We start from the raw sequence: 72,089 nt of genomic DNA on the forward strand, positions 1-72,089 counted from the left end.
CTGATAGCACCTTATTACTTGCACTTATATTTACACATCTATTGTAATATAAGCATCTAGCACTGCTCACCATGAAACCAACTTGATTAATATTTTCTACTCTGTTTTTGACAGTTATTCCAGAAGCATAACAAGGACATTTCTGTTACTCCCGCAGAGGAAAGGTAAATCATTTGAATAATCCTTAAAAATGGACGATTCTGGTTAGGATCAAACTACATAGTATTTCAGTTGTTCTACTCTAAAGCTTGATGCCTATTTGTGTTTCCTGATCTCACGAGTTGGTTGCTTTGCACAATTGGCCCTGACAGGGTGAAACTGCTGCTATCAGATACGCTACTGTCTGTTGTTAATGACAGTGTACCGAAGGACCCAAACAGGGGCAGGTTTCGATGTCCTATATATTTTGACTCTGGCGCAACCGTGCATGTAGTTGGTGACGTATGGATGCTGCAGGGCTACCAGGTTTTAGCTGAACCCTGGCCGATTGCAGTAGCAGACGGCCATCCGCTGGTCGTGGTTGGCATTGGCTCCATATCACAGGAGGGTTTCATGATACCCAATGTATTCCACGTCCAGGGGCTCAAGATGAACCTGATTTCTGTCAGCCAGCTTGACAGAGGCCATGGCTTGTTCAGCGGATTTCATGATGGCATGTGCAAGGTCCTAAAGCGTGGTGGGGATGTCGTCGGCGGAGGCTTCCTGCTGGCTAATGGCCTGTATGAGCTAAGCTTCCTCGAGGTCCCTGAAACTGAAACTGGTGAAGAAGCTGGCTCCACCATCCAACCGATGTGATCGCGAGCACCTTCATATTGCGAATGCCGGGTTCATAGCGCATACAAATATTTCAATAAACTGGACATTATACGTGTATAGCAGGTTTTGTGTAGTTACATGCATGTTGATAGGGGTTACATGGCTTGATACTTTTCTGCATGTGATTTTCGTGCATGATTCAAATGCCTCCGTTGTTGCTTTCAGGAAACAAAACTCGATGTAATCTCCCCTTTCTTCCTTTCTGAAATGCTTGGAAGTTCTTTCTCGACCTACTCCTACTTGCCGTCGAATGGTGCCAGCGGGAGGATCCTCATTGCGTGCAAGGGGCCGGATGTTAAGTGTACCGCCGTAGAATCTGGCCAATTCTCCGTCACCGTTTCCATCTCCATGGGCTCGCTCGGCGAGCCATGGTGCTTAACATCAGTCTACGGGCCGCAACCTGACGAAGATAAGGTGGCGTTTCTCGACGAGACTTCGCTCAGTTCACAGTAGCTAGGGTAACTTGCCCATGGATGATTGCCGACGACTTCAATCTTGTTCTAAATGTCGCTGACAAGAACAATGTAAACGTCAACCGTAGAAACATGGGCCGCTTCAGAAGATTTGTTGACGAGCTGCAATTGAAGGACATCCACTTGCATTGCCGTCGGTACACTTGGAGTAACGAAAGAGCTGCTCCAACTCTAGAAAGCCTTGACAGGATCCTGGTCACCATTGATTGGGAGCTAGCCTATCCATACTGCTTCTTGCAAACACTTGCTTCCGGCATGTCTGATCATTGCCCCTCCATCTGGCCACTAATGTTGCATTCAGCGCAAAGAGCCGTTTCCATTTTGAAAACTGGTGGACCAAGCTGCCAGGATTCATTGAAGCCGTGCACAAGGGCTGGACATGTCCTGATCAAGCTACCTACCCCCCTTCACAAGGTTGGATATCTTGTTCAAGAGAACAGCTCGGGAGCTCCAAAGTTGGAGCCAACGTAATGTTGGACAGCTCAAGGTTCAGTTGCTCGTTGCCAGAACGATTGATCAGTGGCTGGACACAGGCCGGCGCAAGAGGAATGTTCGCTGACGGCGCAGGAAGCTCAATTGAGAAAGGAAATCAAGCTTAAAACACTCAGGCTTTCCTCTTTAGAAAGAACAATGGCACGCCTCAGATCACGCATAAGCTTCTTGCGTGACGGCGACGCCAATACACGGCTATTTCATTTGCTGGCAGGCCATCGAGCAAAAAAGAAATTCATTGCAAAGATACAACAAGGAGATCAAATGGCTTTTACTCAGGAAGAAAAAGAGACGATGTTGTTCAATCACTTCCACGACATCCTTGGCTCAGCTTCTTCCAGAACCGAGATCATCGACTTGGCAGCACTAGACATACAACCGGCCCAATAACTTCAGCACCTAGAACTGCCGATTTATGAAGGTGAGGTCTGGAGCACGGTTAAATCTCAGCCAAACGATAAGGCACCTGGCCCAGATGGTTTCACGGCAGAATTCGACAAGGCGGCATGGCCCGTGATCAAGTAGGACGTTATGGCGGCATTCAGTGCATTCTTCAGAAACAATTGCATTCAGTTGCGGCATCTCAATGCTGCTTTGATCACTCTTCTGCCCAAAGTCGATGAACCGAGGCATCCAGGCGATTACAGACCGATTAGTCTGATTCATAGTTTTGCCAAACTCGTCTCCAAACTCCTTGCCAATCCGCCTGAACTGCAGCACCTCATCAACATTAACTAGAGTGCCTTCATCCACGCTCGGTCCTTTCACGATAACTTTAAATTCGTTGAGCAAGCTGCAAGGACTTTACACCGAAAGAAGAAGGCCACCCTGCTCATCAAACTAGACATCTCCAAGGCATTTGACACGGTTAACTGGCCCTTCATGTTACAGGTTCTACAAGCAATGGGGTTTGGCACCAAGTGGCGTGACTGGATCTCCTCCCTGATTTCTTCGACCACTACACGAGTTCTCCTGAACGGTGATCCTGGCAGGTTAATTCACAACGAGAGGGGACTAAGGCAGGGCGACCCCTTGTCCCCAATGTTGTTTATAGTCATCATGGAGGTACTGCATAAGCTTTTCAAGAAGGCAGCCCAGGCTGGAGTGATCAGCACTCCACCAGATGCAGCAATTCAGCACCAATGCTCGCTCTATGCCGACGATGTGATGCTATTCGTTACACCTACCATTCAGGACTTGGTCACTGTAAGGGAGATCTTAAGCTTCTTTGGGAATGCTTCAGGCCTACACACCAGCTTGCACAAAAGCATGATAGTGCCAATTGCATGCACAGATGTGCAACTGCAACCAATCAGTAATATCCTGTCGGCAAGATTGACTGACTTCCCCATTCAGTATTTGGGCCTCCCCCTGACAATAGGACGTTTAAAGAAGGTTCACCTTCAACCTTTGGTCGATCGAGTTGCAAGCACCATCCCTACATGGAAGGCAGGCCTCATGAACAAAGCAGGGAGATTGACCATGGTTAAAGCTGTTATGATATCTATCTGCACTCATACACTCATCTCTTTGAAGGTGTCTGATTGGGTTTTTCAAGAAATTGACAAGCGCCGACGAGGGTTCCTCTGGGCAGGAAAACAGACAGCGACTGGGTGGCAATGTCTCTTAGCATGGACTACTTCTTGTAGACCAACAGATTTGGGAGGACTCGGCATCATGGATCTCAGGATTGCATCTTATGCATTAAGAATGAGATGGCTTTGGCTCAAGAAAACTGATGCTGACAGGACATGGAGGAGACTGCAGTTTCAGTTCGGCAATGATTTAGTGCTGCAGCAAATGTTCCAGGCTTCCATACAAGTGCAACTTGGTGATTGGAATCTTGCCCTCTTCTGGATCGACAGATGGAACGACGATTCATCCCCGTGCATCGTTGCTCCTGACTTGTGCAAACTCGTGAGAGCGCGAACAAGGAACGAACAGACAGTGGCCGACGGGTTACAGCAGAAGCGCTGGATAAACGCTATTGTCAGACCACTAACAGTGCCGGCCATTCACCAATATGTTCAACTTTGGCATCGAATGCAGCAGAAATTAACACCTAGAGTCGAGGATTTGGTCACTTGGAGATGGGAATCATCTGGCACCTTTTCATCCAAATCCGCTACAGAGCATTCTTCATCGGAGCAGCTACCTCGGCCGCAGGCAAACTCATTTGGAAGGCCTGGGCACCTCTGAAAGTGTGCTTTTTCATGTGACTTGCCACCAAAGATGACAGCGGTTAGGCGACATAGGCACGGATTGCGGACTAACACAACCTGCACACTTGGTGACCAAGAACCAGAAACCGCTGATCACCTCTTTGCCCACTGTTCTTTCTCACATCAAATCTGGCATGCTGTCAGTTCGCTCCTGCAGCTCCTGAACCAGGAGCCATCTCAGGACATTAAGCTGATCGATTGGTGGATTCAAAAGCGTCAAGGAATAACGCTCTAAAACGGAAAGAGATGGACTCCAGCTTCATGCTAATCTCTTGGAAGATATGGAAAGAGCGTAATGACCAAGTTTTCAACAGAAGATCCCCGAAGCCACCGGCGGACCTGGTGCAAGATGTTCTCCATGAAGCAGCGCCATGGTCGTATGCAGAGCAAGGCACCTAGTCACTCTAGGATGGCCGATACATACAGGAGTGCAGCAGATTAGCTGACCAGTGCCTTGTGCATAATGTTTTTTCATTCGGTTGCTGCTTATCCTATGTAATTGCCCCTAATTTGCTCAATCGTGTGCGTGTGTCCGGAAGGCCCACGTTGTAAAACACTGTTTTTTCTCTTCTAAATCAAAAGATACGCAGCTCTCCTGCGTATTCTTAAAAAGATTTAGTCACATTGGTCAGTCAGTACGAGGAAAGTTTGGTCGTAATTGGGACAATCTCGGAAACTCAGAAAGGAAAATTTGGTGGTGTTTCCCCTGGTTCCTTCAGTATGTTTGTTTTGTTTCTTGGTTTTGTTGCAGGTGGTCACACAGGCTGAAGGAGACCACCTCGTGCAAAAGACGTACGTTGCCAGCACTAAGTGACGTTTGTGCTATGTTGGTGTTATGCAGGCTGGGAGCAATCAGATGCTCTGTTTCTATGCACGGCAAGTTTACGTTGGGCCGAGGCCCTAAGTGGCGGTGGGTTAACGGGTTGGCAGACCGATGAGCATGGGCTATTTGTCGGCAGCCTGCCTGCAGCCGCGCGCGCTGGGCCTGAAGGTTAGTAGGGCCCATTATGCAATCTCGGTCATCTCTTTTTGTGCAGCTGCCGACTGGACTGACTGGCTACTGGCTGGTGGTTCTATTTAGGGCAATATAGGAATGTATTCTGGTCTCTACATAAGTTAGGAATCTAACCGTTTATCCAATCTCTGTTTCTTAAATTATATTCTTATAAAAAGTGACATGGAAAACAAACGAAGCGATGAATAAATGCTAAGCCTGACAACAATCCAGGTTTGCCGGTTTGGTCAAGATGTAGTGCCGCTATCTCACGTTGTACAATTCCAAACACAAATATTGGAAATAAAATTTTGAAATAAATATAAAAAACCAAAAGTTATAGTCAAATGCTTGAAGCACTAGAACAAACTTTTGAAAAAATAAAATCAGAAAACTCAGAAATAAAAAATCTTACCACAAAATTCTTGAAGCCCAAATGTTTTATTAATAACCAAACAAACATAAATGATTTCAAGGGAAAATGTGTAAAAAAATGCTAGTTAAACATAATGTACCAGAAAAAATAGGGCTAACCACATGTTTCCAGCTATATCAACATAGTCAAATTTGTCAATTTTATTTTCAAATCCTTGCGCATGATGAAATTTGCAATTAATTTCCCATCTTAAACGTTTACTATTGTTGGAAACATTTCTAAATCCAAAAAAAATCAAGCAACAGTAGGGAATTTTTGGAAAACATTAGGCAAGCAAAATTATGCTGCAGTATTATTTGTATAAGGGGTTTTATGCAATTATTCCCAGGTTAACCGCTCCTCCGTAGATAAGAAGAGATAGCGACAAGGGTGTCCCCGCCGCCGCCGCTTCGCCTAGATGTTGTCTTCCACCTCGCTGCTGGCCGCCAGCGCAAGGTACTGCTCGTTATTGCCTAGAGATTATCTAGTTATCGCGTTCCCTAGAAGAAAAAAAACACTTGTATTTGGCGCGTTTCTTTAGATCTGGTGTCCAGCGTTGCAAGAGATTGCCCCGATTGGGGTTTTGGGTTTGATGCCTAAATTCGACCGAATCATCACCGTTTGTTTGATTGATTCTCGAATCAATCTTTAGTGCGAGATGTTGGGAGAGGCATCATCCTCTCGATTGGTTAGGTTTTCTCAAGAATTTCTGATTCGTGTGGTTCTTTGCCCTGTTCAATCTACCATAATGTGTGTTACGGCGTGTATCTGCAGATCTGGACGCAAAATGTCGATAATTTCAGGAAAAAGTTTAGAAAAGAAAAAGGTTATCTTTAATCTGTGTTGACATGAGATGCAAGAATTTCACAAACACCATCGAATTTTGGTTCCTCCATTGACTGTTCATCTGAATTATCCTGTACTAATACATTGCTGTGAATCTGTGATTCCTGAATTGCTATTACTTCTTGCTATTATACTCTTGATTGAATTCACCCTACTGATTGCTTCAGTATCTTGACCCCTGATTTGCTATTGCTTCTTGCTGTTATACCCAGTGGGTCCAATCCTTGCGCCGCGTCCACGGGCACTGGCTGCAACAGCTCAGAGAACATAGCAAAGGCTGTTTGGTTCATCGCGACTCGTGCTTCTAACCACATGACAGGCGACCGGACTCTCATCTCCAACCTGGTGCCTGTGAGCAACAAGGTTGTCAAAGCTGGGAATGGCGAGGGGATGCAAGTGTGTGGCTCTGGGTCGGTGAACACGGAGACGGTGGTCCTTCCTGATGTCTGGTACGTTCCGGAGCTCACGACGAACCTGGTGTCGGTGGGTCAGCTCACCAAGGACCGCGATCTGATGGTCGGGATCGGTGGTGGTGTCTGTCGCATCAACAAGATCAGTGATGGGTCTGTCATTGGTAGAGGGCATTTGAGGTCTGATAACAAGTATGAGGTAGACTTCCTAAAAATTCAGCTGAACTAAGGTGCCTTGTTAGTTGTTACGCAATGTTTTCGGATGCATAGAGGGGGGTGATAGTGATGGTACTGCTGAATTGGAAGTGGGTAACGTTCTGTATTTTTTTTTTCCTTGTTGAATTGAGATTAACATCTTCTATGGGTTTTAGGAGCTTTCTATGTACCTTTAGCTGTTACATTTGGATTATATGAGAAGTACTGGATGAACCTGTTGGCTCTTAAGCATCTTTGCAACTTGTTCTGCCTTTTTTTTTTACTGAAGTTGGTAGTGGCGTCTGTCTGCAACCTGTTAGTCTCACTATTGTTGAACCTGTGGTATATAAACATCAGCACAATATCTTGCAGCCTGCTGCACGATCCAAAACTAAAACAGAGCCTACAACGATGTTTGCTGTCTGGTAGTATTGGATCTACCGTGTTCTCCGCTTAGTTTGAGTACTCTGCTTCTAACTTTCAAAAAACTTTCTCCTTGTTAGTTGTAACTTGTAACTCTATATATGTCCCTTGCTTTAGCTGTGCCCTTTTAGTGCCCATTTGTTGGTTGGTAGCCAATCTATTCAGTGAAATAATCTGAAGACACACCTTACTCTCCGAGGCCTTGTTTAGTTGGGGAATTTGGGAGGTGCCAAATTACTGTTACAGCACTGTAGCACACTGTAGCGTTTCGTTTGTATTTGTGAATTATTGTCCAAATATTGACTAATTAGGCTCAAAAGATTCGTCTCGCAAAGTACAACAAAACTGTGCAATTAGTTTTTAATTTCATCTACATTTAGTACTCCATGCATGTACCGCAAGTTTGATGTGATGGGGAATCTTCTTTTTGCATAGTGTCAAAGTTGGGAGTTGGGAGTAACTAAACATGGCCCGACTATAGTTGAAAATGCAAGTGACACAATCTGAATGAAGCTGCTCTTCCATAAATAAGCCTAGTGCTTCTGAAACTCTGCCCATACGGTGAAATGTACTCTACAATATTTTGTAAGCCCTCAATCTCAAGCTTTCAAATGCAGTTATCTCCAGGCAAGAAGGCGACGCTAATTTATGCACTTGGTTACCAACTCAAGTGATGCAACTTTCTGCCTGTTAGCGCTTAGTAGAAAATTAGTAAACCCCGTTCGTTTTTTCCTTGATCACGCAGGTAGTAACCCTGTTCTCTTGAAATTAATGCTTTAGCTTGTGAATAGGTAGATCAAGCCATTTCATACTTTGATGTGAACTTTGACATTTAAAGGAAGCAACTTTTGATTTTTTTTGAACGAATGGGCACGGGATAGTGCCTATTTCATTGAGATAGTAGATAATTACAGATTGTTACGAAAGAGATATAAAGTTTCCTTTTCCTAGCACGATTACTCTCTGGATAAGAACAACGCTAGTGCTCTCGCCCCTGCTAAAATCCATGTGTCTGCTTCCGCTTTGATTTGTGCTAGCAGTGCGGTTGTGGCCATCCCTTGATGGTTGAAGATTCGTCGATTGCGCTCCTTCCAAATTTACCATATGATCAGCAGGCCCATAGAGCAAACTCCTTTCCGAGGAGCTTCGGTCCTTGTAGTCATATTTATCCACCACTCTAGAGCATTGGCAGTTGGGGGCCATTCCGAAGGGTGTAGGCTGGGTTGCGAGGCCCATAAGCAGCTTTTGATTGAGACTATTGAAAATGCAACACCTCTTAAACATTATCTGTCTGTAGATTACCACCAATTTTTAAGTTCAAATGTTTCTATTTTTCAGTAAAATTAGCTACCGCCTCATAAGTAAATGAGCTAGGGATAGACCAGCTAATGGATGCTTTGCTCCAAATACACTTAAATATACATACTTTTTTTTCCCCTTTTCTAAGAAAAAACATAAAAATTTGTTCAGGCAGGCTACAGATCAAAAACATCTTTAACCAACCTAATAATCACTAAAAGATCCATGTAAACGTCTTACAATAATACATTACAGATGACCAGACAAGAGAAGTTCAGAATCAGCATAAAAAGCAGAGCATCCTACACGCTGGCGCCCCTGCATCTGCATTACTGAAGATCGTGTTGCAAAGCTTATGTAAAGATAGGATCATTACCAAAGTTTCATCAAGCTCACCAAAGCTGACTATAAGATACTAGTATAATGTTTTAGAGTGATTACACGGCCCTGGTAATTGTAGATGCCAAGGACACCGAGCGATAAATTATAGGCAACATACAGCATAGGACAATACTGCCGAAAATACTGAACATAGATGTCATCTCAATTTTACTTGTACTAACTCTGGTGCTTGCTATAGCATCTGAGGGATGATGGTGTAGAGCGTAATGGAGCCGTGGTGTCCGTTGTGTCGGGCGGGATCTTGAGGAACTCGAGGTGGTACAGGCCATCTTGGCTGTGCAACCGGCCGTTCCCCACCATGTTACCGGTGCTCTGGTCCTTGACATGGCACCGGCCGCCGCCGAACATGACGAGGTAGCCGCGTTCGGCAAGCTGCGTCACGGAGACCAGGACGACTCCGACGGGGAGGCCAGGGACGTGCAGGACGTCGGAGAGCTGGAAGGTGCCCTGGGAAATGGTGCCGACCCCGGCGACAACCAGCTGCCTCCCGTCGCGCGCCCGGTAGGCGGCGGCGGCGGCGGCGGTGATCGTCCTGAACGACGACAGGAGAGAAGAATCGCCAACCACGTGGACGGAGGCTCCCGAATCCAAGATAAACTCAGTTTCGCCCTCTTTTGCGACTTGCAGAATCCCTTCATTTGGGCTGTCCTCACGTCTACCAAAACAATTTGGAGAATCTAGTAAGAAGCAATCGAGGAAATAATGGCGGCGTTGGCTCGCGTACCTGCTGGCAGGCTGGAAGGCGTCGCCGTCGAGCCCCGTTAGTCGAGCAGGGAACTCTGCGAAGGACCTCAACAAGGAGGAGGAGGAGGGGACGGAATCAGAACGAGCGGGTGGCGATGCCATGGCGAGCTCAAGAGCTTGGTTTGTGCCCTGTGCCTGCCTGCAGGAAGAAGAGGGAAAGGTAACACACCAAGGAATGGTTGGGTGTTCCCGTCAGTCCTTGTCACTAGGTCATCGACGACTCCGCCGGCCATCCATACAATAGCATTTGTGGCGTGCCGGTCCTTCGTTGCCCACTTTGTTCATTGGCGAATAGAGTTTATTGTCGTAATTCGTAGCCGCCATGGACGACTATGTGCTCAAAGCCGAGAAAGATGACGTGCGTCTACCAACTCCGGATGCTAACCCGGCCCGCACCATATGGATGGAGGCAAATTCCTCAAACGCCATTGTTAACACAACTCCAATCCCAACCAAAGTATTCCTTAAACACGATATGGAGGACACTGCCGGAGTCGGCGTCCGCTTCCCGCGGTACCGGCTGCCGTTTCTGTCGTTCCTCCTCTTCGACTCGGGCATGGCCATCTATAGCTACCGCCGGTCTAACGGCGACGCGCCTTCTGTCGCCTTTGTGGTGGCCTCGTACATGGTCCTCGTCCTCTGCCTGCGCCTGTTCGTGAGTGCGCACGCCTTCTTCTTGCAGTGGAAACGAAAGGTGTGTGCAATACAAACAGCTGCCGTACTCTCCTCGTGGTTGCCGTGCTCTTGTGCATCTTTCGAGCAGCTTGTTAGTTTCCTTTGTGAGCCCTTCGATCTGGCCCCGTTTTCTAATTTGTTACAAATAGAATCATTGTGTTCAAGACCACACGTACACGCAATAACCATGGATCCTATTGTCGATCTGATGCTTAAACGATTGTGTTCCTTGAGATACATATAATCTAGTGCAAATCGTAGATTATATTAACTTGGATCCATGGATCCAAGTTATTAACCGTAGATTTTTTGATAAAAAAATGCTGATTGGCTACATATGTGCTGTGTCCCACAGGGTTTTGTGTTGGCTCCCTTAAGATCGCATTTGCCAGAAACGGCAGGTGGAGGGAGCTCGGCCCACGATCCGCGCGACACTGCATGGTCCAGAACACGTTTGATCGCGGACTCCGGCGCCGCCATGCACGCCGTCGGCAACAGCTTGCTACTGGAGGGCTTCCGGCCCTACAGTCCCCCCTTGGTGGCGACGCTGGCAGACGGGAGCCATCTGCGCATCTTGGGCATCGGGCGCATACAGAGGGGCAACTTCAGCATCCCCAACGTGTGTCTCGTCGAGGGGGTGAAGGATGGCCTGATCTCCACACCCCAGCTCGACACTCGCCATGGCCTGGTTTCCTGTTTCGGCAATGGCGTGTGCAGAATCATGGAGGCCGACGGCACGGAGGTCGGGGGCGCCGTCCTTGAGGAAGGCGGTTCCTACGTACTCCGCTTTCTGGAGGTCCCAGGTACAGCTCAGGTGTAAGGGAGATATCAAAAGCGAGGTGTGATTGAGCATGTATGGTTTTGTTCAGTTTTCTTTCAGTACATACATGCTTGGACATACTCGCTTGTCCCTCTTTAGACATGACTCGAGCGCATTATTCATCGGAAATGTCAGATGCGGAATGAAAAAAATTAGTGTTAGTGGTTGCTTAATTTATTTTTGGTTCATGTTCCTAATGATCCTATCTGTCTGTGTTAAGCGCTGCCTGACTACTGCCCAGGCCAGTACACGTTCTCGGCTTGTCCTCAATCGCAGGCTGTACTAGTTGTTAGTGATTATAGCTGACTTGTTCTCCGATGACCGGTTACACTGAAAAGACTCTAATTACCGTACATACATCTATGAGTCCACAAGAAAGTTTGGATAGTCCTAAATATAAAGTTAGACACTAAGACATATCTGACATAAAGACCATGGCGCTGGACGGCGTAGAACTAGTCAAGGATTATGAAAGTACTCGTTGTAATAAGAGTGGAACTCCTAGTCGTATCTGACTAGTATTTTTGTAAATCAACCGACCTGTAACCCTACCTCCAACTATATAAGGCGAGGTAGGGACCCCTCCAATAAAATTCAATACAACCAACATACAGGACCTAGGTGCGTTTACTTTTGAGTTCCTGATCTCGACAAGCCCCACCAACCAAAAACTACCTCGGGCACCCCCTTCGGTAGGTTGCTGGGTCTAAACACCGACACTAATACCCTCATTTGTTGGCCACATGCAGTAAGTTTTGACATGCAAATCAGATCTGACAACTTAATTAGGAAGATAGTTAGTAGGATTGCACTCTTTCATGGGATTTTTTTTTTCAAATTTTAGAATTGCACTTTTCATGGGATAGAGGGAGTATAATATATATAAGATCTATCTGTTCATTATTATGGATAATTTAGTAATTATTACATTGTAAAAACTGATATTTCAAATGGAATGGTCTTTTAACCTTTATGCTAGTGTCAAAAATAAAATTACAGTGATGCTATTTTTTTACCATACTATAAGCCGTCGAATGTTTTTATACTAGTTCTTTTCGAATAGTATAGTCTACTATTATATACCGTAAAAGAACTCTCTCCGATCGAACATATTTAAATATACCTATTCATGATCAATACCTGCCCAGTACAATTTGGTCCGGATATTTCCCTCTCTAAGCACTCTTACACACTGTGGTCTGGTCGTCGTTTCAGCATTTTCATTTGCTACATTATTTTCTAGCCTCTCCTAGACCCTTGATTGGATAGACTCAAACTAAAGTTTAATCCTGACTAAAGTTTAGGCATGGCTAAAATGAGTCTTGTTTTGTTTGGAGCCGGAGCTAATTTTTAGCCCATCTATTGGTAAAAATCCATTCTATTTTTAAGGGTGTGTGAGAAAAAATGGTAAGATTTTAGTGGGTGGGTATTTTTGTCTAAAATTAGCCTCCGTTAGCTAGATTTGGAGGGCTAATGAGTTGGGTGTTGGTTAATTTTTAGCCCACCTTTAGCCCCACCGTTTGGATCATCACGGGTTAATTTTTAGCTGACTAAAGTTTAGCCCCTAGATCCAAACAGGGCTAAGTCTCCTCTATGATTAATTTCTAGCCAAGAGAATGAAGAAGAGAAAGAGCACCGGCCCCTTTTTTGAGACTATCCATTCCTACTGATCCCTCCATCCCAAAATAATATTCATTTTATTTTTAAATATATAACTTAACTACCTAGGAAGTGGAGAGGAGGGATGGAGGGGAAGGGCAGGTAGAAGGGGAGAGCGGGGGTGATGGGGCGGTCAACCGGTGATAGATAGGCTGCGGAGTAGCCGGACCTTGACTTGGCACACCAAGGAGGGAGAGGGGAAGGGAACAGGGAGGTGGACTGCTATGACCTCCATACCTCCATGGTGATACTTGCAAAGAGGATAGGAAGAAGCCTGCTGAATGGATAAGAACGCATGGTAGTCTTGTGGATGGGAAAGAAACTTCCACGGTAGAACCGTCTGACGACTCGCACTCGCGTCGGACGCACCACCCGTAATACTATAATATCGTAATTCGACGAAAGTTAAACTTGTTTTGAACGATCATGAGAAAAGTAGTGTTTGTTCGCGCACGTTACTTCAGACAGTCGTCCAAAGCAGCACGCAAGATTCGGCCGGGTTGCAACCTGTACTACTGTTCACAATATATATATATACACACACAGGGCACATCACCTTTTGCTGGCGCGAGCGCGAGTCTAATGGTACGGTTGGTTGGTTGGCTCCAATCAAATAATGACACAAAAACGTAACAACGAAATTTCCTTGTTTGCTCCTAGAAGAAAACAACGGCTAAACGTGATCCCCAAATGCCCCCACTCGAGCGGGCATACGTACGCCAAAGGCCTCGTCGACCACCTCCAGGACCAGCAGGAGGGCGCGGGAGACCGGCAGGAGAACCTGCGGCGGACGGTGACAGCGGGCGGCAGAGGGCGCCGGAGCGACGGGTGGGATCAGCGGTGGCTTACGGGTGACCGGTCGCTTTTTTTATTATTCTTAAAATCACTGTGCTGGTGGGCAAGCACCCGCCAGCATAGAGAACCATTTGTGATTTGTGCTAGCTCAAAGTTACTGACGGGTGCTAGGCTCGTCAGCACAGTGACATTTTAACCGCTAGTAAAAATTATTTTTGGTGTAGTGCGTGCTCTCCTTGTAGTTGTCGTGCTCTCGTGCATCTTTCGAGCAGCTTGTTAGTTTCCTTTGTGAGCCCTTATGGCCCGTTTCCTAATTTGTTACAAATAGAATCATTGTGTTCAAGACCACACAAATTGGAGATCCTTCATAATTTCATTATGAAGAAGATGTGTGTGCCTCTGCATTGCTTCAAAGAAATAAGATCGCCGCAAATTGATGGAAAGGCAAGCTGCTTTAAAAAGACTACACTGCTTCGCATTGGGACATTGGAGAAAAAGAAAACTTGGATGCAATGGCCGGTACTTCGGTTACTGGTTCGTTGCATTGTTTGCTTTCTATACAACGTTGGACATCTTTTAAGACAAAGTCCTAATTATTTAGTTTCCAAGTCCAACACTATTGCAACTGATACCTTAGTTGCCACCGTTTCCTTCTAATGCTACTGTCATGAGATGGCAATACCTCTTGTTGTGATACAATCATTTCTGCTCTAATTTTCCAAGGCTAAAAAATAAGTTCAAAAAACATTAATGACTAGTCTAAAAAAACATTAATGACTGTTCAAACACAAGCCTTTGGAGCCATCTGCGATGGTTAGTGGGCCATCAACCTCTCTATTGGGCCGACAGGCCTGTTGCGGCCTCTCTAAAAAAGAAAGACCTTGTGGATGCTATTGCTTAGTCGCGCGATCACGAAATATTTTAGTAGCGCGCCTCCTTTCTCCTCGATCCATCAAACCGGCCTCGCCGTCAAGAGGTCAACGGGAACCCCGTCGCGCCGGACTTCTCTCGACGTCGCGCGCCGCCGATGGGGTCAGAGGCCTCCGCCGCTGAGGTGGAGCAGCTGCTCCGGTCGCAGATCCCGTTCCAGAGCGACGGCGAGCTCGTCCTGCCGCCGCGCGATGGTGGCGGCGTTGGGCTCGTCCTCGTCGACGTCAGCAACGGCTTCTGCACCGTCGGCGCCGGGAACCTCGTGAGCATCCTCGTCCTTCTACCTCTGTGTCCATGGCCACGAAGCGTGAGCTGTGGAAGCGTCGACCGATCTGCTTCTGGGAAAGGGACGGAACTGAAAGAGATGCCGTCTGCCTCCTTGGTTTTACCGCTATATTTTCTCTTGTTCTCTAGCTTCTCCTTGTTTTGTATTTCTTCTCATCTTCTGTCATGTTGCTTCTCCTTACTTTTCACCCTTTTGTTACAATTAATCCGGAATCCAAACTCTCAGGTTTAGTAATACAAATTAATTTGAACAAGAACATTAATATGTTCCTGCAGCAATAATCCTGCATCTGCATATCCAAACCAACTAGCCACTGTCCGGGTTCATTCCCAGTGAGTAAAATCTCCCAACTTTCTTCATATACCGTGTGGTAGTATGTAGTTACTGTCGCTTATCAGTCTGACAAATTTGTTCTGTTTTAGATTCTAGTGACCAACAGTTTGTGCCTTTCAATTGCAGGCTCCTGCTGCACCAAACAAACAGATAGAAAAGATGGTGGGGGAGGCAGCTAGGCTCGCTAGGCTGTTCTGTGAGAGAAGCTGGCCAATATTTGCATTCCTTGATTGCCATTTTCCAGATAAGCCCGAGCCGCCATTTCCACCTCATTGTATCATTGGTAGCGGGGAGGAGAACTTTGTCCCAGGTTGGTGCTAAACTCTCAATCAGGAAGTGCTTGGTCAGCTTTTGCTCCCAGTCATCTGATTTTTATGTTAGATTCAGATCTTCAGTGAACAATTTATTCTGATAATAATACAGGGGATGATGAACTATAAAACATTGGTTACTTCTAGTAGTAGTGTTTCACAAATTTCAATTCGATGTGCAGCTCTGGAGTGGTTGGAAAATGAGCCAAATGTGGTTATAAAGCGGAAACATTGCATCGATGGCTACATCAGCTCCATAGAGAAGGATGGATCCAGTATCTTTTCTGATTGGGTTGGGAAACATCAGATCAAAACGGTGAGTTTCCGCTTTCACCCAAGGATTTTATAGAAATATATCTACCTATTGTGTATGACTCGTGCAATTGGCTCGATGCAGATCTTGGTGCTGGGAATATGCACAGACATCTGTGTCTTGGATTTTGCAAGCTCAGCTCTTGCTGCTAGAAATATTGGTCGAGTACCTCCATTACAAGACGTTGTGGTTTATTCAGAGGGGTGTGCTACATACAACCTTCCTGTCGAGGTTGCTATGGATGTGAAAGGAGCTGTGGCCCATCCACAGGTATTCAATCACCGTGGCTGTACATCTCAAATCCCATACTCATAAGCTGAACAGGGTTATAAATGAATCTGCGTTACATGATTGACAAATACACTTTTAAAATCTTCAGGTATTTTGCCCCTATCTGTTACAACAAACTGGACATCTGCAATGTTCCAGAAATGTTTTGAAAAAGAAAAATCATAGATATGTGTACTGCAAGAAGAGCTGTAAAATTTCAAGATGAAACTGGGAACTCATTGTCTCCAAACATTAAACCTGGTATTAATGTTTCTATAGTATTAAATGCAGACAATCGTATTTCTTTGATAAATGTCTAATTGTTATAATTCAGTTATTTTCTCTTTCAGCAAAATATGGATCAGTAGAAAGAGCAGGAAACATTTCTGTTTGAGTGACATCTAATTCCATATCCATGGAAACCACTCGTTACATTAGTAGATAAAAATGTTACTTTCTGTCTAAACCAAGAGTTAAGAACCTAATAATCAGTCAACTTACCCTTGTTATGTTGCAGGACCTTATGCATCATATTGGACTTTACATGGCCAAAGGAAGGGGTGCAAAGGTAGTTGATAGGGTAGTCCTCGAACCTTCCTGACTGATGCATGAACTTGTCCTTGTTGCCATATTGCATATTTTTATCCTTTTTCTCCTTTCTGTCTTTGTGTGTAATAACTGAATATGTGTCTTAGCACATAATCTATAGTGAAGATGAATGAATTTTGTATTTTGGTTGTACAGAGACCCTTGTGATTTCCCTCGTGTTTCTCTCATTTTCATTTCTTCATTTCCTTGGCGAGTTCTGCTTGCCGTGCTTTAAGCCGATCTATTTTGCTGACGATGTTTGGCCAAGAATTGCTGAGGAAGCTGATCCTGTGATGAAGTTCATCAGCAAGGAGCCTGTGGGATTCTTTCTCTTGGTGCAATTGCTCCCGCGTGGCGCGATCGGCTATGCGTTGTAAAGCCCTTGACACCAGAATCCGCATGCTCTCTATGTATGCTGCAGGAAACAGAGCTTCTTCCGTGTCTTCGGGAACCTAGCCTTTGAGCTCGCAGAGGATTTTGCGTATCGGCTTTGCATCTTTCATCAACTGGCCGATGTTCTGATGGAGAAAGTTCTGCATGCTTTGAAGCTTAATTTTCATGGCATCAGACAAGGATTTAGCAGCCGGTGAGTGCGATAAGATCTCTTCTTCCTCATCAAGCCCTCCAACCTAGAAGGAGAAGAGAGTGTTGTCGGGGCTGTCTTGAGCCTATGAAAAGTAAACAGAATATAAGCCGATAATGTTAAAATAGAAATCGGCTAAATACGAAAGGTGCTTACCCGCTTCAGTTGGATTTCTCTGGTCCGTGCCGATGGTTCTGCCGCATCCGATGGAGGTTCTTGATGAGTCGGCTCATCAGAGGGCGGTTCGTTCTCTGGAATCGTACTAGTTGAAGAGTCTTTGGTAATTATTGGCTCGTAAAGGGTTGTCGATATTGGGTTCGGGATGATTTCCTGAAAAAAGGGTGTTTTTGATAAAATAAAGTGTATTGAACTAAAGTATGACAGATGATCCTTTACCTCTTATGCCAATGCAACTAATGGTTCAAGAGGGTCGCCCGATGCATCTGGGTTAGCCTGTATAGAGGATCGGCCGAGTTCAGCGATGAAGGTTACAAAGATTAAAGCAAAACATACTTGGTTACCTCGGTTGGTGCAGTTGTGACAGGTGCAGTCTCTAGCATGTCCTCGGCATGAGTTGTGACATTCTGGAGATGCTGTTACAGGTTGCTCCTGTGTGGATTGTGTAGACAGTTGAAAGAAGCAAAGTTAGCATCGGTAAGGTATATAATGAGTTTGAAAGCAATGAGATTACCTGGATAGCCTCTATCAAGAGTGATGCTGTTGCCGATGCTATTTCCATCAGAACGGCCGTTTGGGGTGCCGCTGCTGCTGTCGAATCAGTCTCTTGGGCTGACGTTGCTACCGGCGGATCAGTTGCCTGAGCCGATGTTGAGCCCTTTTGAAGGCGCTTCTTGCGGGTAGTCTTCTCGAGGGTGGAGACTTTGCGCTTTCGGCCTGTGGCTATGTCCATAAAGGATGGTGCACCGTGGCCGATGTGAGGATCGGCTGATGAAGGGGCGTAGGCAATCGGTTTGTTGCTTTGGCTAACAGTTGGAGGTGTAAAGTCAATACCCTTCAAGGGGGAGATGTATTAGTAAGAAGAAAATATCTATGAAAAAAGAAGACTCAGTGAAATCGGTAGTAATTACCCCTCCGTCAGGATCATTGAAGTCTGGGTCAAACCTCCTGTAGTATATCCCTGTCGCCACGCAGAAGAGGTGATTCTTCCATTCTTTCCACCACCACTTGAATTGTTTAATGGTGAAGGTGGCTGCTATCCATGATTCTAAATTGATGGTGCTGGTCCGGGACCAAGTTGCTGAGTCTGTTATATTCAAGACCGCTGGAAAGTTTCACACGGGGTTTCACAAGATCGGCGAAATAAGGTCTTATCGGCAATGTCCAAAGCCGAGTTGACGAGCTGCTGCCGATGGGTGATAAAATTTGTATGTCGGATATTGACCTTACTGGCAAAGAAGTTAGCTGGGAGGATTCCAGGCTTGATGATCGCCTCTAAGACTTCTCCGTTAAAGGTGCATGAGACGAAGTCGAAACAATCTGGCAGCTCAAAAATAGGGACTTCAGTGTGATAAGTGTACCAGATGGTAGCCCCTTTGGTGAGTTCGTTGTAACAACACTTGAAGGCCTTGGCTGCCGTGGAAGGGGTGAGTTTACTACCAGGGATAGCCGATACTGCTTCACCATAAGACATGCATCGGCGGGTTGCAGCTGGTTCTTTCTCTGGCTGATCTTTGGGAAAGGACATACTCTTGATGTCATACTTGTAGGCACGTTGCAAGTGAAGATTGATGAACCACCAAGGGCCACCTAGATTGCCGATGGGTTCTCCGGCCAATAGTTTGTTGGATACTTGATGCAGTAAGTGATAGACCGATCCAAGAAGATGCTTTCCTAGGGGAATTGAGGATCCTGTTGCCAATGCTTTGGCCAAAGGTTGCAGATTAGTGGTCGGGCCAGCCAATCTCCCACAGAACACAAATTTGTCCAACCACATATTCAGAAAGGCCACATGTTCCCTTTCCTCAACTGTTCCGATCCTGATGTGATGATCAAGGTAACCTTTCCATCCACCGATGGATTCTATCTCTACCCGATGAGAACCTTTAGTCGGGAAGTGAAATGGCAAATCGGTGGAAGTGATATCCAAGCCCGTTAGCATCAGGATGTTGGCTAGGGTTGGGGTCATCGACCCATGACTGAATAAAAAGATGTTTAGGGCGTCCGACCAGAAATATGAAGCGGCTATGAGCATGGGTTCGTTTCTAGTCATATCCAACAGAGAAAGGGTAATACATTGACTGATGCAACGCTATTGCCAGAAGACCCTTTTGGAGTTGGCCATCCTAAGATACCAGTTTTTCCATCAGGGTGTGCGGTTGGGCCAAGATCTAAAAGCGTGATCCCAATCGGCCAGATCCATCAATGCAGATTTAAAAGGGATTCTATTGGTCTCCAAATTAATTAGATCTGTCAGATCAGGGTCTTCCATGGGGCCTAAGGCAATGAGTCCAGGGGTGTCAACTATGGGGATGGTGATTCTATCTCTAAGCTCCTGAGAAATGCGATAATGGCTAAGTAAGGAAAGGAAGATAGAAGCATGGGGAAAACGATCAAGGCAGGGAGATGTACCTCGGGGATGGTGGTAAGAGTGGCCATGGAGCTGGTTGCCTGAGAATTGGGGTTTGAAGTGATCAGAAAATGAATCACCGATGGTCGCTGGAGGTCACTGATGGTCGCCGGGAGTCGTTGAACGTTTCCTTTCGCTTGGAGGAAAGTGGAAGCAAGGTGTGGCGGTGCGAGAAGATGAACCGATGGGAAAGAAGAAGATGATGGCTGTAAATTTATAAACTCACCCAAGAGGGTAAATGTGGTATCTCATCTGCCGCCTGCGTGAAACCCAAAGAGCTGTTACCCCCAGATGCTTTTTTCAAGCAATTATGACTGAGGAAATTTCGGAAGAGAAAAGATCTTGTTAGTGGGTGATTGGTAAGCATCGGCGTTTTCCCAGGGAATTGGAAAATCATGATTGAGACAATTTCGGAGCAAAAAGATATGTTTCACTCCGAAACTGGGAGGTATGTGTTGACACCATTTTTTGACATACGTCAAAGATGGCATCAAAAGGAAGCAGAGATGCCGATGCATAGTGGAAAGACAACGGCTAGTTGAATCAGCTGATGGGGTTGCGGAAGGCTGAGCCAATGAAGCTATTAGAGATCGGCTGATGATGGCGAAAGCCTTGCCAATAGAGGAAGTCAGAGGCTTAGCCGATGGGGTCAGCCAATGTGAGCAGATGGATTCTAGCCGATTGGAAATGTTGGAGGTTCAGCCGATGAAGAGCAGGTTTTGGCCGATAGAGGTCATGTTCGTTTCCAACTCCTGTACGAGTCCTTTTTGTTTTGTTTTGTTTAGAAAGTTTGTTTCTTTAGAGATAGATTTTATATTTTGTCATAATCGACTAGAACTAGAAGTCTTGATGTTTAAGGTATAAATAGAGGCCCTGTGAGGTCTGGAAATATACACATCATAATCAATACAAATCTACTTTTCTTCGCAATTTACTTTCAAGTCAGCGACTTCGCCATTGTTTTCTTTTCTTCACGAGTTCTTCCAAGCTAGTTGGGTTGAATCGCTTCGATCTCCGGCTAGACTGTAAGTTTCGCGTTTACCGAATACTTTCTAGGCTTTAACTTCAGGCGCATCACTATCGTTTCATCTAGATTTATTCACAAGTTATTGATATTAGCTAGATCTGCAAGCTTTATTCGTTAAATCTTGTTGTTTCATAGGGTTCCCTTGATTAGAGCAAAAGGTTCATATTCAGTGGACGGCCGAGAGAATAAGAGCTCCCAAGGGGGGACCAGCGGGGAGCTTCTCCCGCCGGTGACCACTCCGGTCCCGGCGACCACCACCACTCGATGAGGGCATTCTGGCCCCGCCGGCCAAAACCTCGCTTTCTTCAACCCCTCCTCCTGGAGCTTCCTGTTGCCTGGTCATAGGTAAGGTACTATGGCCTCACTCCGCTTTGTGCAAAGCCATGGTTTCGCTTTCGCGGCCAAAGTTCGTGATTTTTTAGGCTCCCAAGTGACTCCCTCGCCGGATCGAGTTCAAGGTTTCTCTATGGTTGTCGCCTTTAGGAGGAACATCTTTAAACTTGATCCCAGCTCTGTTGGCTCTTGTCTTCAAAATGTTCTGGGTGGTTCCGCCATTGAATTTCGGGTCTCTCAAATTTCTCAGCAAGTTTTCAAGTTTACTCTTGCTTCGAAACATGTGGGCTTCTTGTGTTTGGACCTCAAGGATTTTTCGTGTGATGCGTTCAACCTGGGTTTCTTTCTCTTCAATGCTTCAGGCCTAACCAAGGCCTCCTTCTTTTCTCGGAAAAACTCCAGACCTACTTATCACTGGGAGCTTGTTCGCCCCAGACATGGAAGAGCAGTATCATCTATCAAGAACTCTCACACAAAGGAATCTCTGAAGCACAAGGATTTCAATAGAAATGGGAAGTCCGACAAGTTGGAGGATTTTATTGCTTATCTGCCAGGAATGCATCCATCCAATTCTCACTCATTTGCTGATGTTGTCAAATCCTATTCTGGATCCCCACCCTGGCTCGCAGGAGCTAATACTGTCCCGATTGGACAAAAGTTGGCACCCCTTAATAAACATCCGTTTTTTGGGGCAACTGATGTTTCGAGCTCTTCATCTTCTCCACCAATGATCAGGAAATTGGTCTTCGATCGATTATCATTCAAATTTGCTTCACAGCAACTAGTTTCTGAGGCTGATCGGACATTGGCATCCAACAGGCCCACTCTTGAAAGGGTCAATACCCAAGGAAGGCAGCTGCGCAGGGATTTCTCCTGTTGGCACTGTAAACGGGTGGGGCACATGCTTAATGACTACAGGCTTTTTCACGGTCTCCAAGCCTTCATCATGCGCTGCGGGACTTCTTTCAGCTGTGCATTTTCCCCAGGTATCAAGGCCTCGGACTGGCCTTTGGATTACCACTCTACTTGGTTCAAGGCTGGCGCAACTGACGGGAGTAAACAAAGTTCAAGCGGCCCAAGGATTTTCACCGGTCTCGAGGACTTCGCTCTAACTCTCCATGGCAGCGTAGCCAGCAGCGCAACTAGCAACACAACCATCGCTCAGTCTGCCTCTTCGTCTCCGTCCATCTTCCCCTAACTGCAACAGCGCAATCCACCCGACAAGAACACCCTCCATTGCCAACAAACCACAATCAACCAAGGGGAACCAATGGCTTTTCTCAACATCGACCCCCATCCCCTCATGCTCGCTGGCTTCCATCGAGTGATTGTACAGGGACGCCAGCAGTTCACGCGGGTGGTCGTCCCCAGAGCACTTCCAAGAAATGAAAATTTGGCAATCATCACTGTTGGAAACCTGCCCCCTGGTGAGATCCCCTTTGGCCCCCTGAGAAATGCGGTCACAAATTTCCTTGTTCATGATTTGGGCCTAGAAGTTAAAGATGTGCAAAGATGTCCGTTTGGTAGAGGACAAGCGTTTGTCAGGATGGGTAGACCCTCAGACAGAGATGCCCTCATTGCTAGAAGCCCAAATTTCCATAACGGTCTTAGCTTCTCCTTTGTGCAACATAATCGGGCCTCCAATGCCCGCAGGGTTAACTTCAACCGGGAATGCTGGCTTATGTTAATTGGGTATCCCATTAATAGCTGTTCTTCTCATGAGATCGAGGATAGTATCAGATCTTTTGGTAGGATGATTCTTTGGCATAAGGATGATGTCTTAGCCAGAGTTATTTTAAAGGCTAGAGTCACTGATCTTGTTGATATCCCCCACTATCTTATCATGTCGGAAGGAGATGATTTTGAGGGAGTGTCATACACAGTGCAGTGCGAAATTTTACAACATAACCTGCTTGGGGCTCAATTGCAGGATGAAGATATCCCACCAGGAGGGCCAGATGGTGAATTCATCTTCCCGGGCATTCAATTAAATGAACAACATCAGGGGCACCCTCAACATCACCATATGGCTCTCGATGGTCAAGGAGGTCAAATTCCTGATCTTAATGGGAACTCGGCCCAGGACAATATTGAGGAAGATCAGGATGAGGAGGATGAGGAGATGCAAGAAGAGGAATTTCTACATATGATACTCGAGGATGCTCAGGCCCTGCATGAGGAGGAAGAAGAACCTCAGGTCATCCTGGACTTAAACCTCAACTTGTCACCCCCACCACATTCCTCAAGCTCTTCTGAACTGGAAAATGATCCACTTCCAATGGTGGTTTACATTGAGGGGAACCCACATGCCATTATGATTGATCATGTTGAGCAACATTTTGAACAGGCTCCTGCTCCCCCAATGGGTCAGCTTATGGACATCCATGCACAGCAAGCTGCCATGCAAGTTGGACCCTTGATCCATCCAGAGATTGTTCTTGGGCTGCCAGCTAACAATCAAGAGGAACAAAATGCTGTTGCCAACCAGGTCCATGATGATCAGCTTATGGGACACATCAATGTAAATCTGGCACTGCTGCCTGATATCCAGTTGCACAAAGACCCAACGGTTGCAGTTCAAAAGACTCTTCAAAGTGTTGTTCTTCCAGATTCACTTTTGCTTGCCTCCGAATAGATTCCACAAGCATATTGTACTGCCCAGAATCCCAACATCTTTAGACTTTGGGCCTAGCATTTTTGTCCAGCAGGTTGTCCTGAACAGGTCACATACATTCCAACTGAATGGGCCTCCTTTTTTATCAACATGTTGCTCTCACCACAGCACTTCGACTGGGCTAAGAAATTTCTAGCTTCTGTGGCTTGGGACTTTATGCTTATCTGTGTGGACACCCCTGTGATGATGGCCTTTACCATACCTTCGGCCTACCCCAGGACCAGCCCTCTGACTTGCATCAGCTAGATTGAGGAAGACCACAGTTCTACACCCTCCTCCTCCATGAATGTAACCAGAGAAGCTGCACCTAAGAAAGCAAGAGCAAGGCTGGGAAGCTCCTTGACCCCGGAGTGCGAATCCAGTGTTAGGAGAAGCAGCAGAATTAAATATAGAAATGAAGGCTTCCATGCTACCTCCTCAGAAGCATATTCAGGGGTTGGGAGAAAAGATCTGCGCCATCGATCCTTTAAAAACCTCCTCGGCCAGGTTGTCAGCAAAGTCCGACTACATGAAGGCGGTGGGCAACAAGGGAGGCAAGACACCACAGGGGGCTCCACGCAAGAGCAGGTCGGTCAAGTCCCAAGGGTCGACTACTAGCAACTAAAGAAGCTTGAAGGCGATGCACTTCCCCGTCGATCCCTAAAATTGTCATGCTGCAAGTCTTCTTCATGGAGTCTTTAAACTTTATTTTGTTATCTTGGTGGATTTGTCGCTGGAACCACATTATTGTCCTATGGAACTTCATTTTATCCTATCAGTTACTGGTTATCGTAACAGGATTATTATGGTTATGTTTTTTATGGTCATTGAGGGGGTCGTCGTTCTCGTCCTCTGCCCCACTCGGATTGTTGTGCTTTCGGAGGAACTCTTCTTCGGTTAGTTTCAATGACTCGTAAACGTACTTGGAATATCCTATCCTGGAATGTGAGGGGTATCAACTCCTCGCTTAGATGGAATGCTCTTAGAAGCAAATTCTAGAATCTAATGCAAACATCATCCATTTGCAAGAAACCAAAAGGGAGATGTTCACAGACTCGTACCTCAGAAATTTCTGCCCCCTGACATTCTCTCTTTTTGTATTTATCCCATCGATTGGCAACTCAAGTGGAGCACTTATGGCATGGAATGCAAATAAGTTTCAGGGACAATCTATCTTCCAAAACAGATTTGCACACTATGTGGAACTACAATGCAAAATATCTGGGGAATTGTGGATTCTAACCAACATATATGCACCTTGCACCCAAGAAGCCAAACTGGAATTCCTGGATTGGTTCAAGAGAATTAGGATGCTGGAGGATGAAAAATGGCTAATTGTTGGGAATTTCAATCTTCTCAGAAGACCAACTGATAGAAATAAGCCAGGGGTTAATCCACAAGAAATGGTTTTGTTCAATGAAGCAATTAGCAGACTTGGGCTAACTGAGAACCAGCTCAAAGGAGGAAGATACACTTGGACAAATAAGCAAAATAACCCATTACTGGAGAGACTGGATTGGTTCTTTTCCTCCTCTTCTTGGATTTCTGCATATCCGAACACATGGGCCTCAACCCTCTCAAGAGACTCTTCTAACCACAACCCATGTGCCATCTCCATATCAAATTCATTGCCTTCAGCTCAAGTTTTTAGATTTGGAAATTATTAGCTACATCATGAACAATTCCAGGTCATACTCCATAATGCTTGGACTTCTCCAACGCCCTCTGTCGACAGGGCCAAAATCATTGGAGCAAAATTCAAGAATTTGAGAAATGAGCTCAGGTTCTGGAAGGCTGGGCTTCCAAGTTTGGCCAAAACAATTCAGAATACTAAAGATGTTATTCTATTTCTAGATATCTTGGAGGAATCCAGAGATCTATCACTACAAGAATGGAATTTAAGAGAAATTATCAATGTTCATCTTAATAACTTATTGCAACAGCAGAAAGCATACTGGAAGCAAAGAAGTTCTATCAACTGGGCTAAAATGGGAGATGCAAGCACAAGGTTCTTCCATGCGAAGGCTTCCATAAGAAACAAGATCAACCACATATCGATGCTGCAAGATCAAAATGGACAGACATTCAGAGAACATGGAGCCAAAGCAAATCTCATTTGGGATGATTTCAAGAATAGGATGGGCAGAGCTGAATTTAATCATATGTATTTCAACCTGGCATCCATCCTATCTCCTTCTGAGGATCTACAAAGCCTTGAAGAACCTTTCTCTAGAGAAGAAATTGATGCCATCATCAAGGAGCTACCAACAAACAAATCGCTGGGCCCTGATGGTTTTAATGGAGAATTTATTAAAAGGTGCTGGCAGGAAATAGCTGAGGATTTTACGCTCTATTTGAAGGGTTCTATAACGGGGAAGTGTGTGTTCGCGGCATCAATTCATCCTTCATCACCCTCATCCCAAAGAAAGATAGCCCCTTGCAGGTGGGTAACTTCAGACCAATCTCTCTTTTAAACTCTACCATAAAGCTGATTACAAAAATTCTGGCTCTGAGATTACAAAAAGTTATCACAAAGCTCATTCATCAGAATCAGTATGGATTCATCAAAATTAGAACTATTCAAGACTGTTTGGCGTGGGCTTTCGAATATTTGCACATTTGTAAAGCATCAAAGAAGGATCTAATTATTCTCAAATTGGACTTTGAAAAGACTTTTGATCGAATAGAGCACCAGGCAATCTTTGAAATTCTCATACATAAAGGATTTGGGGATAAATGGATAGGATGGATCAAGGCCATTCTTGGCTCAGGAACATCCTCTGTACTCCTGAATGGAGTCCCAGGTAAAGTCTTTCACTGCCGAAGAGGGGTCCGACAGGGAGACCCTCTATCTCCACTCCTCTTCGTGCTTGCTGCCAACCTGCTATAATCTTTGCTCAACAAGTCCAAGGATGAAGGCAACATTAACCTCCCAATTCCTTCGAGAGCTATCAATGATTTTCTAATTGTCCAGTATGTGAATGATACTCTACTTATTATGGAAGTGGACCCAGACCAGCTGACACACTTAAAGGGCCTACTAGACACCTTTGCTGAATCGACAGGACTGAAAGTAAACTATTCCAAATCCATTATGGTCCCTATTAACACACAGCAAGACAAGCTAGAGCATTTGGCTGGCATCCTAAACTGTCAAGCAGGTTCGCTTCCTTTCACATATCTGGGCCTGCCACTTGGTTTATATAAACCTAATATGCAAGACTTCCTCCCGTTGATCAAGAGAATAGAAGGACGACTGGGAGGAATCTCATCCATGCTTTCACAGGGAGGAAAATTACAATTGGTCAATTCAGTGTTAACTTCAACAGCAATGTTTCAGATGGCCACACTGAAACTTCCTAAAGGAGTGATTCAACAAATAGACAAACTCAGAAAACATTGTCTCTGGCGAGGCTCCGATATGGCATCTGTCAAGCCATCCAAGGCAGCTTGGCCAATAGTATGTCTGCCCAAGAGACAAGGGGGATTGGGACTGCTGAACATCAACACGCAGAATGAAGCAATGCTCTTAAAATTTCTACATAAATTCTACTCCAAGGCTGATTTACCTTGGGTCCATTTGATATGGGATAAGATTTACAGTCGTGGTTCTCTCACGGGTTTATAGAAAAAGGGTTCCTTTTGGTGGAAGGATGTAGTTAAATTGTTACAAAAATACAAAGGAATTGCATCTGCTTGGATAGCGGATGGAAGCACGGTGCTTCTGTGGCAAGACACTTGGAACAATCACTTCTTGCCAACTGAGCTCCCTTACCTTTTATCTTTTGTTAGAAATAAGAACATCACCTACCAGAAAGCAACCAACACGACTGATCTCAACCATTTGTTCCACCTACCTTTATCCACGGAGGCTCACTCGCAATTATTAGTGCTGCAAACGATAATTCAGAACTTGGGCTCTCAAATGGAAATGGACCTTTGGACCTATATCTAGGGGTCACCGATCTTCTCGGTCCACAAAGCATACAAGGCCTTGACTGGACAAAAGGAAACACACCCAATTCACCAATGGTTATGGAAATCTAAATGTCAAAAAAAGCATAAGGTCTTCTTCTAGCTTCTGATTAAAGACAGATTAAACACCAAAGATATCCTTCAGAGAAGGGGAATGCAACTGGATTCTATCATTTGTGAAATGTGCATTCTTCAAAAAAGAGAAACTGTTACTCATCTCTTCTTGAGATGCAACTTTGCAAAGGCTTGTTGGAACTCGATTGGAACTTCATTTGTGTGTACAAGATCGGCAACTCACATCTTCAATCAGATCAGAAGACATCTTAATGCTCCCTTTTTCATGGAAGTCATCATTCTTATGTCTTGGAGCATTTGGACAATGAGAAACGATTGGACCTTTAACAATGTTGATCCGACAATTGCAGAAACCAGATTCAAATTTTTATCGAAAATTTCGTTGGTAGCCTCATACAGAATGAATCCATCCTTGGGACAGGAATGTCTAGATTGGATACGCTCGCTCTAGTTTCCTCTTTCTTTTCTTGCATTTTCAGTTTTGCTTTGCTGTACTTGTATCCTCTGTTTGGACTTAATTTTTAATATATTTCAGTAGGGGCTTGCCCCTCCTGTTGCATCAAAAAAAATCTTGTTGTTTCAACTTTTATCACAGTTATCCAACTTGGAATACGTTCCAATCAGCTTTTACCTTATTTTTCTTATCAATCTACTGTCACATAGCCGATTAGATCTATTTCGAGTGTTGTTCGCGTAGTACTTTTTAGGTCGTGTTTTACGCTTCCTTTGCATCTACTACATACACATCAGCTGATCTAGCCGATTGTCTTTTATCCATATCGGCTGTCCTACCGATACGTCCTGTGGAGCGATTCAGAACACTAGCTGATTTGCTCTTGTATTTGACATTTTACTTGTCTTGTCAATCAACAGGTTAGATTGACTGGCACGCTACGGATCGAGAGGGCTACAACCCAAACAGGAGCGAAGCAAATTCTCCTAGGTTTCATGTGTTAGTACGCGAAGATCGTGTCCTGATTTTTGTGTGAATAGAGGACAAAGTGTTTGTCGCTCGGAACAGTGTTTTCCTAGAGAAAGAGTTTCTCAAAGGGGAACAGAATGGAAAGACGGTGCGTCTTGAAGAAGTTCGGGATGAGCCAATCGGGCAAGAATCAACTAGTGATGCTAGCATAGCAGAATAAGTTGAGATAGCTAGGGAAAGAGAAGTACCACCACAACCACGAAGGTCGGCAAGGCTCCACGAACAGCGGGAAATATTATTGTTAGACAATGATGAGCCTGCGACATATGCAGAAGCAATGATGGATCCAGACTCCGAAAAATGGCAGAGTCTCATGCAATCCAAAATAGAGTCCATGGGAGACAATCAAGTTTGGAATTTGGTTGACCCGCCTGATGGTTTAAAGTCATAGAGTGCAAATGGATCTATAAGAAGAAGAGAAATATGGATGGAAATGTTCACATTTATAAAGCTCGACTTGTCGCAAAAGGTTTTCGACAAGTTCAAGGAGTTAACTACGATGAGACCTTCTCGCCCGTAGTGATGCTTAAATCTATTCAGATTATTCTAGCTATAGCTGCATATTTCGATTGTGAGACATGGCAGATGGATGTCAAGATAGCTTTCCTGAATGGAAATCTAACTAAGGACGTGTATATGATGCAGCCTGAGGATTTTGTCAATCCGAAAAATGCTGGAAAGGTATGTAAACTTCAGACATCCATTTATGGGTTGAAGCAAGCATCTAGGAGTTGAAACATTCATTTTGATTAAGTGGTCAAAGGGTTTGGCTTCATTAAAAACGATGAAGAGTCTTTTGTTTATAAGAAAGTTAGTGGGAGCTCTGTAGTACTTCTAATCTTATATGTGGATGACATATTACTGATTGGAAACGACATTCCTATACTTGAGTCCGTAAAGACTTCACAGAAAAATAGATTTTGATGAAGGATTTAGGGGAAGCAACATATATTTTTGGCATCAAAATCTATAGAGATAGATCAAGAAGGCTTATAGGATTAACCCAAGATACTTACATTGATAAAGTGTTGAAACGGTTTAGCATGGAAGAGCTGAAGAAAGGGTTCTTTCCTATGTCACATGGCATACACCTTAGCAAGACTCAGTGTCCTTTGACAACTGATAAGCGAGATCGCATGAGTAGAGTGTCATATGCTTCGGCTATCGGATCTATCATGTATGCAATGATAACTACTCGCCCAGATGTTTCTTATGCGCTAAGTATGACAAGCAGACACCAGCCTGATCCAGGTGAGAGTCACTGGACGATGGTGAAAAATATTCTTAAGTACTTCAGAAGGACTAAGGATATGTTCCTCGTCTATGGAGGTGAGGAGGAGCTCCTTGTAACAGGTTACACCGATGCTAGTTTCCAAACCAAGAAAGACGATTCAAAGTCACAATCAGGATTTGTGTTTACGATAAACGGTGGTGCTGTTAGCTAGAAAGAGTTCCAAGTAGGAGACAGTGGCTGATTCTACGACAGAAGCTGAGGACACCGCGGCTTCAGAAGCCGTGAAGGAGGGTGTTTGGATAAGGAAGTTCTTTATTGAGCTTGGTGTGTTCCCGAATGCATACAACCCATTGAATCTCTACTGTGATAACAATGGGGCTATTGCGCAAGCAAAGGAGCCTAGGAACCACTAGAAGAACAAACACATAATGTGGTGATTTCTTCTCATTCGAGACTTCGTTAATCGGGGTGAGATCAAGATATGCAAAATACACATGGATTTGAATATTTTTGATCCTTTGAAAAAGCCTCTCCCGTAGTCAAAGCATGATGCGCACATAAGAGCTATGGGTATTAGATATCTTCTAGATTGACTCTAGTGCAAGTGGGAGACTGTTGGAGATATGCCCTAGAGGCAATCATAGAAATGATGATATTCCATTGTATCCATGATTTATATTATGTTCCTTGAATATCCATTAAAGGCTACTTGAATTGATTTGCAATTATGCGAATTGTATGTGAAACTCTTTACTTGTATGGTTATTCTAAACTTGTCCCTATTCAGAGTTCATGTGAGGACGTACATGAATATTAGACTAGCACATGTATTAATTGATGACTATGTTTCACAAGTCATGAACATGGAGATGTCAAACTAATAATGTGGGCATGTATGGAGATATGTGCTAGGACTGACTCAACAGGAGAAGTAATTCTCTTTACACGACATGTACGCTTTGTCCTTAGATCTGAGATTGTTGCATGTACTCAAGATGTCAATTGACTTACTTAGGGGCTGTCAAACGCTACACCGTAACTGGGTCGTTATAAAGGTAGCTTTCGGGTTTGTCAGGAAGCATGCTGTGAGGCATGATCAATCAAGGTGGAATTTGCCCCTCTCTACTTGAGAGAGATATCTCTGGGCCCCTCAAGTGATCAGATCTGGAAATACATGGCCATGCTACGTAAGGTTAAGAGTTAACCTAGAAAGGGATTCCGAATCACAGGATCGAGAAAAAGAGGTTGGCTTGGAGCTAGACCAAATATCATGAGGCAAAGGGAATAGCATGCACATGATGTTGTGATTGTTCGTTGATATGATCTTCGTGTGCGTATAGGAGTTGGCACGTCTTGCTAGAGGCCGCTACCATATATTGGCCGAGTAGAAGTACTCGTGTTATGTCTATACGTATGTGAACCTATAGGGTCGCACACTTAAGGGGTTGGAAGCCTAATTCGGATATGATCTGAATTGGACCAGGTTTAGGAGTACTAATGGGCCTCGAACCTAGAGGCCCGTTAGCGACCCCTATATAATGTGGGTGGGGGCAGCTTAGGGTTTCAATCCTTTTGCGCAAAACAGCCACCGCACCTCCTCCCACGCCCTCGCCTCACCGAGTTGCACTCACGGACCTAGCAGTCTGGTTTGCGATGCTTTCTCCCCGCACGTGTGGATACCTTGGAGGTGTTGCATCTGCAGCACTTCGACGAGCCGCTATACCAAGTGGATGAGCTGTTGAACGAGCTGCCGCACGAGGAGGACGAGCCGTGGATGAGCCGCCACACGAGGAGGATGAGTTGCTATACAAGGAGCCGCTCGACGTCGACGTGTGATCGACTACACTGCCCCGACACACTTCATCAACTTCCTCATCTGCGCGTCTAGTGGTAATCCCGTGATCCATAACAGCAGTGTTCCTGGTTTACGCGGTAGAAATTTTTTGTTTTACGCTAGCGTAGCCTACCTCATATCCCAACATAACTTATGGCCTTTACTTGAAGATGGATAAATCTAGCTGATCAAATCAATACCCCAACCCCTAAATGGCCACAGCTTTATTATGGGATTCATAGCCAATGCCGTGGCTCTTTGTACGTTGCCGATCCTTTGGCAGTCCTGACAACCTTTGTAATACTTAAAGAAATCTTCAAGTATGGTCGGCTAATAATACCCATTGTTTCTAATCATCCACTTCATCTTGAAAGCTGATTGATGAGCTCCACATACCCCTTCATGAATTTCACCCATCAGACTCCTTGCTTCCTCAACACCAAGGCATTTGAGAAAGACCCCATCAATCATTCGATAATATAGCTCATCTTCAAGCAATACATATGTTAGAGCCTGAAAACATATCCGCCTATCAACTTTCTTGGACGGGTCCTTCAAGTAATCGGCTATCTCCTTTCTCCAATCATCGTCTGCCAATTCCAATGCCATGGCTCCACAAATCGGCTGATAACCAGAAGCATGCTGAGCGAGTTTATTAGCACCCTTGTTGTAATCCCTAGGAATTTGCTCAATAGTCACACTTTTGAATTCTTTGAGCAATTGGAGGCAATCCTCATAGTAGATTCTCAAGATATCATCTCTACATTCACATCCTCCAGTCAGCTGGTTGACAATAAGCATAGAATCCCCAAATATTTCGACGGCATCAGCTTTGATTTCTCTCAACAATTGGACGCCCTTCAAAACGGCTTGATACTCAGCCTGATTATTAGTAGCAGTAGCTTCAATCGGCAGCGAGAACTCATAGCTTGCCCCCCGAGGCGATATGAGTATTATACCGATTCCCGATCCAGTTCCACAAGAAGACCCATCAAAGAATAGAGTCCATGGACCTGGTTCGACAATAGCAATCTCTAGCCCGTAATGCTGAGCAACGAAATCGGCCATAACATGCCCTTTGACAGCCTTAGCCGATTCCTATTTCAGATTGAACTCTGACAGAGCCAGAATCCACTTCCCGATTCTTCCATTTAAAATCAGCAATGACAACATGTATTTAACAACATCATCTTTGCACACTACGATGCATTCAGCTGATAATAAATAGTGTCTAAGCTTAGTACAGGAGAAATATAAGCATAGACATAGCCTTTTGACCGAAGAATACCTGGTCTCAGCATCCAAAAGTCTTCTGCTCACATAATAAATTACTCTTTCTTTTCCTTCAAACTATTGGACAAGAGCTGATCCAATAGCATACTCATCGGTTGATAGGTACAATTTGAATGGCTTATTAGCCTGAGGAGGAACCAACACAGGGGGCGACACCAAGTATTGTTTGATATCATCCAACGCCTCTTGCTGTTCTACCCCCCAGACAAACTCTTGATCAACCTTCAGTTTTAGCAACATGCTGAAAGATTGTATCCTTCCAGACAAGTTTGATATGAATCTTCGAATGAAATTGATCTTGCTAATCAATGACTGTAACTTAGTCTTATTCTGTGGAGCAACCACCTTGTTGATAGTACTAATGATCTTCTGATTAACCTCGATGCCACTTTCATGGACCATGAACCCCAAGAACTGTCCAGTCGATACGCCAAAGGCACATTTTTCGAGTTCATTTTCAACCCATGCTTCCTCATGCACTCCAGAACCTTGCGTAAATCGGCTAAGTGCTGCTAGTGTCCTTTTGACTTGACAACGACATCATCAATATAAATCTCTATTAGGATGCCGATGAGTTTGTGAAAGATGTAATTCATGGCCCGCTGATATGTAGCCCCAGCATTTTTAATCCCAAGGTCATGACTACCCATTCAAATAAGCCGATGTGCCTAGGACACCTAAAAGCTGTTTTAGAAATATCCTCTTTGGCCATTAATACCTGGTTATATCCAGCGTTGCCGTCCATGAAACTGATGACTCTGTGTCCCGCGGAAGCATCTATCAACACATCGGCTGTTGGCATCGGATAACCATCCATCAACATAGCCTGATTGAGATTCCTGAAATCAATACACACACGTAGCTTTCCATTTTTCTTGTACAAAGGAACCACATTAGAAATCTATTCAGCATACCGACACTGCCGAATAAACCCTACTTCAATTAATCTTGTAATCTCAGCCTTAATATCGGGTAATATTTTTGGATTACAACACCGCGCAGGCTGCTGATACGGCCGATACCCTGGCTTTATAGGTAACCGATGTTCAACAATAGACCGGTCTAAGCCAGGCATCTCATGATACTCCCAAGCAAAGCAATCTCTAAATTATTTTAACAGTTCAACTAATTCACGCTTATACTCAAGATCTAGCTTAGCACTAATATACGTCGGCCTTGGCTTGCTACCATCTCCAAGATCTACCATCTCTAACTCATCGACCGATGTGAATCCGTGCCCCAGCTTCCCATCTTCTTGGATGAACTCATCCATCAAGATGATTCTTCAGAGCTGACTACTTGGATCGGCTGTAGCCCGAAGTCAGACACCTTCAGGAAATATGTGTCATAGACTTTGCCAGATATGCAACTCACTTGTTCATAACTCCACTGCTGAGCATCGGCTGCGGCAATGCTAAAGGAAGAATCAGCTCTGACCACTTCAACCGAGTTGCTGATCCACTAGATGAGGCATTGATGCATCGTAGACGGGATGCAACAATTAACGTTGATCCAATCCTGCCCTAGGAGCATGTTGTAGGACCCTTTACCACTAATAACAAAAAAGGTAGTTGGTAGGGTCTTACTGCCGATGGTGAGGTCAACGCACAGTGCCCCCCTCGAGCTGGCGAGACATTCCCCTCGAAGTCCTTCAGCATCATGTCCATCTTTGTTAGGTCTTCTTAACCTCTCGCAAGCTTGCAAAACATAGCATACGGCATAATATTAACTGTCGCGCCTCCATCTACAAGCAGCTTCGTAACTGGCCACCCGTCAACCTGCCCCTTGAGAAACATAGCTTTTAGGTGATGATGTTTTTCATCTTCAGGCTTTTCAAAAGTGGCTGGCATTGGCTCCAAAGCCAACTGCGCCATCTCTTCCCCTGCTTCTGATGCTTCATCGTGACTAGCTGGAGCCATGAACTCCATCGGCAGTATGAAGACCATGTTAACATCTGCAGTCGATTCTTGATTGTCATCTTTGTCATCGGCTTTTTCTCTGGGGCGCCAAACTTGGGATCTAACCCCCTTTCTTTCCAAAGCACGCCTATGTTCTTCTTGCTATTCCCATTGGCGTAGGCGTTGGACTCTTCTCTTCTGGGATTTGGTCAGACCCGCAAGATACCATCTAGGGTGTTCCTCATCTTCATGTAGCGACGCACGCCGCCTCTCTACCTCACGACACAATGGATCTTTGTCGAGGACTCTCCCATTAGCTCTCTCTTCCAGCCACCTAGGTGTGTTGACCCTGCCCCCCAGTCGATCATGCACGCTGATTCTGCCCCCAACCGATCATGCACTGGAATCTGCCTGTTATCGTGTTTAGGCTTGTTCCTGCTGATCGGCTCTCGACCTCTATGTCACACCCTGAAATTTGAAAATTTCAGGATGTGAATAAAAGAAATAATTAAACAATAATTTTATGATAATTTTAAAATTTTCCCAACATTTATTTTTGTTTACAGGAAATTTAGTATAGGAAAAATAATTGTTTGTATTTCGGAATTTAATAAGGTTGTTATGTGTCTGTGCATTCATGCCGATGCATCATGGTGTTCCTTGAGTGCAAAAGGTTTTAAAATGCGTTTAGATGATGTCTAGACCTTTCAGAGATTTTTCCAATTTTTCTGGAAATTATTCTCCTTTTCCTAGAGCTAAATCCAATTTTTAGTTCTAGAATCCTTCTCATGAACTTCCAGTATTTTATTTAAACTCCTCCATCCATCTTTTCTCTCTAATTCGTGCAGCTTGAAATCTATGCTGCGGTGCTTCCTGTAGCCGTGCCCTGTTGTTGCTTGCGAAGCTAGCCACCGCCGCTTACCGCGCGCGCTGTTGTTGTCTGCCGCTGCTGCATGCTGCTCAGTTGGCGTCGCAATAGTTATAAGCCACATCGGTCAGTGCAAGCAAACAGCACCATGTATGCCTGTACGCATACGAGCAAGCAGGTCATATCAATCCCTTTGCCACGTTGTTTTATTGCCAATCTGGTGATGCCATACTTACACCATTGTTGAGCAATAATCCAGTTCCCTTCACATTATCATAATTCATTTGGAAACCATCCACCAGCCTGCAATCTTAAATGCACATAAGCATCAAGCAACATTGCTTAACTGCTTGTCATCATCTGCATGGCAAATGCTTTTGTTAGGTTGCTTACTGCCATGTCATGCATGCTTTTCACAATTTAAATGCGTATGAGGCCACCATCGTATTTACTATATCATCTGAACATTTTTGCCGCTACTTTATCTTTTCAAGATCCTATAAGAAAATATCTATATTAATCCAAGTCTACTTGTATTATCTTTCGTTTTCCCTTTCCGCTTCTTTTGATCCTGTCGTTGCTTCCTTCTCGGGCCAAAGTCAAGCTGCAGTGGTTGCCCTGCCCCTGCACAGGAACGGAAGGTACACGGACCTTTTTCTGCAGGTTTCATCTTTGTCTCGGTACCAAGCTGGTACCTCAGGTCAGCATTTCGTTTCTCCTAGCTGCAGACGAACACGAGTTGAAGCTTGACACAAGTTTGTTTCCAACGGCCCGGATCGTTCGGCAAAACGCAAGTTGGGGAATCGATCGAGCACCACACGCGTGGCCTATAAACAGCAAGCAACCTCCTGGGCTCTCTTTCCCCATCTACTGCTATTTTTCCCTCGTGCCCTATCCTGTTACGAGGAGTCGCCGCCGCCGCCGCTCGCTTGTGCGCCGTCGCTCCGCGCCCTGGCCGCTGCACCGCCGCCGCCCTTCCTTGTGCTCCACGCTGCCGCGCCGCGCGCCGCCCTAGCCCCACGCCTGCACACGCGCCGCCGCCTGTGCGCCGTCGCTCTGCTGCCGCCGCCACCGCCGCCGCTGGCGAAGGTCGTGTCTCCAAGAGCTTCATCGGAGAGTCACGACGGTCACTCGTGATCTGCCGCCGTATCGATCTGCTGTCGGAACACGTCCACGCGATGGTCCAACCACAGCCCTCCTTGTCGAGTTCGATCATCGCCCATCGCCGTTCCGTTGTCCATTGTTGGCCGTAGCCCGTAGCGCTTGTGAGTGCCAATCTGTTCTTCTTCCCCTGGCTACGACTACGAGGCGTGCTAATCTGTACGTGCATGTGCATGCTGTACGTTCTGTACATGTGCATGATGCGTTGCCAGCAATGGCCGTAGGCACCAGGAGAAGCCCAGCCGCCAGCACTCATCGCCGTCGTCGTTGCCGCATGCCATCTTGGCCACAAGCTTGCTGCTGCCTTTGTTTTGCTGAGCTGCGTCAATGCCATGCATGGCCAGCCTTTCAGAAGGAAACCACCGGCTATGAAGTCCAAGCAAGATGACAGCTATAGCAAAAGACACGTTTGTACAGAAGCGAACAAGTCATCGTTCATGCATCTTGCTCTTGCCAACAGCGACGTCATGGTGGCATCATGCTTACGTGGTAATTACCTAGGACTTCCCTTTTAACAAAATAATTAGAATGCTTGTGCTACAGTCTTTCCCGTATAGCGGAACTTCATAAATCTTTTGGCCTTGCAAATCTTTGATCTATAGAATAATCCTTTGTTCATGTAAAATACTTGTTCACGTCATAGCTACGCAATAATATAATTATGACTTTTCCTATATAACAAAATGATTAGGATGTGTGTTGTATATTTCGTGCATAATCAAACATCTGAAATCTCTTGTGGTATTCATCATTCTTGATCCCTAGGATAATAATTTGTTTCACTATATGCAATCTTCCTTGATGTCATCATCTTTTTCCCATCATCATAGTTATGCTCATCTATTTATTTAATTCTTTTCTCGATTATTGCTTCGTGGTGACATCATCCTTACGCCATGTTCAAATAGCTATCCTTTTCTTCTTAAAGCCCAGATCTTATTCAATTCAATTATGATTTCAGCAATTCTTGTCCTCACGTGATCGTTGCTACGCGTAGAATAATTTAAAGTGTTTTACTATTCATCTTCGATGATTGGTGTACTGCTCTTAGTTGTATTTGTTTGTTTGCTTGTATGATTGTGCTGGTGATTGCTTCGAGTAGAAGGATCGTTGTTCGAAAGCTTTGAAGATTAAGAGTTTCAAGAGAGCAAGAACCGAAGAGCAGTAAGAGTAACTTTTCATTGGAGAAAGGCAAGTGTGTCCTTGTGCTTTTGTCCCAATAACTTTGTTTAATCACTATTGCATATCCTTGCATTAAATTTGTTGGGTCCTATTAAGGTTTGCCTAGTTTTTATGATTATTCCTTGCCAACCTGGGTTTACCTTTTTGTTGGGTAGCTATGCTTAGCTGCTATACTTGGGTTATGGTGGTTCTAATGAACAACATGGTGAACTTATTCTATTTATGATATACCTTTTGTTAATACAAGATTACAATATTTAATTGGAACACGGAGCGACCACCCAGGAAAACAGTGCTACCACAAGACTAAATGGCTCTGGTCTTGGCTGAATAATTAGAAACTTTAGTCTGGGGTAATCTTACTCATGATGAGGCAAGAGGGGGGACTGAGTCGTTGCATTATCGGCCTGTGATAGGTTGTGCACGCCAGACACCGAAACCTTAGCGGGTTACCACTGACTAATGAATCTTTGTAAAGGCCTCGTAGCGTCCCTATGCAATCACACCTCGGAAGTGTGGTATTGTGCCTGATCAGCACAAGCGTGGTTGGGTCTAAAGTTCTCTTGAGCTTTTACGCGACTTGTGGGTAAATATGTGCGACCTCTGCAGAGTGTAAAATTGATCGATCAGCCGTGCTCATGGTTAAGAGCGGCCTGGACCCTCACATGATTAATATACTTGAAGATGGATATAAATCGTTGTTTATGCTATGTCTATGTTTTCTGCCATATGCTTCTGGCTTATGTTTATGTTTATATTAATTGTGGGTTGGTATATACTCATACCTTAGTAATCAGGTGCTAATAAAATTTGACCAACTAAAAATGCTTAATGCAGTCAACCAGTCAGCCTTTCCTTGTTTAAGCCTTGCATTCATATTCTCCTCACACTTGCTGAGTACGACAAGTGCTCACCCTTGCTATAAACAATGTTGCTCAGAAGAAGAAGCTGCTATGAAGTTGTTGTGAAGATGGTGCTGAGTTCTAGGCGTACGTAGCCCCCAGTCGATTGCCTGTGAAGTTTGGAGCCTCCGTTTCCAGTATTTAAGCTGTATATCTCTGATGGTTTCGTAAGTCTTTATTTGTATCTTTTTACGTGATACTGTTGCTGTTATTCACTAATGATGTCACTATATGTATGAAACTTGATCCTGGCATACATATAGGTAGCACTTGGGTTTTGTCCTCAAAACCGGGTGTGACACTCTATCACTAGAGCGTGACCTCTTGTATGATCGGTTGTCTTGATATGGACCATTGCACTCAGAACAATTATCGATCGAGGGTAGTTTGAACCCTTCTTCCCAGCAGTATATGAAGAACGGGCACCTCCAGTGGTCTTCATGATGGCGTATCATCTCTTCCTTGTGCCTTGCTTGCTCTCGCTCCCTTTGGAATTTGCTGATTAGTTCCTAGGAGGTAATCAGCCGGCGAGGCTGTCCTGAACTTACTCCTTGTTCCAATCGGCCTCTTCTTTTGACTTCATCAGCCGATGCTTGGACCTTGGGATCTACGACCCTGGTTTTCTTGGCCGATCCTGAAGTCAACAACTTAGTAGGGGGTGTACTTTTGTTGTCAACTTCCACCATGTTGGTTGGGAACGGGTGTTGATCGATCTTCATTGGCTTTGCTGATTTCATAGGGATTTCAAACTTAAGTCTCCCCTACTCGATAGCCAATTGGATCTGCGGGTGGAAGACCTTGCACTCATTGGTGTCACGAGACAGGGCATTGTGCCACTTGCAATACTTGATCTTCTTAAGCTCTTCAACCGATGGGATCGTATGGTAGGGTGAGAGTTTGATCTGCCCCTCTTGCAGTAGCAGGTTGAAGATCTTATCAGCCTTAGAGGTATCGAACCCAAACTTTTCAGGTTCCTTCTTGCCAAATGGGCATGAAATCAGCTTCTTGCTCTTGACCCATTCTGCCAAGCCGATCTCTGCTTGTTCCTCGGAATCGGAATACTCCACGCACGCTACCTTCTTCTAAAAGTTCTTTTGTTGTTCAAAGGAGCGCACTTCTTGGCTTGACATTTCATGTATGATCAGGCTCAGGCTTTCAAACTCTTGTGAAGCATACTTTTCTTTGATGTGTGGCAAGAGTCCCTGAAAGGCCACCTCAGCTAGCTGGCCGTCACTCAGAACCAGACTATAGCATTTTTTCGTGACTTCTCTGAACCTTTGAATGAAGCCAGCCACCGACTCATCGCTTCTTTGCCTTAGACTAGTTAAGTCTGTAAGTTTCATCTCATGAACTCTAGCAAAGAAATACTTGTGGAATTGTTTTTCCAGATCGGCCCATGTAATAATGGAGTTAGGTGGTAGCATCGTGAACCACTGGAAGGCTAATCCAGACAAGGATGATGAGAATAGTCGCACCCTCAACGCATCCTGCGCAGCTGCTTCCCTACACTGAACCTGTTGACATGTTCCACCATAGATGTGTCATCTTGTCCCGAGAACATGGTGAAGTCCGGCACCCTGTACCAATGGGGAAACGGCAGCAGATCATAGGCAGGTGGATATGGCGTCCGATACATATAGGTCTACTGTTTAGGCTTCAGTCCAAACTGATCTTGCATCACTTCGGCTATTCTTGCGGCCCAATCAACCTACTATGGTTGCTGCTGGATCATCGGTGGAACCACTGGCTGGATTGCCAGTGCATGCTGCTGAATCTGCGGCACAACGATCGGCTGGATGGCTGACATCTGCTATAGAGGTTGCGGCTGGATCATCGGCTGAGGAGCCGATGCTTGCTGACAAGGAGGATCAACGTGTCGTAACACACCAACAGTCTCGTCGTAAACGACTATTGGCGATCCATCTCTGTGAGGATTCGGAGCGCTTGTTTCTCTGCCGACTTCTGGTGAAGCTTGCTGATACTGTTGGATCGTCGGCTAGTGAGCCGATGGCGATGGTGCCTGCACAGGATATCTTGCGGCCGAGGTGAACGATCCTGGTGGCATCCCATATCCCGTGGCCGGATTCCATCCCACTAGAGTCCTCGTTGTTCCCCACGGTGCTGATGATGACGTCAATGGTGATGGCATGGAGTATGTTGGAGTAGGGTGGTTCTCCGCCTGTGTAGGTGAGAGCAACGCGGCATTAGGGTACGGAAGCGGTGCAGCACTGTAGCTTCCTCCAGACACTTGCATCGGCTGAGAAGCCGATTGACTCACACCAGACGCCATCATGATGCCCCCCTACCAGTGCACTCCCAAGGATCTCATAAGCTGCACCACGATACCCCTGAGAAGTCCCTATGATCAGTGTATTGAGGATGGTGTTGTGAATAGTATTGGAGATCACTGTAGACTAGTTGATCATTGCATGGTGAACGGCTTGATCGATCATCTCCTGCACTTTCCTGAGTTCTCAGCGATGGTGATCTCACAAGGGGCCAGAAAGTCATGCTTCTTGACAGTCTCTCCCTTCCTCGTTTTGCTGAAGGATTTTAGGCACAGTAACTTGAACTCTTCAACGACCCCTGCTAGTTTACCCTTCTGATCATCCTTGGGATCTGCTTTGGTGACATCCAGGATGTTTTCTTCCGAAACATCAGCAGTCTTTGGAGCAGACATGTTGAAGCCTTGTATGGTCCCAATGGGCGTGCCAAAAGTGTGTTGATGTGAAAATCAAGATGCGACTTCCGCGCACTAACACACGAACCTGGTAGAATTTGCTTAGCTCTTGTTCGGGTTGTAGCCCTCTCGATCTGTGGCGTGCAAGTCAATCTGACCTGCTGATTGACAAGGACAAATAGAATGTTAAATACCCGAGCAAAATAGGCTAGTGTTTCGATTAGCTCTGAGCGCTGTACTGGCTAGGCAGCCGATACGGATAAGATGACGATCAGCTAGATCAGCCAATGTACACGTAGTAGGTGCAAAGGAAACAATTAAGGTAACCTAAACAGATCTAATCGGCTATATGTCAATTAATAGATGTAAGAATAGGGTAGAAAGCCGATTAAACGTGTTTCAAGCTGGATAACTGTGATAAAAGCTAAAACAACAAGATTTAATGAATAAAACCTATAATTCTAGCAAATATCGATAACTTTGAATAAATCTAGATGAAACGACAGCGATGCGCCCGAAGTTAAACCCTAGATGTTACTCGAAAACGCAGAACTTACAAGCTAGCCGGAGATCAAACTAATGCGACCCTTCCAACTTGCACGAACTCGTGGAAAAGAAAAGCTTTGGCGAAGTCGCTGACTTGAAAGTAAATTGCGAAGAAAAGTAGATTTGTATTGATTATGTTGTGTATATCCTTTTAGATATCGCAGGGTCTCTATTTATATTCTTTACAAATGGACTCCTAGTCGATTACGACATGATACAATATCTCTAACTAAAGAAACAAATCTCCTACATATAAAGGACTCGTATAAGAGTCGGATACAATTTGAGCCTCCATGGTCCTATCTTATCTTTGCCATCCTCGTAACCATCTTGGCCTATACGAGCCCACTTCCACATCTGCCACGCCACAATATCCTTGCTGATCGAGATTTTCTGACTTCTCATTAATCATACCCCAGCACCTTCAATCGGCTGGACCCCCTTTATTCATGTCAGCATAGCTCTATTGGCCCTTTATCGGCCAAACCTTCTTACCTTTATCGGCCGATCGGCTGAATCACTGCGACCCTATCGGCCGATTCCACTAGCCACTGCTTCCTCCATTACCACATCGGCTTCCCTGTTTCCCTTTGACACCGACTTTGACATGTGTCAAAAAACGGTGTCAACAGAGTCTCTGTATCATGCCATGAGAGGAGACTGAAGGGAAAGGGCACACAAGGGAGGAATGCTCGGATGGACATCGATGAGGATACATTTCGCAAAGCACACCTAACAGTCTTGCAACAATCATCCCTGGTCACTCCATATATGGAGGAGCATAGGGCTAATGTACGGTCCTAAAACCAAGGAAATATTGAGGCCTAGATTACACGTCATCACATTGACACTTTTCCCTCTTGGTTGTGGCGACGAATGATGGGTGATGACACGATTGCAGAACAATAAGCATGGTCGGCAAGGGGTCCATCTATCTCAGTATTGACTTTCGAAGGATACGAGATAAATGGGTACACAATTTACACCAAAGCCCAAGACCAAAAGAGCGCAAACCAAAATAGTGGTGTCCATATCGCTATTGAGTAGATATGGGAACTCAACAACGGGCCTTTGAAAATCCCTCTGTTTCAGTGCCAATGGGTGAAACTTACTGGAGGAGGCGTAACGACAGACAATTATGGGATGACAATAAGGGACCTCAACAAGATTCGATATAGAGACAAACAATTCATCCTAGCCAATGACGTGACTCTGCGTGAAGGACAGGTCAAGCAAACCAATAAGGAAGGGTGCTAATAAGTCAAATGACCATCCAAAGCGTCACATAGTTCTTCCAAGGAAAAGAAAAATCGTTGGAGTTGAGGACAAGACTGACATTTCAGAACATTATGATCAGTTCGATGATCTTCCTCCATTTTCAATCAAGGTTGACACAAGCATCCTGTTAGCCAAAGAGGATACTCCATACTTATGTCGCGATCACAACCAAGGGAAGGTCATCAAGTGGAGGGTTATTAACATTCCATTAGATGATGTTGCGTAATGTATTTGAACAATTATGTTGTGTTTTTGGTTGTCAACAAACGAATTAATGTAATAACACAATGTAATGATATGTCATGTATTTCTCACTTGTATCATAGCTATTAAACTACCACATCAAATAACACTTGACACCTCTCACCAACTCCTCCACCACTTTCCAAGGCAAATCTGCCAAACTCCTTGTTATATTCCACCTCATAGTTGCAGCCTTATAATTGTCCATGTATACGTCCTACATATCTGAATATATACCTGATAGCAACTTGTTTAGAGAAATAACATCGCGATCATCTTGATTTTTGCCAACAGCGACAAAATAGGGCTTATGGCCAGTTGATTTTTTGAATGATATAAGCAAATCCCTACAATACAGAAACTGTTAGTACCACAAAAAGAAAACAAATAAAATTAGTTATTTGTCTTTGAATAAGTTGGTTGAACAACAATATTTCAAAAATCTCACCCTATTAAATAAGAAATGATTTTTCCATGGTTAAAATATTAAATATTTTGATTTTTTGTAGCACCACTAAATATTAAACAATAAATTTATGTACAATTAAACAAGCACATGATTAAGTCATGGTAAACATGTTAATAACACTACAGATGCAATTATTCTAAATTTTTGTATGGTCAACCATTACAACCTATTACTAAGTTAAAATTAATAACTTTACCATGTTTGATATTTGACAGCATCTGACATTTTTATAGTGTATATCTACTAAACATGAAGCTACCAAATTATTTTTTTCCAATTTTTATGAATGTTATTTGATTTACTATGCAATAAATTAATACAATCGCAAAAGTAAAAGAAAGAAAAATAAAAAGATGGGTAGGAAATTGAAATAGGAGTATGCAATACCTTTATTTCCAAGTGGTAGCTACACCCAGTACTAAAGGGACACATTTTCGTTTCGCGCGCGCGCGGAGGCCCTTATTAACGGGTGGGATTGTTGTCCGGTACTAGGGGGTTAAAAGCCAGCGTTGTCTTCCTGATCCACCACCCGCGTCCATTGGACCCTCATCATCATCGCCGCCCCACGTCACCCCCTCGACCGATGCCACCCCTCACGCGACACTGCCCCCATCTCCACCATTTTTGCCTTGCCCTCATCGCCGCCCCCCTTGTCGTTGCCGGACTTCGTCCACCACCGCCGCCGCCGTCATCCGGCCACTGCCGCACCCGTACGTCATCCACTGACTGCCGCGTCGCCCCGACACCTCCACGCGCCCGACCAAATGCCCAGCCAGTCGCGGGCTCAGCTCCTTGTCACTGACGTAAGCCTGCAGCTAGCTCATGTCATATTGTTTTTTAATTTCTACTGCATTAGAAATTGTAGAAAATTTGTAGGAAATTACCTAGAAGTTGTAGAAAATTATATAGAAATTGTATGAAATTTGTAAAAGTGTGGGAAATCATGTTAATTTAGAAAAAACATGTATAATTGTTGGAAATCATATTAATTTCGAAAAAAATTATTAAAGTAGCTAGAAATTATAGAAAATCATGTTAATTCTTATACATGTATAAAAATATGTGAAAATTACTTTCTGAGAGACCAAGTTGAAAAGTGCCTTGGTATATTTGTGATGAGTTATTGACTAGAAAATTTGAGGCTTTACCGATTGAGTCCATACTTCATAATTGCATGATTATGCTAACGGCTAATTGGATGTGTTGTGTTGCGGTGTTTGTACAAATCATATCTTGTGTGTTGTGTCTCTTAGTTTGTGATGTGCAGGTGTAGGATGCGATATGACGATCGACGGCATGAGGTGAAGGTCAAGCGAAAGGTTCATGCCGATGTACTAGGGCTATGAAGGGTGAACACGAGTAGGCTTGGACCGAGGGACCCGAGGAGTCCGGGCAGAGTCATGGGCGATCCACATGGTCCACGGAACAACAAGAGTACACGGACGGTCATGGAGATGGCGTCGGTCAAGTCAAGCAAGACGTAGGCAAGTCGAGTAGGCGGCCTCGGAGCCGAGAGAGAAAGACATGGAGGCGTCGGGTGTGGTGTGCGAGAGGGTTTGACCGGTTGGCCTCAAAATTGGGGAGGAGTCATGCCTGTAGGGTGTGAAAGGGTTTGACCGGTTTGGCCTCAAAACTGGCGGACGAGTTCGGTGCGGCCGGATGGCATCGAGTCGGAGGACGCGTGGCACCATCACGAAGCTTGCATTGAGGTGAAGCTAAGTCGTGAAGGCATCGGGTCCATCCGATGTACGAGGAAAGTCTAATGGTTTTACTCCTATGGGGTATTTGGGTTGTATGCTTAATGAAAGGGCACTTTGGATATTGGCCAAATGCCTATATATGTGTAGGAGGGATGTTTGGAGAAGCTATCTCATTGGGCTGGTTGGTGGTAGGCTTCTCATTTTGTTTGGTGGGAGTCTTTGTTAGAGGGGGAGATTGAGAGAGGAGGGATCTTTGTTTGATATTTTTATCATCCTAGCTTTTATTGTGCTTAGGAGTGGCTTACAACCGGACATGTTGAAGTAATCCAAAGATCTATTTCATGCCATCTTGTTCCATCCCATTTGAATTTGCAACTTTCGTTTGTGTTCTTCGAGTTCTTGCTTCCTCCTCTCTGTCCCCATCACATTCTTGTTCGATCCATGATTTGTAGGGAGTTTTGAGTCAAAACGATTGTTTTTAAATGAACTAGGATGTGAGTTGAACCTTTCCACCAAAGGAATCAGACTGAAACCTCACGAGTTCATAGATGGGAGTGATTCAAGTTCCAGAGTTGAAAAATTGTGGTTCGTAACAAGATTTGATTTTCCCATTGATTGACAAATCTTTGGGTGATGATTTCTTAGGAGTAGCTTCTCTACTACCTTGAGATGCTTTGATTAAATTTTGGTGGCATTTGGCTTTGATTTGACCAAGTTTCGGACGATTTGGAGTTCGTGCGAATGTTTTCGGGGAGCTCTGTCCACCTGATGCAGACCGTCCACCCCTAGGGTGTGGGGCGTCCACCCAAAGCTTGCAGAATTGCTCTAGCCTGAGCTATGTTTGAGTTATAGAGGTGTTTTTGTTGTATGTTTCGCTCCGGTTGCTTCTTGAGAGTCCCGCCATGTCTTTTGGTCATAGTCATAGACACCCAGCTACCTTGGTGGCTCGTGGACCTCTCCTATTTCGCTCATTTGGATTTGGGTTTTTATTTTGGGATAGCGGCCTAAGTTTTCGGAAGAAATATTTGCGGCTCCTATTCACCCCCCTCTGTTCATCGTTTCGGTCCTTCAATTGGTATTAGAGCTTGGTTAAGGATCACACAACCTTAATCTACTTTGTGATCCATGGGGCGACAAGTGAAAGGGTGGTTTTTCTTGCGGATTTGGTTTTCGAGATTTGAGTTTGATTTTTGACTAATCCTAACCGGTGCTTTGAGTTATGGCACAAAGCTCTTGTTCTATTTGTTTTTTATCCCTAGGTGGTGTGGGCGCATCCACGAACAACCTCAAGTGGAGAAAGAAGCAGGATGAGCTGAACAAGGATGATGAAGCGATGGCATTGATGTGTCTTTTGATGGATGAGATACTTCAAGAAGATGATCTCCTACGCAAGCTTCACAAGATGAGTAGAGGTAAACTCTCCCAAGGTATAATTGGTTTGTTTACTCGCATTTGTGCTCGTAGTGAGACAATTACTGAGCTTAAGCAAAATTTGGACATGTCTAGACTCAATAATGTGAATGCTTCAATTTCATGCAAGTCTAGCTTTCCTCTACAATGCAAATCTTGTGATGTTTTGCACATTAAAAATGAAAAACTAAACAGAGATGTTTATCTTGGTGACAAGCAACTTGAATCTTGTAGAAGATTACTTGATGAGCTCTCAATTGATTATGATGCTTTAAAATCTGTATGAACTAGGACGTGAGTTGAACCTTTCCAACAAAGGAATCCGGCTGAAACCTCACGAGTTCATAGATCGGAGCCATTAAAGTTCCAGAGTTGAAAAAGTGTGGTTCTTAACAAGATTTGATTTTCCCATTGATTGACAAATCTTTGGGTGATGATTTCTTAGGGTTAGCTTCTCTACTACCTTGAGATGCTTTGATTAAATTTTGGTGGCATTTGGCTTTGATTTGACCATGTTTTGGACGATTTGGAGTTCGTGCGAACATTTTTGGGGCGCTCTGTCCGCCAGGGGCGGACCGTCCGCCTCTTGTGGCCGGATCGTCCGCCTGGAGCAGACTGTCTACCCCTGGGGTTTGGACCGTCCACCCAGAGCTCGCAGAATCACTCTGGCCTGAGCTGTGTTCAAGTTCTTGAGGTATTTTTGTTGTAGGTTTTGCTCCGGTTGCTTCTCGAGAGTCCCGCTGTGTCTTTTGGTCATAATCATAGACACCCAACTACCTTGGTGGCTCATGAACCTCTCCTTTTCCGCTTGTATGGATTTGGGTTTTGATTTAGGGATAGCGGCCTAAGTTTTCGAAAGAAATATTTGCAGCTCCCATTCACCCCCCTCTAGTCACCGTTTTGGTCCTTCACTTTGATACCTTTACAAATTACCAAGTAATTTTATGATGTTGTCATTTACCAAGTAATATTTTATGAATTAGCTAGAGAATATAGAAAAAAAATCTTGAATTATCTAGAAATTGTAGGGGATTATATAGAAATTGTAGGGAATTTGTATACGTATTGGAAATCATGGCATTTTTTTTTGCAGTATTAGGAAATAGCTAGAAATTGTTGGAAGAATATAGAAATTAGCTAGAAAATATAGAAAAATTCTTGAAGTTTATCTTGAAATTAGCTAGAAATTGTGATGTTTTGCACATTGAAAATGAGAAATTAAAAAGAGATGTTTATCTTGGTGACAAGCAACTTGAATCTCGTAGAATATTATTTGATGAGCTCTCAATTGATTATGATACTTTAAAATCTAAAAATGAAATGTTGAAATCCAATACCTCTATGCCATGTAATTCATGTGTTGCTTTGAATAATGATTTTGATAAGGCTAGAGATGAAATTGCTTTGTTGAAGTTAAATGCTTCTTTACTATGTGTTTCATGTGAGTCTTTGTTTGCTGAAATTAATGAACTAAAATTGACTCATACCGCATGTGTAGATCAACTTGAGCATGCTAGTACTGAAATTTGTGAAATTATGTCTATGCCTTGTAGCTTGTGCTCTTTGGTTCTTGAAGATGATGCTTGCCTTACTTCTTGTGATAATCATGATGTTTTGCTTGATGTGAATGATGATGTCTCTTCATGCAGTCTTATTTGGACATCTTGCATTGAATTGGAAAATGAAGTTTTGGTTTTGAAGCAAATGCGCTATGATATGAGCACCAAGTTGGTTGAGCACAATGAGATGAGTGCCAACCTTGAAAAGGAAAATGAACTCTTGTGTACCACATATGCTAAGTGCATTGAAAAAGAGATGGATAATTTGAGAAATGCTCCATGTGGTACTTCTGATCACCTCAAACATGAAAGATGATGTTTTGGCCACAAGATGCAAGAGTTTTTGTGCTAAGTCTTTTAATTCTTGCAATTCTTGTAACTCTGATGTTGGTGCTTCCAAAATTGCTTCTTCCCAATCAGAGTTGGCTTCTTGTGTTGAGCGTGAGTCTTTGGATGATAGCACTTGTGCTAGTGTTTTGGATAGCTCTTTTAGAGCTACTCCTAAGCTTGTTGCTTCTTCAGGTATTGCCTAAGAAAAATCAAGTGGCAAGTGTGCTTCTCATATTTTTGGAACTCATACTCCCAAACCGAAGTTCCATTGCACTTTTTGTAAGAAAGATGGGCATACCGTTGAGTTTTGCTTTCGCCGTGTCAAGCATGAGCGACGTGTGCATGCCAAAGCTTTTAGGAAGCCACACAGCCTTTCCCATGGCACGTATGAACCTAATGTGGGCACCAATCCAAATGGTGTCGTTGATGCTTCTTACTCTAAGTCCCAAGGGACTTCTCACTTGAGTGAGAATGGTGATTCGTCCTCTCAGAACGTGCCTCCAAATAGGCCTTTGTACCATTACTCTTATTGTTAGAAAGATGGGCATCAAGAGAGCTTTTGTTATCGTCGTTCAAGAAAAATGCGGCAAACTCGTGCTTCTAGGTCTTTGAATGTTCATAGCCCTACTCATGGCATGAACACTTGTGAGCCTAGTAAGAATCCACATTTCATTAATGGCTTTTATGACTCCTTTTCTAGTGAGTTAGGTCATGTACATGGACATGCTTCTAGTTCTTCTTATGTTGGTCCACGACATGGTTCTCATGGTGCTTGTGTTGGTTCTTCTCTTAAGACCTCAAGGGATCGTTGCTGTTTTGCTGTAGCACTCATTCTTCTTCTCGAGTTGCTCCTTTGAGGCATGTTTCAAAGGGTGTTCCAAAATCTTCTGATTTGAACCGGCATTTGCATCATGCTAACCCAAATGATAAGTTGAGTGCATCTTTTACCCGTGTGACTAAGTTTTGGGTTCCCAAGTATATACTTGCTAACCCTTTGGGATCCAAGACCTGGTCTTCATTGTGACCTCATGTGTAGGTACGGGGATGCGGGTGGAGAATATGAGCTCGAAGGGACTTGATCTTTTGCTTGAAGTGATCAAGACTTGATAGTTCTCCACACCATTTGGATGGCCCTCGAGAGGCCATTGTACTCTTGTATAGTGAGTTTTTCCTTTCTTGTATACTACTCACTTGTGGAATTATTGCATGTTTTGCACCTTGCTAACATGTTTGCTTGCCCAAACTTTTATTCATAAATGTGGAACCATGTTACAATGCTTAAATTCCTCTCATTGGTGTCATCATTGCATTATGAGGCATGAATTGAGCTTCATCTTGGTTTTGGGCTTGTTTTGTCATTGGGTTGCATTTTGCTCCTTATTTGGATTTTCTTTTCCTTTTGACTAGCATTGGAGTTTTTCTTTTGCCCCATCTTTTCTTAGTTTTTGTTTTCTAGGTGCCTTTGGATGAGGGGGAGTTCGGCTTCATTCAAGGGGAGTTTGGACCAAGACTTGTTTTGGTTTTTGATATCCGCTTTTGATCTTTTAATTGATATCACATTTGATCTTTCAATTGGATTTCATCTTCTTCAAGTGATATCAATTTTTGATCCTTTAACTGGTATCCCCTCTATGGTACTCATTTGGGATCGTTGGCGGTTCTTCTTTTACCATGAAGCTTTTCCTAGATTGGTTTGACCCTCATGAGCTTTCTTGATTTTGAGTCGAACCCCGTCTTTTAGCATTGCATTGCATTTGTATCATTTCATCTATATCATATCGCACTAGATGAGCTTCTCTTATATGCCATGACTACTACTTATGCTGCTTGTGAGCTAGTGCCTTTGTTGGTAATGTTTGATGCAATGTGTAGTTATGCTCTTGATGATATTGTATACATGTTGAGATAACTGTTTTTGAAATCCAATGCTAAATTCTACTCTATTAACTTCTTATCACCCATGAGTAGATGCTTGGTTATGATTTGCCCTTGTTTGAATGTTGGTTCCATATTTAGCTTGTAGTTGGAATTCATGTTCTTTTTAACTGGGTCAAAGATCTAGGTAAATGTTTAGCCCATGATGCACCCCTTGGGGAAGCATGGCTTCTTTGTGCCACAAAGGCACTTCATGTATTTTGCTTTGTGTGAATAATGAAAAGAAAAATTCATAAATTCACCAAGTATTGATGCTTAATGTTCATATTCCTGATTGCTTAGTTGTTACATGATGTCTGCCAAAAAGAAGCAGGCACATGGTTTTAACAAGCTTCACATCACTTGTGATGCATATGTGGTTGTTTGCAATGATCTCTTGTTAAGAATATATGTTCCTTGTATGAGCTTTTGATGGCCTAGTTCATTCCTGCCTGGGTAATTCTTAACTCGGTGCTTGCTCATGTGGTGATATTTTTATACATTGCTAAAACTTGAAAATAGATTCACCTCCTGACTGTAACATGCTATCATCTTGCTGGCAATGCTATTGCTTCTTATGATCCACCAAGCATTTTTCTCTTTTGTAGCATTTGAGAGTAGTTTGTGGTATATCTGAGAAGTTTGGTAGATTATGCATTTCATGACATACTGGTTGTGCTCTCATTTTTGCTTTGATGTTTGCATTGCCAACAAGGGGGAGAAATTGGGACAAATTCATCACGTGAGAGTTTGCATGTATGCATGATTTTAGGGTGAGTGCATTTGTTTAGGGGCAGTCGAGTTTTATGCTCTTGTGTCTTTCTGCTGGTCGCATTGAGCCTTTTACCTCTTCATGAGGAGCCGACGGTTGATTTTAGTTTGGATCTTGACATGATTGGTGTTGAGCCCTTTAATCTTTGCCTTTACATGGCTTTCAATCATTTGGATGAGAGTTTTGCCTAATTGGTTTCACAACTTGGCTTTTACGACTCTTCTCATCTCAAGTGACTTTGATCTTGGCTTTTACTTGGAGTTTGGTCACTTGGATGAGATTTTCGGCTTTTGCCTCTCAAACCATTTCATTGTGCTTGAGTGTTGTCAACACACTCATAAAGGGGGAGATTGAGAAAATCAGGTTGATATGAACCTTGATTTTATAGTGATGAGCATTTGACAAATGTTGAAATGGCATTGACGACATTTTGGGATTCATGAGGCTCTTGTGTCTTTCGCTTGACTCTTTGGTTGTCTTATGGGATTCATCAAGGGGGAGATTGAGAAATGGCTTTGATGCAACCTAGAATTTTTGTTTGGAGCTTGCATGATCCTTTCTCATATCAGGTTGCCTTGTGTTTGCTTTTACTTGGCTTTTGGGAACTTGAATGAGTTTTACTTTTTCTTTCAAATCATATTTTGTCAATGCACTTATTAAGGGGAAGATTGAGAGACTAAGTTGAAAAGTGCCTTGGTCTATTTGTCATGAGTGATTGACTAGATTATTTGAGACATACCAGTTGAGTTCGTACTTCATATGTTCATGATTATGCTAACAGCTAACCGGATGTATTGTGTTGCGGTGTTTGTACAAAACATATCTTGTGTGTTATATCTCTTGGCTTGTGATTTGTAGGTATAGGATGCGACATGACGGTCGATGGTATGAGGTGAAGGTCAAGCGAAAGGTTCATGCTAATGTACTACAGCTGTGAAGGGTTAACACGAGTAGGCTTGAATTGAGGGACCCGAGCAGTTCGGGTGGAGTCATGGGCGATCCACATGATGCACGGAAGAGCAAGAGTACACGGACGATGATGGAGATGGCGTCGGTCGAGTCAAGCAAGACGGAGGCAAGTCGAGTAGGCAGCCTTGGAGCTGGGAGAGAAAGACTTGGCGGCGTCGGAGGCTTGGCGGAGGCCAGACATGCATCGACATCGGTGAGTCACGTTAGATGCGGTGTGCGAGAGGGTTTGGCCAGTTTGGCCTCAAAACAGGGGAGGAGTCACGCCTGCAGGTTGTGAAAAGTTTTGACTGGTTTGGCCTCAAAATCAGGGGATGAGTTCAGTGTGGTCGGATGGTGTTGTGTCGGAGGATGCGTGGCACATCGTGGAGCTTGCGTCGAGGGGAATCTAAGTCATGAAGGTGCCGGGTTTGTCCGATGTATGAGGAAAAGGTTGGATAGTTTTACCCCTATAGGTTATTTGGGTTTTATGCTTAATGTAAGGGCACTTTGGATATTGGCCAAATGCCTATATATGTGTAGGAGGGTTATTTGGGGCAGCTATCTCTTTGGGCTGGTTGGTGGTAGGCTCCTCATTTTGTTTGGTGAGAGTCTTTGGTAGAGGGAGACAGGTAGAGAGGAGGGATCTTTGTTTGATCTTTTTGCCATTCTAGCTTTGATTATGCTTAGAAGTGGCTTATAACCTGACATGCTGAAGTAATCCAAAGATCTATTTCATGCCATCTTGTTCCATCCTGTTTGGATTTGCAATTTCTGTTTGTGTTCTTCGAGTTCTTGCTTCTTCCTCTCTATCCCCATCACGTTCTTGTTCGATCCGTGATTTGTAGGGAGTTTTGAGTCAAACCGATTGTTTAGAAATGAACTAGGATGTGACCTGAACATTTCCACCAAAGGAATCCGACTGAAACCTCACGAGTTCATAGATCAGAGCAATTCAAGTTTCAGAGTTGAAAAAGTGGTGCTCTTCACGAGATTTGATTTTCCCATTGATTGACAAATCTTTGGGTGATGATTTCATAGGAGTAGCTTTTCTACTACCTTGAGATGCTTTGGTTAAATTTTGGTGGCATTTGGCTTTGATTTGACCAAGTTTCGGATGATTTGGAGTTCGTGCGAATGTTTTCGGGGAGCTCTGTCCACCTGATGCAGACCGTCCGCCCCTAGGGTGTGGGCTGTCCGCCTAGAGCTTGCAGAATCGCTCTAGCCTGAGCTGTGTTTGAGTTATTGAGGTGTTTTTGTTGTATGTTTCGCTCTGGTTGCTTCTCGAGAGTCCCGCCACGTCTTTTGGTTATAATCATAGACACCCAGCTACCTTGGTGGCTCGTGGACCTCTCCTTTTCCGCTTGTTTGAATTTGGGTTTTGATTCTGGGATAGCGGCTTAAGTTTTCGGAAGAAATATTTGCAGCTCCCATTCACCCCCCCCCCCTTCTAGTCACCGTTTCAGTCCTTCACTTTGATACTTTTACAAATTACCAAGTAATTTTATGATGTTGTCATTTACCAAGTAATATTTTATGAATTAGCTAGAGAATATAGAAAAAATCTTGAATTATCTAGAAATTGTAGGGAATTATATAGAAACTGTAGGGAATTTGTATAAGTATTGGAAATCATGGCATTTTTTTTGCAGTATTAGAAAATAGCTAGAAATTGTAGGAATAATATAGAAATTAGCTAGAAAATATAGAAAAATTCTTGAAGTAGCTAGAAGTTATAGAAAATCCTGATAATTCTTAAAATTGTATAATGATACGTGAAAATTACATTTTTTAATTACCAAGTGTTTCAATCAGTTCATCAAATGCATCAAATAGTCATTCTTTATTTTGTAACAAGTTGTATAAGTGTATCATCCTTTTTTTAGCCATTTATTATTGTTACAAATTGTATTATTGTAACGAGCGGACAATGGCAGTTGGAAATCCTGAATACCCTGGACGATGCTGAGGTAAAGGAGTCATTCCTTGGAAATTTGCCTTTTGTGAGCACATTGAATCATATAGAAGTCTCTCAAGAAGTAAGGCCGACCATACATGATAGCTGTGAGAGCTGCAAGAATAAGTAGCAGCATCAGGGGCAAGAATGGAGGAAATAATTGACCGGCGTATGGTGCTAGTTCTGAACAAACAAGCCAGTGAACAAGTAGCTGTTGCAGCATCAGGGCCACATGTCAACGTAAGCTCGACTCAACATCAAAGCAGTGTCACTTCCACTAAAGCCTCAGCTGGAGGATCCTTTGAGATACTTGAGGACAACCAACGCCACCCCGTGGACGATATCACTGGGACAACCAAGCTCATCATGGTGGCTCATGGTGTGGCTGAGCAACCAACGTAAGGCCAAACACTTCAAGGCGTGGAGATTCCAGCTCGGGATACGCCAAAGTTGGGGTGGACCGAGTGGTCTATGATTGGGATGACCTGGAACTGGAGATCCTTGGAGGTGACGGGGAAAAGAATCTAGGAGAACTCATCCATGGTTGGATATTGTGGCCCAAGCGCTACATAAGGATTACGCAGCTGAATCCTTGGACCTTGGGATCATCTCCTCAAGGCTCAAGGGCAAGATCACCTACGCCATCAGTCAGGGCAGGCTTTCCACTACCAGATAGGGATCCTAGCATGAGTCCACCTCCACCTCCTATGAAGAAGCCTTCAGTTCCACCTCCACCTCCTAAGAAAAAATAGAAGAAGCAGAAGGAGAAGCCACCAGCGGAAAAATTACCATATGATATGACATATGAGGAACTCAAGGTAGCAACGGATGCTAAGAAAAAAGCATGGAGGCAAGCTCAATCAAAAGCATGGAGGCAAAAACAGAAAGAGCAGCCACCACTTGATAAGGGTAAACTTCGGGCTTTCATCAGAAAAATGGAGGCAGAGCAAAGGAAACAGCCAGAGGAACCATCGCTATCTTATTAGGACAAATAGATAACAAAGCAGGCTTCTAAGAAGAGGAAGAAAAGTGGGTCAACTATTCCTCAACTCGGAGCCCAATCCAACCAATCGTTGACCCACTCAAGGTGCTTTCTGAGTTTGATAAGAAATTACTGCAATTTCCTAAAGATACAAAACTCACCGCACAACTTTGAGAGGAGGATCACATCCCAAAGCACCCTGGGGCTGCTAAATGGAAATATGAGTATGAGAAATCGTTTTGTGGCCACAATCGGTGGACCGTCTCCCAATGAAGATATACAAGTTGCACCAATGGTACATGGAGGCTGCAGCAAAGGGTTTTGTCGTGCTCGAAGTTCGGATTGGTGATGAAATTTATTTCCATGTGGATGACATCATAAATGTGCTGCTGGAGGAATTGTATTTCCTGTTCAATCACGATGCACTTAACAAGTCACTCATCACTTGTTGGGTTTGGTAAGTCTTTAATATATTCCTCTAACTTCAAAATCCCTACTCTATTCAATCTGTGATGTCTTAACTCCTATTCAATTTTGTATCATGTAGGATGGAGATTCAAACTTATCAGAGAAACGAATACTATGACGTAGGCTTCATGGACCTTGATGTTGTAAATGTGGCAAATATAACAGATAAACCAAATCGGACCTTGAAGAATATATATATATAAGTTCCTCAACAAGCAACATTACAAAAAGTACATACTACTACCGTACAACTTCAAGTGAGTGTGTTTCTCATCTCTTTCATTTTCGAATTAGCAGTTAAACATAAGACTAACTAGCTTTAATTTGGTTGTACAGATTCTATCGGATACTCATTGTTGTTGTGCCTGATATGAGCGTCAAATATGTCTTCGACTCTTTGAGGAAATCAAAACAAGAATACAATGACATCATAGACGCTATGAACAAAGCATGGGCTCGATTCCGTCAAACTCACGTGGGTGAATTCAAGGAGGAACTTCAATGGAGACTGAATTCCCGGTATGTATTGAATTTTCACATCTCATGACACTTCTTTTAACACAATAAATATTTCATTACTTTTTTTCATATATATAGTGCTGGAGACAAGAACCGGTACTAATTTATACGGACACTACATATGTGAGTTCATCCACAGCTTTATACATCTGAATTGTATGACCGACCATGAATTAACCGTACGTATTCAAAATTCTCAACAATAAATTAGCTCTACTTAGAAAATTAATTCATGTATATATACTTCAAAAACCAGTTAATATGCTTATACTTCAAAAGCCAATTCATAGTATATACTTAGAAAAATTAGATTAAGTATTCCAATTTATTTGGTTATATTTGAAGTAAGTTTCAATTGTGCAAACCCATTGATCTACTATATATATAATAAACTGTGCCAATGACACAGATGATGTACATGAAGGATAGACTCTTCGACACGGAAATTTTCAGGGCAATACAAGAATGTGGATTTCTTCTAGACAAGGTCATAAATCTAGCGGAGGAGTTCCATAATAATGGATCAAATCTACAACACCATCAAGACTCAGGTTCAAAATAGTATATTTCGGTACTAAAGAACACTCTCCAGTACCGAATTGCCAGGTTCTGGACAAGTACTCAACGTGGATTCCCTAGTAGTGCTACATCTCATGGTGTTACATGTCATATTCACATACATGAACACATGATCACGCGGCAACGCCATCCATCCCTTCCTCCTCATCAGCCGCGCCCAGCTCAGGTACCCTGAGGAACTCAAGGTGGTAGAAACCATCGTTGTCGTGCAGCCGGCCCATGCCGACGATGCCGCCGCCGTTACCCGCGTAACTGACGCAGCAGAAGTCGCCGCAGAACATGACGAGGAGGCCCGACGCCGCGAGCTGCTTGACCGAGACGAGCGTTACCCCGGGGCCCAGATCGGGGACGTAGCGGACGCCGGCGAGGCTGAAGTTCTTGCCGCAGGCCGCGACGGTGCCCATCCCGGCTACCGGCAGGGCCTTCCCGTCGCGCCGGCGGAAAGCGGCTGCCGGAGCGCGCGCGGAGTGGTCATCGAGCTCTAGCGAGGAAAGGACATGCCGATCGCCCGAGGCGTGGAAGGTTGCTCCAGTGTCCAGGATGACACAGTGATCCTCGTCATCCACACTCGCCGTCAATGGAGAAGATGATCCGCCGTGCTTTGCTTCTTGGTCTGAACCCACCATACCGCCACCAAGGACTCGGTTGTCCAACTGACCCCTTTGGTACAAGAAAAATGATTACACTCTTTATGTTAGGAAACCTTGCTGCGAAACCGACGAAACGACTCTTGGTCTAGGATGTAGATTGAACGTTACCACCAGCGAAGCTAGTGTGGTGGTGGACGCGAGAACCCTGGGCGGGCTAGCTGAGCAAATGAGAAGACGATGGCCGGTATCTACGGTGGTGGCAACAAGGGTTTTTAATCACGGGACTTAGACAATGTAAGTGGCTGAATAAAATTGTTTATTTTGCCCTTGGTTTGACCTCTTCGGCCGCTGCGCCAAGAATTGGACAGTGCGAAAGGCCGGGCGCAGCGTATGCCTTGGATTGTCCAAACGTACCTTGGTCTGCCAATATACTGTATGTGATCCGAGTAAAATAAACTACCTACTTTTCTCCGAATATTCATGGATTTGATGGAATTATTTTTACGAACATAATACAAACATAGATGTTTATAAAAGAAACGCAACCATACACCTCAAAGAATCCAGATCAGCATATGTTAAATTGATGAATTAACCATAGCCGCCACTCAAACTGAAAGTGTAGCATCATCAAATCCTAAAATCAATCAAGTAAAATGTGAACAGAGTAAATGACTTGAAGAGTTGGCCAGGTTCCACCATAAGAACCTAGGTCGTTAAGCGGTGCTCAATTTGTGGATTATTTTGTTTGCAAACACTAGCAAAAATATTATTCCCTTTGGTAAAAGAAATATTTTTATGAACACACTCTTTGGCCTTTTTTGTTAAAATAGTACAATTTAATGAATTAAGATATTGTAATATTAACCCATAAGATTTTTTATTTTTAATCTTAATATTTATGAAACATATATTCAAAATTTTAGAAGTTCGTTGGAACCTTGTTAGAGAGGACATGTTTTAATTTTTGGTTGGAAGGAGTAGTCAAAATAACCTAATTAATACGCTAAATGCACGATGGACCATGAAAACTGGCACTAACGAAAAATCCAAGATATAGACAGATAGCTCTCAAGTGCTCAAGTGAAATCTTGAATCCATTGTTGAAAAGCTATATATAGATAGCTCTGAAGTGAAATCTTGTTAAATCGGAGTTATTGAGTTGGAAGTATCACTTCATTAGGAATGGAGGTATTGAGTTGAATTCACCCGTCCGCTCAACTCAAAAGTTTTAGCTGATAATAAAAGTTGGGCAATTGTACCGTAATTCATCACTCATGCTCATGTGCAGGCTCCGTTAGGCCTCAAACGTAAAAATCGGAGTTGGCACGGCCCGTCAGGATTCGAAATAAAGACTGACGAAACTGATAGGAAAATGTGGCTAATTCATTGTTATATATTTCGGTGAAATAATGAACCCATTTGGAATTATTAAGCTAACCTGAAGTTTATGAGGAATTATATTGTGGTGGATCAACCTATTTCGTTTACCAAACCGAAACAAAATCTGAACAAGGTAATATACCATTGCATTCCTTAAACCAACGAATGCGTATCGTTATGATGCGAAAGAACCAAAGGCAAGCGGTTGGAGCATCCGTTGGACATAGAGTACCTCGACCTCGAATGCAACATCGTTAGGAAGCGGGTTGTCCAAGGACTGAGAGGACGTTTGATGAAACAGTTTTGTTTGTATCCTCGTGTCATTGTTATCGTATTGCTACTCCGATCGCGACCCCTTGCATGCATGTGCTTAGAAATCTAAGCCAAATAAACGCCATATCTCACCTGACGATTTTCAGGTTAACTCACACAAGTACGCTGAGATTTGGCATTCTGACCCTGCCTTTTTTCAACTTAAAGACCCTGCAAGCATTAGGGGCAGCAAGGGTGCAAGATTCCGTTGCCAACCAGAGCTTCCTTCCTAGAGGCTTGCAAATACTCGGCTCTCTCTCGAGTCTGACCATTTTTCCAACCCCTCCCAATTTCCACGAGAACCCAATCGGCCAAAGCCCTTGGCCGCAGCCATCCCGGAGCAATGAACTCCGGTGACAAGCGTTCCCCGTCCACAGCGGAGGAGTACCGCAACAACGTTGTCAGCCACCGCCTTCTACTCCATGCCGTGTGCAACCCCAACGCACCTCACGGCTTCGATTTCTCTCTCGACCCCTACGCGTCGGGACAGCATCGGTCCCGTGGCATCCCTGGCCCCGTGGTCTTCGTTTGGACGCGCCGTCCCTGCTTCGGAGGAGCTCCATCCGCTGCGTCCATCCCTGCTTCAGAGGAGCTAGCAGCTGAATTCATGGAACGCTTTTCCTGCGTCACAGTACTGTTCCTCGCCGCCAACCTCCACGAGGACTTCTACAATGGCTTATACGAGAAGTACCTGTGGCCGATGATGATCCACTACATGCTCCCGCTCACGAGCTCCCACGGCTACAGCGGGCCAATCTTCAAGCAAGAGCTCTACCGCGCCTGCCTCACCGCCAACACGCATTTCGCCGAACCTATATTCGAGATCCGCCGCCCCGACGAGGACCAGGTCTTCTTCATCCATGCCTACCATAATTGGGCACGCCCAACCATCCTCCGCAACAAGTCGCCGTGCAGCCGCATAGGCCTCGTCCTCAATTCGCCATTTCAGGCCATAGAAGATGCCTTATGTGATGCATTATTCCCAACCAACAGTGACGCTTTTAGCTTCTCCTGCTCCAGATATACTGACCATTGGCAGATAGATTACGAGAGCATTGACTACTTTGAGGAGCTATTCGTTGTTGTCAAGATCCACTCCATCCGCGCCAACATGGACAACCTCAGCGGGATGTTGTTGTCATCATCAGAGACGGCGGTGAATGCCAGTGAGTTCGTTGGGCGCTCATCTCCTTTGAGTGTCGACCCTTGTTCTCCACGCCGCACTAGGTACGTTCTTGATCCACGTCATGTAAAACCAATATGAATGTAGTAAAAGTTTGTTTTATTTTGTATTGTTTGTGTATGTATATGTGGGGGTTTCCATACAGTTGTTGACATTTCTTTCAGATCTCAAAGTAAAAAGGCCGGGGATACGTCGGGGTTTTTTCAAAGTTCGGGGTTACCATATATTGCGCAACTATCTGCCTGCAATCCTTCATCATCGACCGGAGGGAGCGACCCATCACCCGTGAGACGGAATGAGGCTCCCCAAATTCGCTTAATTCTGGACTCAGGAGCCAGCATGCACGCCGTCGGCGACCCAAGCCTTCTAAGCGGCCTGCATCATCTTCCCCAAGATGCAACCCGTTCTGCCACACTGCCAGATGGGTCTCAACTTCCCATTATCGGCGTTGGCACCATACAGATGAACGGCTTCAACATCCCTGACGTTTACCTGGTGGACGGGGTGACGGTGAACTTGATTTCTGTTGGCCGACTGGCCACGAACCACAACATAAGCTGCTGCTTTTACAGTAACCGGTGTCGGCTGGTCATGCTAGGCGACGGGACACGGGTTGGAGAGGCCGTGCTGGATGATGACGGAGTATATGGTCTCAGGTTCCTTCAGGTCCCTGCTTGATCAATCGCTGGAAGCTCCGCTGTAACACTAACACCAACCCTTAAATCCATGTGCTTGAAGGTATATTTCTTTTCTAGAAGTGCATAAAGCACTGGAAGCATTTGTGTATAGAAAGTAGGTTTTGCAATGTCCTATTTACTAGAGAGACGTCGAAATTTGACAGAATGATACAGGATTGTATATTTGAACCTCCTTTCTTTTTTTTTGCATGCGAGCTATTTTATTTTAGCGCGACATTCTGTCGCTGAATGCAGAAATGTGTAAGACAGTTAATCAGTTTTTGGTTTATTTGGTTTCACAGCTAGAAAAAAACTAACTTTCATCCCATGCATTAGTACCGGCCACATTTTAACCCGGTACTAATTGTAGCATTAGTACTAGGTTCAAATTTGGGTGTCCCTAGGGACTTTAAGTACCAAGTCATCATAACATGTCACACCCGATTTTAAAACAAAACCAATTGCTACCTATATGTATGCAAGATCAAGTTTCATACATATAGTGACATCATTAGTGAATAACAACAACAGTATCATGTTAAGAAATATAAATAGAGACTTACAAGTCTATCAGAGATATACAGCTTAATCCTGAAAACGGAGACTCCAAACTTCATAGGCAATCGACTGGGGGTTACGTACGTCTAGAAACTCAACATCATCTTCAGAAAACTTCACACACCTTCCTCTTCTGAGCAGCAGTATGCAAGGGTGAGTACACTTATGGTTGGTACTCGGCAAGGCTACAAGAAATAACCAGAATAACGATTTAAGTCCATCTTCAAATTTATTAATCTTGTGAGGGTCCAGGCTGCTCTTAACCGTGAGCACGGCTAATACATCAGTTTTACACTCTACAGAGGTTGTACATCTTTACCCACAAGTCGCGTAAAAGCTCAAAAGAACTTTGGACCCAACCATGCTATGCTAATCAGGCACTCATCACACTACCGAGGTGTGACTCCATAGGGACGCTACGAGGTCTTTACAAAGATTACTTAATAACAAGTAGCCAGCTAAGGTTTCTGGATTAGTAGCAGAACATAAACCTCCCTAGTGGCACAGTGAGGGATATGGGTACCCTATAGGTCCCTGACTAGGATGATGGCCAGTCTTGATTAGTGGGCCCACCCGACCAAGGCGTGCTGGCTAAGAACACGAAGTTACTTGAAGTACACGACAAGGCAACTAGACTACCCAAATCTACACGGATTTTGTGTGACGCGTATTGTAATCCGACTTAGATTACCTTCCATATAAAGACCGAGTAGATTAGATCAAAACTGAATTCTAACTCTTGGTCATCAGACTATATAAGGCGGCCAAGGACACCCTCTTAGGGCATCGAATCATTGAGCAATACAATCCGCCAACATACATGATGTAGGGTATTACTCTCTCTAGGCCCAAACCTGTCTAAAACCTTCGTGTCCCCCTTCGTGTTCTCGCGATCACCTTCGAGTTATTGATTTCGCGATCACCCTTGCCTACAAATCAACCACCTGGGTAACCCTCTGGTGGACTGCCGGACCTCTAACTCTAACAGTTGGCACGCCAAGTAGGGGAGGTTCCGAGATCTGTTTTTCTGACCTCGATGGTATCCCATCCCGATATTGTTTTTCCTGATAGCATGAAGGACTTCCTTAACAACCCGGTTCAGATCCAGTTTGGGACCATGTTGGCAGACTCAGCCCTGACTGATTTCTCCATCAATTCGGCGACTCCCACCAACTCGGCGACTTCCACCAACTCGGCGACTTCCGTTGATGTGGCGAATCCTGTCAACTCATCTTCCATCGGATCCGTTCCGACGTAACAGGTTCTTCATCCAAGGATCATTACGCCGCTTGCCCAGCAAGTAGCAAGGTCTCCCTCTCTTAGAGGGTTCCAGATCCCATCATCGGCGCCCGCCTACCCATGCCCTCCGACCTGGTCGAGGGGCTGGACCGCATCAGCAGCACTATTTTTGAGTGCATAGAAATGTCCGAGGTAACATTGCGCGAATCCAGGTCCGCATAGGGTCCGTCCCATGCCCCGTTTGGACTGCGGAACTCGACCTCCAAGTACTCTACTAGGCTCGACCAAGTAAACCATTAGGTTGTTGTGATATGTAAGCAAACTACCCACGCGTCACTAATCAATCTCTCGATCTACATGCGTCGTACTACCTTTGACGGTGTGCATGACAGCATGAGACATAATATAAGAAATTGGTGCTCGTAGCCTAAAAGGTGAGCGGGTGAATTAGAAAAACTTAAAACCTTAACCTATAGCTCCCACTACAAAGCATCAAAACATATACTAGATCATGCTATTTAGATGTGCATCTATGGTTTGATCCAGTGAAATTTCCCACCCAAAAGAGTTTTGCAACCTAGAGCTGATCATAGCAAGAAACTCCACCCAAGTTGCAAGTAAGAAATGCGGAAATATAAAGGAGTGGTTAGGAAGGATGCAAACTCAGCACGATGATTTATCACATGGTATCGGTAGGCAAATACCAAACCTAGTCCACATTGGAGCTCCACCAAGGATATGCTCCAAATCACCAAGTCTCTCCCGGTCAAGGTATTCGACTCGCAACAAAGGCCCTCGCCAAGCTAGATGAGAAGCATGCCATAAAGGCAAGGCTCACCACTCCCTCTCTTTTAGTCACCTTGACGTTGTCTCCGATACAAAGCTTCTCCACGAAGGAAGGGTCTCCTCGTCCTCTGCACACATGATCGTCGACACCCTCCACACCAAGCTAGAGGGTCAAAGACTTGCCGGTGAGCTACAAAGGCCCAAGGTGCCAGCGTGTTGGTGGCAGTTAGAGTACCAGTTTGTGAACCGGATCATCATAGTTTTTCCCTTAGTGTATTCCATCCAAGGTTTATCAATCTGTGGATCGTCAATGAAATGGCTAGGGTTTTCTATCTAGTCTAATAGATCTATCCTAACATGAAGCATTGATTGTATATGAGGGGTAAACCTGATGTAAAGATGATTGATAAGAAAAGGGCCATGCCAATCGGCCTGGACCCCATAGGCTGATCAGCCTGCCCTCTGTAGGCTCCAATGACTAAATACTTCATACGAAAGTTGTAGATCTTTTCAAGCCATGCAATTTTGTCACCAAATTCGCCCCAATCGGAGTTCGAATGAGGAAGATATGGCCCATGCAAGTTCAGCTGCTCCTGCGGATCTGCATTCCAATGTTCCTAATTGTGTCTTCCAATATCCACAGTCCGGGCCCAAATCCAACTTGTACAAAAACCCTTCATTTATGTCGTATTTCCTATGATTTTGCAATTTGGTCCAAAACACAACACATATGCGAATATGGGGTTATTTTAGGCGCCAAGTGTTGGGTTAGTGTAAAATAGTACTAAAATGATGGCAATAATGAGTGCCAACACAGCACACCAACCTTACTATGCTGGTTCACTTCTAGAACCAATCGTAAGGTAGAAGCACCTTGCACTCATTGACTCTAGGCCTATCCTCACACTGATCACTCTTCTAAACTTGTGCTAAGCCTTGGATTATCACTTTAGTACTGTTGGTGGCATGGATACGATCTTGATGAGTTTTGATCTTTAATGGACTTGTGCACACACTGGCAACTCGAAATGGACGAGTAGAAGGTGTATAAATAGCCAAGTGGCTCAAGGACACTTGCTTCGATGAACCATCGGAACATCTGACGCTATAAATTTTTCCTGAGTTGAATACTGACATTTGAATACCATCGCTTGGATGCCATGACTATCATTTGGATCTCGTCACTCGAATACTATGACTTTAATGCTATGACTTTGATACCATAGAATAATCCTAGATATCATATCTTGAACACTTTTCGATCTTGCCATGATTTGATTTGCATTCTTGGAACCTATAAAACCAACAAAACACATGCTAGAGTAGACAAACCATTAGTCCCAATAACTATGTTGTCACTCAATCACCACAAATCACAAACTATACATAGCCTAGTGGGACCATAATTCTTTCACGGAACCACACGATGTCTGAGTCAGTCTGACTACAGTTTTCTTTCACAAACTATATACAGTCTGACTACCGTTTTCGCAGAAAAGAAGGGCGCGAAACGTGAAAAAATAAAGGAAAACGCTGCGGGCTGGTCGCGCGAAACAACCAATGCAGCAGGGGCATTAGCGGCAACGTCTCCCTGCTCCCCAGTCTCGGTGTCTCCCACGCCGGCCGGCGCGCGTTCCGTCCAAGAATAACAAAGAGTATCGACCAATCAACCTGCGTGCAACGTAACCTTCATCAGCTTTCCTTGGCATCCTCTCACCGCTCATCCTCGAGAACAAACACGAGTACACGTCGCCAAGAATAATGGCGGCCCACACTTCTGACTCATCTCCTCCGAATCCGGTCTCCAAGTTGCCGGCGACGCCTGCTCCGGCGGTCGGCAATCACCGGGCTGCGCGGGGCCTCGGAGGCGAACCTCCTCTGTTAACCGTTGGAGGCAAGGCTAATCTCATACTGGCCAGCCATGCCCTGGGCGACATGGCCAAGTACGCAAAATATTCCATCTTTCCTTACATGCATATGTGAATACATTGTTTGTATGGAAAATTGTTTACCCTTAGGCCCTAGTAGCCCAGCTTTAACATTAGTTGATCTATACTACTAATCCATGATCGAGAAGATACTATAGCTTAATGACAGGGGAAGCTGATGTGTAAAGGTACACAGTAGTTCGTCAACTGAAACGTACTAAGTACCGCCACATTTGGCCTACCAAAACGTCACTAAGCTATATGCCATATGCATAGTACTACAGTAGTGAGAGGGGAAGTTGATGATGTGTAAAGAAAGGGAACTAACCACATCAATCAGAAGGGACGGATGTGCTTCATTCGCACCTTTCAGTTCTGTTAAAGACTAATCAATAAGTCAATAATGCTGTAGGTTGTTTGTAAGTTCTGAATTCAGGTACATCCAGTAGCATACAACTCCGTTGCAGCCATATATTTAAACCATAGGCTCATTTATGAGCCACTGTCCAAGTGAATACAATACTCTAATCTTAGTTGTACATGAACAGTGTAAGAACATTGCTGTACATAGAGATCATTGCTAAGCCTATGAGTTACAAGCATCCATATAGCACTTGTAATTTTGTAGTTAGTTTCTTTCCATTTAATTAGCACAGATGCCCATCTCTGCCTCCTTTTTATTTCATTTCCAGCAACAACTTGCGCACACTTGCGGTTAAGGTTACAATGACGATGTCTGCTCTCCTCCCATTTCCACAAAGACTTGAATCTTTGCCAAAATGATGTATTATTGTAGATAACCTATGTAAAACTCAGCTTTTATGTATTCAAGTACCATCATTTCATTCAACTACAATTGCCAGCTTTAAGTTGCAGCCCCAACTAGACTTTCCATTTAATATTTGATCCCATTAATTCCTATTAGCCAGTAACATAACCATATAGCTGACTGCTGCAATCATAAATCCAATCACAACAACTGTTTGATGTATAGCAAGGGAACGGTTTTTAAGCAAAGTATAATACTTAATTGTTTTTGGGGTTATTGACGATGTTGATCTATGGGACAGAAGTTGATTACAGCACTCGACACAGTAGTGTTAACGATGAGAATATATTATATGTTCCTTGATTGTGCATTATTTGCATGTATCGTAACTGTTGGTCGTACTGATCGACCAGGCCAACAAATATAACGGCTACATATGTTGTGGAAGTGCACATGATGCAAGGCGGTGCAGGAGGAAGAAGCAGCAACCCGCCATCGGCGCAAAACGGCGCCAACGACGCATTCATTGTGGACTCCGGCGCGACTGACCATGCCACAGGCAACGGTGCCCTCTTCACTCACCTGAACCCCATGCCGCCGCCGGCGGGTACAAGCACCACCAGTAGCATGGTCCTTCGCGTTGCTAACGATTCGGCTCTGCCGGTACTTGGGCGCGGCACCGTGCGACGTGAGAACATCTCGCTGCACGGCGTCGTGTTCGCCCCCGGGCTGGCCAAAAACATTGTGTCCGTGTCGAAGCTCGGCGAACTGGGCTACAACGTCGAGTTCACTCGCACCAGCTGCTTCATCTGGGATGCCCGAACCGGCGACCTCGTCGGCAAGGGAAGGCTTGTCGATGGGCTGTTTGAGCTTGAATTCCTGGAGGCCCCGCGCGTTTGAGTACTAGCAGCTAGGACCAGGCTGCCCATGCATGGTGGGTAAGGAGGATCATCATGCATTGTGTGAATGAATTGAATTGTGTGAGTATAAGTGGCCGTTGTTGTTCGTAAATAAAATGTAGCTTCCTCGCTCAGACTGAATTATGTATCATGGCTATGATGATTGATTCGGTTTCCTCCCACAGCTGAGCTTCTTGCATTGTTTGTGTACCCCGGTTCCAGTATTGCCTATTTGGAGAGATGATCCATGTTACTCTGATTAAGGTTCATCTGTCTATATGATAAACACGTATTAAGGTTTGCCAATAAATATGTCAAGATTATGATTAAAGTATTTTTTCCATTGCCCCTTTTTACCGAGGCATGCCGTCAGGCTGTTTCATTTCATATTCAAATTCTGTTGATTAGAAAAGAAAAGGTATCCTTTCCACTCGGCAAAGAAGGGTGTCTTTGCCGAGTGTCAGACCAGCTGTGACACTTGGCAAAGAAGGGCTGTTTGCCAAGTGTTTTTCGCCCGGCACACTCGGCAAAAATTCCATCGGCCTATGCTGCTAAACACTCGGCAAAGCGCTGTAACCGTCTTCTCCCCGTCACGTTACTTTTTTTCACCGAGAGCTGGTTTTAGCACTCGGTAAAGACTTTGCCGAGTGCCCGACAAAAAACACTCAGCAAAGAAACATTTGCCGGCCCAATCGATGTCGTGTGATGTTTGTGTTGTGTTACACTCGGTAAAACCTTTGCCGAGTGCTTTTTGGGCTTTGACGTGTACCCCTGGGCACATGGCAAAGCTCCTGTTTCCAGTAGTGAAGATAAATGGTGATGTCACGGTTGGGTTTAAACTTTTCACAGCATTTTTTTCTAGAAAGGTTCTTGTAGCCACCGATTCCAAAGCCTGTAGCTCTCTTTAAGATTTATCCATGATTTTGATGTGAGATTAAGAGTCCTTTGCACACTCGAGTATTTACCATAGGAAAATATATTAGTTCAGTGGCATCACAATATCTCGTAGACACATGAATAAATGTACTAGTAAAACTTGTATAAGCTAGTAACTGTGACATCTTATATAGTAACTAGCTTGAATATATTAAAAATTTTGTTTTTCAAACACTATAAAGCAATTTTTTTGTATCATCTGATCTTATTTGGGATCTTCTTTACTCTGTGTGCGCGCGCGATTAAAACTGGGCACATGTTTATTGCACATCAACTAAATATCACCGTGGAAAGCATGGATGCACTTTCTCACTCAAAGGAAAACATATTGTAGATCACCGTGTTGATTCTACAAATTGAACCAACCCATATGGGTGGGTGAGAGCATCTGGATTTTTCCATACTAAAGTTTAGTTAAAGAAGATCCTTCCTTAAAAATTGGAGCGAGTAGTTTGAAATTGTCCAGGTTTCAATTTTTGAGTAATGTATTTTCGAGAAAAATGGATTCTTGTTCCAGCTCCTGCACAAAGTTTGGTACATACAACCAGTCTTGTGTAAATATAAAACAAGTGGGGATTATATTAACACTTTTGTCATCAAGCATGGCATCTGGCAAACGCTTTGCCAAGTCCGCCTCAGAGGGTTGGCTCGTGTCGTGCAGTGAGGCAAGCCATGTAATGATCTTGGGTCTCAGAATGAAGAATACTGTTGTCATTCAACGTACGGTTTGAGATGTAAAATCACCAAATCCTCAGGACTGAACGTGGTAATGTAGCTGGAAGGGTAGTCCGGTAAATTTCTTGGTTTTTCTTGTTCAGCGTCGCTGTCCTGGACTCTGGTTTCTCAGAGGACGGCAAGGAGCATCTGCTTTGCCTAGGATCATCTCACCCCGATCCCTTTCCTTGTCTTCTTCCCCTCCCTTTGGTCTCACTCCCGGCAGAAAGAGGCCATGGCTATGGAACTAGTGCCAGCACCCTGTGGTGCTCTTGGACCCCTCGATCCGGTTGTCGATGTCGAACGGTATGATGCCTTTCTTCCCTTTCTCATTTTCAGAGATTTACTTCAATGTCGATCGCCTCTACACTCATGATTCGTGTATATATACATGTCGCTTCATGAGTGTATATATTTTTCCCTGTTACGCACCCAACGGAGAAGAATTTTGACTGAGCGGGAATTTCAATGGCTGCAGAATGTTTCTTCCTGAAGAACGTTGTAAATGCTTTGTCCCCGATGTCTTTTGTACATCGTGTCTTTTGTGGCCCGACGACGTTTTCCAATGGAAGCCTGCACTTGACCGCTTGGGGGATTTGTCGCTTTACGGCGACTGCTTGAACATCAAAACGCAGGAGAAGCACGCGCTCATTGGAGTCATTCGTGCTGCTGGAATGTCTCGTTTATTAGCCGCCTCCGATTTTCTCCGTCCTTGGATGGGAAACATAGAGACTGGTCCTATGAATCTGTGGGAAAATAGAGCTGATTCAGACAGTGTGATCTGTGAGACTGACTGCAAGATCATCAGTGGTTTGACTGCAGAAGAATATCTGAACGAACAACACTTTATGAACGATGACGGAGAGCGCAGGCAGCAGCGTCGCAACAGCGTTTGGGCCAATAGCACAACGCAGCAGAAGAGGGCAGGTCACCATGGAGAACAAGAGGACCACAGGTTCTTCTCTTTATACATCCCTTCTGATGATCATCTTGAGTCCTTTTTCCATTCACATCTTTAAGTGCCACGGTCTACACTTTCAACTGCAAGCCCTGAATCTGATATTGTTTCATTGAAATACATAGAAAAAGAAAATGAGAACGGAATTATATATCTACCGGTAACCACATTATGCCGAATTCTTAACTCTCAGCTGATAAAGCATCAGACTTTTGAAAAAATAACCTGATGCTTTTGCCTTTACGCTAGTTCTAGAACATCTCATGAATATTGATGTGTAGGCTTATAAAGGTGTTGCTAATCATGACAACACTTGTTAAGTTGTCAACTAAGGAGAATAAATTATCTCTATATTTGCATGGCTGATTTCTCGCATTTGTTTCCCCGTGTCACTCTTGCCATAATGTTTGCTGGTACTGTTTCTCAGTGGATGCTGCGGTGCCGACGTCGCCGGCGAGCATGCCATCAGCGTCGCCCTCAAAAACACAGACCCAACCACGGCCTGGCTCATCGCTTCCGCTGTTCCCCACCACGCGACAGGGAACCGTGACCTCCTGTCAGGATTCGCACCGGTTCAGGGTGATCTCTTCGTCAAGACGGGCGACGCCGGAGCCGCGCCCATGCGTGTCGTCGGCACTGGCAACGTGGTCACCGACGCCGTGGTGCTCCCCGACGTGTGGTACGTCCCCGGGCTCGTAGCCAACGTGGTGTCAGTGAGCCAGCTCGCGGAGCTCGACTACTGCGTCGCATTCTTCGGCCGCGGCCAGCAGTGCTACGTCAGGAGCGCCGAGGACGGCGTGGTCGTCGGCGCAGCACGCGCTGGGGAAGACGGGCTGTTTGCTCTTGACTTCATCAAGGTTCCTCTTGGCCTGTGAGGGCTCGCTACCTCGTCTGAAAAGATCAGCGCATTGTCTTGACCAAGTGTGATGTGTGATTTGAATAAGCGCGCAGCGTTGATGGCTGTGGTGTTTTCGCCATTTGCTTGTCAACATTATCGTTTTCTGGTTGCATGGGTCAGGTTTGGCTTGTGTCTGTGTGTTGCATGTATGGCCTCTCTCGGCTCTGTATTGGTGCCCCCAACGAACTAAAACAACATTGATGGATTGGCTATCGATATATATGCACTCTATTATGGAGAGATTGCATTGTTAACATTTTAACTTTCATTTTGTTTTTTCAGTGCAGTTCACCTGCTTTGAACACTTCACTTTGAGTGTCACAGAACATAGCTGATATACTCTTGTGTCATCCCAAAATCAAGGGGTTTCGGAATAACAAATCTCTGAATTAAAAATAAATGCATTCTCAGCAAATGGTTGTTTAAGTTACTTAACAAAGATGGCATGGGAACCTCCCTCCAGAAATCCCGCTGATCAACTGTATTAGTCCTTAGTCCCTGAATCAGTAGACTGTAGGCTAATACAGTTATCAACACAGTTCAATATTTCAATATTTCAAGCAATAAAAGACATATATTTAAATAAGAAAATGTTTTCACCTTAGCGCAA

General features: G+C 44.3%; 3 protein-coding genes across 3 annotated transcripts; 2 read left to right on the plus strand and 1 right to left on the minus strand.

The window, feature by feature from the left end:
* Positions 1–8,971: 8,971 nt before the first annotated feature.
* On the minus strand, positions 8,972–9,983 carry LOC101760922. Its single transcript, XM_004979918.2, has 2 exons — positions 9,712–9,983; positions 8,972–9,642 (listed from the first exon to the last, which is right to left on the minus strand). The coding sequence occupies exons 1-2, from the start codon at positions 9,831–9,833 to the stop codon at positions 9,144–9,146; spliced, it is 621 nt and encodes a 206-aa protein (XP_004979975.1). The 5' UTR covers positions 9,834–9,983; the 3' UTR covers positions 8,972–9,143.
* A 190-nt stretch (positions 9,984–10,173) lies between these two features.
* On the plus strand, positions 10,174–11,399 carry LOC101761327. The gene is made up of 2 exons (XM_004979919.2): positions 10,174–10,425; positions 10,762–11,399. Exons 1-2 carry the CDS (start codon positions 10,207–10,209, stop codon positions 11,224–11,226), a joined length of 684 nt encoding a protein of 227 aa, XP_004979976.2. The 5' UTR covers positions 10,174–10,206; the 3' UTR covers positions 11,227–11,399.
* Positions 11,400–14,607: 3,208 nt separating this feature from the next.
* On the plus strand, positions 14,608–16,867 carry LOC101761714 (nicotinamidase 1). Its single transcript, XM_004979920.2, has 5 exons — positions 14,608–14,872; positions 15,356–15,539; positions 15,723–15,856; positions 15,938–16,123; positions 16,641–16,867. Exons 1-5 carry the CDS (start codon positions 14,708–14,710, stop codon positions 16,722–16,724), a joined length of 753 nt encoding a protein of 250 aa, XP_004979977.1. The 5' UTR covers positions 14,608–14,707; the 3' UTR covers positions 16,725–16,867.
* The last annotated feature ends 55,222 nt before the right edge of the window (positions 16,868–72,089 follow it).

Source organism: Setaria italica, chromosome VIII (assembly GCF_000263155.2).
Source record: "Setaria italica strain Yugu1 chromosome VIII, Setaria_italica_v2.0, whole genome shotgun sequence".
In the NCBI taxonomy this organism is placed as follows: domain Eukaryota; kingdom Viridiplantae; phylum Streptophyta; class Magnoliopsida; order Poales; family Poaceae; genus Setaria; species Setaria italica.

What these genes read in the sequence shown, in the direction of transcription:
- LOC101760922 (XM_004979918.2), bottom strand. Translation starts at nt 9,833, where the DNA reads ATGGCATCGCCACCCGCTCGTTCTGATTCCGTCCCCTCCTCCTCCTCC. An exon ending in GCCTTCCAGCCTGCCAGCAG is followed by an intron (nt 9,643 to 9,711) that starts GTACGCGAGCCA and finishes TTGTTTTGGTAG; the next exon opens with ACGTGAGGACAGCCCAAATG.
- LOC101761327 (XM_004979919.2), top strand. Translation starts at nt 10,207, where the DNA reads ATGGAGGACACTGCCGGAGTCGGCGTCCGCTTCCCGCGGTACCGGCTG. An exon ending in TCTTGCAGTGGAAACGAAAG is followed by an intron (nt 10,426 to 10,761) that starts GTGTGTGCAATA and finishes TGTGTCCCACAG; the next exon opens with GGTTTTGTGTTGGCTCCCTT.
- LOC101761714 (XM_004979920.2), top strand. Translation starts at nt 14,708, where the DNA reads ATGGGGTCAGAGGCCTCCGCCGCTGAGGTGGAGCAGCTGCTCCGGTCG. An exon ending in CCGTCGGCGCCGGGAACCTC is followed by an intron (nt 14,873 to 15,355) that starts GTGAGCATCCTC and finishes TTTCAATTGCAG; the next exon opens with GCTCCTGCTGCACCAAACAA. An exon ending in GGAGGAGAACTTTGTCCCAG is followed by an intron (nt 15,540 to 15,722) that starts GTTGGTGCTAAA and finishes TTCGATGTGCAG; the next exon opens with CTCTGGAGTGGTTGGAAAAT.